This window comes from Tursiops truncatus, chromosome 7 (genome assembly GCF_011762595.2).
Source record: "Tursiops truncatus isolate mTurTru1 chromosome 7, mTurTru1.mat.Y, whole genome shotgun sequence".
In the NCBI taxonomy this organism is placed as follows: domain Eukaryota; kingdom Metazoa; phylum Chordata; class Mammalia; order Artiodactyla; family Delphinidae; genus Tursiops; species Tursiops truncatus.
The window spans coordinates 62,525,571-62,576,741 of record NC_047040.1 but is presented as its reverse complement, the minus strand read 5'-3'; the positions used below and the strand labels follow the sequence as shown (position 1 = coordinate 62,576,741).

Sequence of the window (51,171 nt, the reverse complement as noted above, 5' to 3'; positions counted from 1 at the left end):
GTTGTGGCGCACGGGCTTAGTTGCTCCATGGCATGTGAGATCCTCCCAGACCAGGGATCGAACCCATGTCCCCTGCATTGGCAGGCGGATTCTTAACCAAGTCCCTCTCCTTTGTTCTTAAATAAGTGAAGGCTCAGTTCGTTGCAGCCAGCAAGGGTAGTTCTATGAATGTCAGGAATAGGAGATTGGTATAATAGAGACAGACCTATGGCCAGGCTCTACGTTTTTGATACTTACCTTTCCCTCCAACACCAATTCCCAGTGCTAGCATAAAGCCATGTAGCAGAAGCTCATAGTGCTATCCAGGCTGTACCCAAACCAATTAACTCAGCCTCTCTGCGAGTAGGGCCTGGGCATTGCTAATTTTTTTAATTTCCCAAGTGATTCTAATGTGTAGCCAGATGGAGAACCCTGACCTTGGGGATGCTATTGCTTAGACAGTATTAATAACTACAGACTTGTACAGACAGGATAATTAAAGGAAGGGTCTGAAGGAGGTTAAATTTCCAGTCAATTATAAGATTCTTGTTGGCCTTGCTAGGTTTCATTTGTAAAATATGCACCTATGAAAGGGTTTTCTAAGTCAAGTCTATTTTTCCAGTCCAAGGAAATTGATTTAACCCTTTTCTGCACCAGCTCCCCCCACACACAAATCTTAATCCTTTCCTATGGGTTTTGGTTGTTTTTTTTTTTAATATTTTGCTTAATATCCTCTCTAGGAATGACCTCTGAAATTACAGTGACTTTTAAGCATGCCTACTGTGAATGCAGAAATCTAGCCAAACAATATAGGAAGCTTTATTCAGCCTGAAAGCCACAACTGTGACTTTCTGAGAAGAATTATATTAAAGGAGAAATGGTTTACAGCTCTGATTTGGAGACCATGAGGGGTACTCCAGTATTATAGATAATATTTAGATGAGTATTTAAAATATGCAAATATGCCTTCTCAGAATTTTAGTAAATGTTCTATAAACAATTTCGTGAAAGTAGCCAGGGGATTTCTTGATTAGCAAAACTTTTTGTACTAGGAACAATCACTCTCTAATTCTCCTCACAACAACTCTATGAGGGAGATATAATTAGCTCTATTTACATAAGAAGCAGCAGCTTAAGAATATTTAAGCAATTTGCCCCAAGTTCCAAGACCAAGAACATGACTGAGCAGGGTTTTGAGCTCATATCCGTCTGAACCAAAGTCTAGACTCTTGATTATGAAGCTCTAGGGTCATTCTAGCACCAAAAATCTTTTGCCCCCTTCCAAGTCTTATGTAACCCAACACAATTCCTGCCTCAAACAGGAGTCTCAAATTCAAAGGACTACAGGACCTCATCTGGTAACACAAATGAGTTAATATGGGTCATATTTAAGAAAAAACCCACATTGTTCTACAGTGTATAACTTGGTTACTGCTCAACTTAAGCCAATTATTGTCCTGCGAAAAGTTAGTCCTGGTATTCTCGGTCCCTAATTTTGTAACAGAAGCCAGAAATCTGGATTTTCATTAGAAATAACCCAATTTTCAAATGTTGTCAATAAATGTACTTTTTTTCTTCCAGTTTTATTGAGATATAATTGACATACAGCACTGTATACGTTTCAGGTGTACAGCATAACGATTTGACTTACATACATCATGAAATGATTAAATGAATAAACAATACGTTTAGTAAACACCCATCATTTCATATAGATATAAAATTAAAGAAATAGAAAAAAATATTTTTCCTTGTGATGAGAACTTTCTTGACAACTTTCATATATAACAGCAGTGTTAATTGTATTTATCATGTTGTACGTTACATCCTGAGTACTTACTACATACTTATAACTGGAAGTTTAAATGTACCTGGGTGTTTGTTTGTTTGTTTGTTTTTTGGCCACACTATGCAGTTTGTGGGATCTTATCCTAGTTCCCTGACCAGGGATCAAACCCGGGCCCCAACAGTGAAAGTGCAAAGTCCTAACCACTGGACCACCAGGGAACTCCCCATAAATGTAGCTGTTTTTGAAAGAACACTACATGGGACAACATTGAGCGGGTTAAACTACATGAGCCACAGTTTGGGGAGAAAAGAGAGACTCGTGGGCTTCTCTGGTGGCGCAGTGGTTGAGAGTCCACCTGCCAATGCAGGGGACATGGATTCGTGCCCCGGTCCGGGAAGATCCCACGTGCCGCAGAGCGGCTGGGCCCGTGAGCCATGGCCGCTGAGCCTGCGCGTCCGGAGCCTGTGCTCCGCAACGGGAGAGGCCACAACAGTGAGAGGCCCGCGTACCGCAAAAAAAAAAAAAAAAGAGAGAGACTCGTTCAATATTCTTATCTTCTGATTTCCTGTAGACGTTAGTTAATTTAGTACAAGTAAATGACTTTCCAGACAACATAATAAGAGAAAGGAGTAATGCCCACAAGTCCATGGTGGGAAAAAAAACCAGTTAGTTCATTAATTAATCAGAATCTCACTTATACATATATCATGAAAATAACCTTTTGTGATCTTAAATCAGTTTTTATTCCTTGACAACAAGGGTAAACATGTAAAAATGCTATACATTACTGAAAATATAGATATTATATGAAATTTATGCAAAGATATTATATCTCCTTTGACAATAAATTCACTGGAGTAATTTTAAGCTAATCAAAGTCAACTCATTCCTTTACGGCAAAAGCGCTCTTATCTGCAGCCAGCCAAGGAAGCATTATCAGGTTTGAAGGTAGGTTTTTGTTTTCCCCCAGGAATGACAACTTAAATGAAAAGCCCTCAGGTTGAATTACAGCAAAAAGAAAAAAAATTACTATTTTCTAAAATCTCTTTAACTCTGACTCTCAGATCTCTGAACTAGAGATAGGGCTGGAATGTGGGTGCAGACGGGAGTAGTAGTCCCGGAATCTTTTCAATGGACGTGCTCCTAAGCACAGCATTTTTTCAAAGAGGTTTCCCAATATCATTCAATGGAAAAAAATACTCATTTAATATCTGGGGCTCAAAATAAGTACTGAGTCAATACTTGTGTCTCCATTTCATTTACGCCATCTTTCACATTAGTAACTATAGAATTTTCACTTGTCTCTTAGTTTTTGTTTTCTCCTCTCAGCTGCATATAATTTTTTAAATAGCAGCTGTGTTTGAAGCTTTGTCGTTTAACCTATTTTAGATGCATCATCGCATTTATAAAGACATGGCTTTCAAATAACATGTACTGAAAGATGGAAAGATCAAAAGAGTGAAAATGCAGAACAAAATAAGTCTCAGAGACCAATTTCTCTTTGAGTTTATGTCTGATACAATTATTTCATTCTCAAGCTGAGGAAGACTCACACCCCTTCTATCCAAATGCAACTTTGAATGTCACTGTATTGTGTATTGCCTGACGTGGAGCTTGATACATAGTGGGTAGACCATAAATGGGATTGCTGAACTATATGGCAAACTATATGGCAAAGATTTTGTAAAATCTGAACTTTAAATAGCACTAAGTCAAAATGTTTGCTCTTTGAAATTTTGTCTGTTTTTATATACTCATAAATAAATGTTTTTGGTCTGGCTTTGATACACACAGAGCTGAGACCTAGGAGTTTCAACACACTTTAAATAGGTAGCCAAACAGTATACTAAGTGAAATAAGCCAGACAGAGAAGGACAAATACTGCATGGTATCATTGACATGTGGAATCTAAAAACAAAAGTTGAGCTCATAGAAACAGAGAATAAAAAAGTGAAATAGAGAGCTTGGTAAAACTTTCAGTTTTAAGATGAATAAAGTCTGAGAATCTAATAGTCCAATGTATAACAATGATCACTTTAGTTGTATAATTGAAATTTGCTAAGAGAGTAAAACTTAAATGTTCTCACCACCCCCCACACCCCGCCCCCCAAAAACGTGTGCGGATGGATGTGTTAATTAACTCAGTATATACATTCTTTCACAAAGTATACATGTATCAAATCATCACACTGCACGGTTTCAATAACTTACAATTTTATTTGTCAGTTATACCTCAAAGAAGCTGAAAAAATATAGGGAGGCAAAGGCAGTGAATGATCATATGAACCAAATTAAAATGTTGACGAGGTTCTTGCCATTTTTGAATGTTTCAAACTATGTAAGAACATTGTTTATTGATAAAATTGATGTATATATTTTTTAAATTAATGTTTTTTCTTATTTCAACCAGAAAAGGGCAAGTGAAATTGAAGGAATTTCCACTACACTTCAAAAGAATTTTTTAGCAAGTCTGGATGCAAAAAAAAAGAGCATCGTATAGTGAGTTGTCATATTAAAAAAAAAGTAGCTAATGAATGGGAATACAGAACCTTGAGACAACTATCACTACATTTCTAGAAAGCTTATAGTTATTTTTAAATATAAAATGGCCCAGGTTTTCTATAAATAATTTAGATGTTAAAAATCTATAAAACTGCAAAACTGCACTTACTCTGTTGGGCCCATAAGGATGCCATATTTTCTATGGCAACGCCTTAATTAAAACTTTTAAAGGTGGAAATCATGGCAAAAGATCAAAGAATGAGAAATAGGTTGCAGGCCGTAGTCAGCTCTACATCAATAGCATTCAGCCGCCTCCTCCTCCTATTTCTTGATAAAAACCCATTAATTCCCACTCCCTTCTGTGCTAACATTCATTTCAAGAAAAATATGCTTGAACCTGCCTTGCACAAGCCTTCACACTGTGAAGAGCAGAAGCAGAGAAACATGCTGAACATCTGAAATAGCTCTGCTCAACTCACGGCTCTACATCTGGCACCTCCGCACCTCCTCCCATGAACAATGTCCTTGCGAGGCCCAGAGGAGGAATTATCATCCCCTTTACTGCCGGGAGTGGAAAGAAGATCAGATAAGTGCACTTAAAAAGATGGCCAAACAGGTGACAAGCATTTTTAACTCTGGGCTCATGGTAATAATCATAAACCTACAAGCCCTTGTATCTTCCAATTCAGTTTGGTAAAAAGATGCCCAAGAGGTAGATTTTTATCTGTTACATTGCTTAAATAAATTTAGTTACTTTGGAGAAACTGGACTTCCAGGAGACAATAAAAGAACAAAGGTGGAGGATTAAATACGATCATTCTAAAATGTGCACCTCTGTCCTTACACTACTTGTTTCAATTCTTACTTTAATGTGGGTAAAATATAGCATCTAAAGGTCTTTCATGTAGATGGCGCCTAGCCAATCTATATTCTTCTAAGTAAACTTTTAAAATTAAAGAATAAAACACAGACAAAAATCATTAAGTATACAGTTAGATGAATTTTTCACAAATTAATTCATGTAGTCAGCAACAGATCAAGAAATTATCAACATATTATCAACATCACAGAAGCTCCTCTCATGACCCTTTCAATCACTTTCCCCAGGGGTAACCACTATTCTGACCTCTAACCAGACAGGTTCATTTTAGGAAGTATAAATTTTCATGCAATTGAATTGTGTCTTTTTGAGTACTTGGCCCCAGATAAAATCTGCAGGTATGTATTGGACTAACCTAGCTGCTATCCCAGGCATTCACTGTTTGACTACTCAGCTATGCTGAGTATTACATAGTAAGCACCATTTTGGAACAAAAGACCCCAGATTTAGTCTCTGCCCTGCCACTAATGAGTTGTGAGATCTAGAGGAAATAACTTCTCCATTTTGGCCCTTAAATTCCTCTTTATAAAATAAGCACATTTAACTAGAAAAGGTACAAGTTCCCTTCTGAAAGAAGGTACTCATCAGAATGAAAATATTAAGGATATAGACTTTAAACTATGTATCACTTTCAAGTGTACATATATAATTATATATATTCAAATATAATATTCATACTCATATCTAAATACATAATCAATATATTGATTGAATATATTGAATATATATTTAATGATATATAAATATATGGTCCAATTATATATAGTTTATAATTATATATAGATTTCTGTACATATATATTTATACATAGAGAGATTTATAAAATATGCCCATTTACCTTCCTTCAAAGACAAATATTTTTTTAACATTTTTATTGGAGTATAATTGCTTTACAGTGGTGTGTTAGTTTCTGCTTTATAACAAAGTCAATCAGCTATACATATACATATACCCCCATATCTCCTCCTTTTTGCATCTCCCTCCCACCCTCCCTATCCCACCCCTCTGGGTGGACACAAAGCACCAAGCTGATCTCCCTGTGCTCTGTGGCTGCTTCCCATTAGCTATCTATTTTACATTTGGTAGTGTATATATGTCCATGCCACTCTCTCACTTTGTCCCAGCTTACACTTCCCACGCCCCATGTCCTCAAGTCCAATCTCTATGCCTGCATCTTTATTCCTGTCCTGCCCTTAGGTTCTTCAGAACCTTTTTTTTTTTTAATTCCATATATATGTGTTAGCATACGGTATTTGTTTCTCTCTTTCTGATTTACTTCACTCTGTGTGACAGACTCTAGGTCCATCCACCTCACTACAAATAACTGAATTTCATTTCTTTTTATGGCTGAGTAATATGACATTGTATATATGTGCCACATCTTCTTTATCCATTCATCTGTCAATGGACACTTAGGTTGCTTCCATGACCTGGCTATTGTAAATAGAGCAGCAGTGAACATTGTGGTACATGACTCTTTTTGAATTATGGTTTTCTCAGGGTATATGCCCAGTAGTGGGATTGCTGGGTCATATGGTAGTTCTATTTTAATTTTTTAAGGAACCTCCATACTGTTCTCCATAGTGGCTGTATCAATTTACATTCCCACCAATAGTGCAAGAGGGTTCCCTTTTCTCCACACCCTCTCCAGCATTTATTGCTTGTAGATTTTTTGATGATGGCCATTCTGACTGGTGTGAGGTGATACCTCACTGTAGTTTCAATTTGCATTTTTCTAATGATTAGTGATGTTGAGTACCCTTTCGTGTGTGTGTTGGCAATCTGTATATCTTCTTTGGAGAAATGTCTGTTTAGGTCTCCTCCCCATTTTTGGATTGGGTTGTTTGTTTTTTTGATATTGAGCTTGTAAATTTTGGAGATGAATCCTTTGTCAGTTGCTTCATTTGCAAATATTTTCTCCCATTCTGAGGGTTGTCTTTTGGTCTTGTTTATGGTTTCCTTTGCTGTGCAAAAGCTTTTAAGTTTCATTAGGTCCCATTTGTTTATTTTTGTTTTTATTTCCATTTCTCTAGGAGGTGTGTCAAAAAGGATCTTGCTGTGATTTATGTCATAGAGTGTTCTGCCTATGTTTTCCTCTAAGAGCTTTAGAGTGTCTGGCCTTACACTTAGGTCTTTAATCCATTTTAAGTTTATTTTTGTGTATGGTGTCAGGGAGTGTTCTAATTACATTTTTTTACATGGAACTGTCCAGTTTTCCCAGCACCACTTATTGAAGAGACTGTCATTTCTCCATTGTATATCTTTGCCTCCTTTGTCATAGATTAGTTGACCATAGGTGCGTGGGTTTATATCTGGGCTTTCTATCCTGTTCCATTGATCTATATTTCTGTTTTTGTGCCAGTACCATACTGTCTTGATCACTGTAGCTTTATAGTATAGTAAAGACAGATATTGATTATGGCATTATACATGCACTAATAAAAGCAGATCTGGGGTCCCTGCCCCCACATTGTTTCCAGTCTTGCTCTAACTTAAGCAAAGAAAATAATGAGTGATTAATAATGGAGCAAGGGAGACATGGGACTAAATACGCATGGATCACTAGATGATATTTCTTCCCGAAGGGGCACAGACTTCAAGGAAATAGAGGAGCTCTGTATAGAACTCTAAAGTAGAGGAAGCTCATCTGTAGTGACCGGAGGCTTAATAATCTTTGCTTTTTATCTACTCAGTGGGAACTCTTTCTCTTCTCCAAAGTGCTCAGTGCCCTTATCACTCCCTATCAAAATAAGATTAGCTTATTCTCACTAACGTGTAAGTGGCTGCCAAGTCTGAATGTTCTCTCTCACGCTTACCAAGATATTTTGATTTTAAAAAGTGAATTTCAGGACTTCCCTGGTTGTCCAGTGGGTAAGACTCCACGCTTCCAATGCAGGGGGCCTGGGTTCAATCCCTGGTCAGGAAACTAGATCCCTCATGCATGCCACAACGAAGCGTCCGCATGTCGCAACTAACAGATCCTGCGTGCTGCAACTAAGACCCAGCACAGCCAAAATACATAAATAAATAAATATTTTGAAAAAGAAAGAAAGTAAATTTCTAGTTACATACCTTCATGAATCAGAGTCAGGAGGGCAGGTCCTCTTTTAGTCAAGGAACAACAAAAATTACCCTATTCTGGTAACTACTAAAGCAACCTTCTCTCTTAATGTTAGTGACAACTATTTATTGAGTGTTGTACCAAGCTCTTTACAAACACCATCTCACTGATTTCCACAGGCAGTGCCATTATTATTTTTTTTATTTCATAGATGAAAAACTGTTACTACCTAGGCCAAGGGCACGTAAGAAATGACACTAATTCCCATACTTGTCTTTCCGAAAGGCTAGTCTGACCCTGCTTTTGGCAGCAGTTACCAGCCAAAGGCAAAAGTAGAAACTAGACGCCAAAGTTCCCCTGAGCAATCCAGGAAGGGAATTCATTCCTCCGGATCATTGGTGGTGGAGGCCTGAGAGCCACTCTTCTTTGTGCTGCTGGCATCTCTGGCCCTCCACCTTTATGCAGCACCCTTTCAGAAGATGCATTAATGCTTTCAAGGCCTGATGAGTTAAACAGCAGTAAAGTTTAAGGATGCATTGAAACACTGCTCCGGAAGACCTGCAAATCAACCTGCTGGGCAGCCTTGACTTAAAGTCATTCCCAGTCAAGGTGTAATGGAAGGTCCTAAGGCCGCTAGAGACTTCAGCTGCAAATCAAGGGCAGCCACTGAAAATCCAAACAGGGCATAAAACATCCAACATTGCCCTCTGGACACAAGCACCAACCATATCTCCTAAATCTTAGAAGGTGATGCAACAGAGTCGCTCCAAATGGGCCTGTTTTATACCATTTGTAAAATTATGAAGCCCTGAGTCTTTTCAAAGGTCCATTTACGGGCTTCCCTGGTGGCGCAGTGGTTGAGAGTCCGCCTGCCGATGCAGGGTATACGGGTTCGTGCCCCGGTCCGGGAAGATCCCACATGCCGCGGAGCGGCTAGGCCCGTGAGCCATGGCCGCTGAGCCACCGCGCCCGGAGCCTGTGCCCCGCAACGGGAGAGGCCACAACAGTGAGAGGCCCGCGTACCGCAAAAAAAAAAAAAAAAAAGTCCATTTACTAACCAAGGGGCCTGTGCTAAGAGAACACAGTTTGGTAAAAAGTATGCCCGGCACTTAACCCCCAGGGTATCGCTAATGATCCCAAGGGATGCGGAGCAAGACTGAAAGTGCTCAAAACCAGATGAATTCAAAACCTAAGTACAGCCTCCCGTGGTGCTTGGGATGGGAGGGGATATTGAAACCCAAGAGCTGAGTGCAGCAGCTCCAGAAAGTCAGGAATCATCAGCTACCTGTTGAGGCTATATCTCAGCACATCCTGATTGCACTGGTTTTAGAAAGATGACTGGCACTTTGTCCAATATGGTTTCAATGTTAGTCCAACATAATGGAAGGGTAAATTTGGGGCCACAGCATCCACCATAATGATAGACCCTCATCTGAAGCAGCCCTGTTAATAGGATAACAGACTTAAGTCAAACTACTACATTTGAGAAAATGAAAATATGCTCAATCCAGTTCAGTAGTTCAGAAATGAATGAAATCAAGCTGCATGGTTTTCATGCAAATGAGAGGTGTTTTTTTTTTTAATGTTATTTGCAAATATCCAACTTTATCTAATCTTATGATATGTTTTCTTCTGGGCCCTTACAATGCTATGGTGTGTCTTGGGGACAATCATATGGCTGTGGCTTGGCATAAGTAGACCACCAGTTTCTAAAAAGGCTCATCAGGGAGTGTAAGATAACAGAAGTCAGAGGTATGTTTGGGATTGTTGGAGGGGTTTGGAAGGAGGAGGGGAAGGGGCATCAAAGACTTGCAGACCATTAGAGATAAGGGCCTCGAACTTCTCTTCGTTCCATTTCCTCTAATCTGGATTGGCACGTGCTACCGTGCTACCGAATTCTTGCCTTTGGTGCCACTTTTTTTTTTTTTTTTTTTTTTTTTTTTGCGGTACGCGGGCCTCTCACTGTTGTGGCCTCTCCCGTTGCGGAGCACAGGCTTCGGACGCGCAGGCTCAGCGGCCATGGCTCACGGGCCCAGCCGCTCCCCGGCATGTGGCATCCTCCCGGACCGGGGCACAAACCCGCGTCCCCTGCATCGGCAGGCGGACTCTCAACCACTGCGCCACCAGGGAAGCCCATGGTGCCACTTTTAAAATCCTAAGTGAAGAGAACATCGGAGCACTAGTTATTATCTTTAAAAAAAGGATGGTCTCAATTCAGAATGAGGCAGATCTATATTGACTAACATGAAGCAAGTTCCAAGATACACTAATAAATTGTTTTAAAAGTTTCAGAATGGAATGTATATTGTACCACTTGTATACCCAAAAAGAGGAGACGTGTACACATAAATGTTTATGTATGCATAGGGTATATCTAGATTCTAGGATACATTAGAAAGAGGTAAATATAAGGGGATCGTGGGGCTGATATGTCTCCCCCACTCTATACACCTCTTACTGTTTTACTTTTTTCCAAGTTTGAAAAAGTAATCATGAACAAAAAAATGCACTGTTTCACTAAGAGAGCTATACTTTCCAGACCAATATTTGACATATGGGACTTTGAAATTTTACATAGTGAGAGTACTGTGCAGAAATAAAGTGACCCAGTGATGTCTTACATAGCCAGTCAACACAGCTTAGCCCAAGAAGATTTTAAAAGTGCAAAGCAGCCGTACAGCACAGGGAGATAGATCAGCTCGGTGCTTTGTGACCACCTAGAGGGGTGGGATAGGGAGGGTGGGAAGGAGGGAGATGCAAGAGGCAAGAGATATGGGAACATATGTATATGTATAGCTGATTCACTTTGTTATAAAGCAGAAACTAGCACACCATTGTAAAGCAATTATACTATAATAAAGATGTAAAAAAAAAGTGCAAATGTCAGTCCATTTTGTTAAAGATCTTCTTTTGCTACTTTTTTTAGTCTTTTTTTTCTCCTCAGATTTTCTGAAGATTCTTCATGGTGGTGAAAGAGAAATCACAAAGACTTTAAAAGAGAAAATGTGCTACCGTGTTAGTTATTAAATAAAACCACTCCCTTAACTCTCTGGAGAGAGAATTACAAAGAAAAGCTGAAGTCACTTAAGATTGATTTCTCTTGCCCTAACTACTTGTGAATATGGATCAAGATTGACACCCAGTGGCCAAATTTAATCCTTTTTGTCCCTGAAATTCTTTTTTATGTGATTAGCCATTTTCCAAAATTTCAATTGAAAATATTATTTAAATCTATGAACTGTTCACTGAAAGTGAAATGTATCTTATAAAGACAAATTAAATTAGTAAATACTGCTTCACACATAATTAATAGATTTTTTTTGTATCCTCTTTGTTTGCTTTTTTTACCTAACATTAATAAACAATTTGCCTTCTGTTGATGAAACAATGTATTCAATTTCTGATAGAAACTAATGGGACAAATCGGAATTATGTAGCAAACCTAATTAAACAATAAAATAATTTATAGCCTTAACTTTTCCTATATCAAATAGCAAAATTACCCATTTTAAGTTACTTCTAATAATCTAACATTTAGTAATTTTAAAGTCTTGAGAGTAATATAACTGTTCATAAAATATGCTAATTAGGGAACCCTTTCAGAGTTTAATTTTACCTCTAAAGAGGAGAAAAAGACATAAAATATATAATTTTTAGAATGATCTCTTATATGAACACTTTGAAAATTTTGTGATAAGGTTTAGATGAGATGTGTATTGTGGGATCCACTTTAATGGCTCTAAAGGAGAAAAAAAAACCCTTGATTTGTATGAAATTACTATTTTAGCAAATACATCTAACATGTTTAACACAGATTACCAAACAAGAAAGAAGTGAATTAGGGAGTCAGAAAGATCAAAGTCCAAATTCTAACTGGGTAATCCTGGGCAAATCTCGGCACTTTACTAAATTTCAATGGCCTTGTCTATAAAGTGGAGCTATTAATCCTGACTTACAGGGCCATTGTGAGGATTAAATGAGATACAACTTAAAGTGCTTATCAAGGTACCTGACATATAAATATATAAACAGTAGCTATTATTACTACCAGAATATCAGAAAAAGCAAGGTTACACCTAGATGGGAAAAGAATTTGAAAAAGAATAGATACATGTATAGGTATAACTGAATCACTTTGCTGTACACCTGAAACTAATACAACATTGTTAATCAACTACAATATAAAATAAAAAGTTAAAAAGAGGGCTTCCCTGGTGGCGCAGTGGTTAAGAGTCCGCCTGCTGATGCAGGGGACACGGGTTCGTGCCCCGGTCCGGGAGGATCTACATGCCGCGGAGCAGCTGGGCCCGAGAGCCATGGCCGCTAAGCCTGCGCGTCCGGAGCCTGTGCTCCGCAACGGGAGAGGCCACAACAGTGAGAGGCCCGCGTACCGGGGAAAAAAACAAAAAAATTAAGAAGAAAAAAAAAAGGAAAAGAAAAAGCAAGGTTACAAAAGTCAAATAATACCCACATGAAGCAGACATCTCTTCTCCAATCAACCTTCTGGCATCTGTTTTGATGTAGAATAATGGCCCCAGATAATCTAAAAGTGTAAATAATCCAAATAGAATTATCTACAACTGAGTTTCTATTACACAACATTTTTTTATGGCCTATTTATTTTCACTTTTTTTTTTTTTTTTTTTTTGCGGTAGGCGGGCCTGTCACTGCTGTGGCCTCTCCCATTGCGGAGCACAGGCTCCGGAGGCGCAGGCTCAGCGGCCATGGCTCACGGGCCCAGCCGCTCTGCGGCATGTGGGATCTTCCCGGACCGGGGCACGAACCCGGTCCCTTGCATCGGCAGGCGGACTCTCAACCAGTGCGCCACCAGGGAAGCCCTTCACAATATTTTTTAATCAAATATTAAAATTAGATTGACAATCAGGGCTCGCTAAATTTTTTTACTTTCAGGAAAAAATAAGTTTACTGCATACCCCACAAACCTCCATGTATGATGTGTGTAAATTAATGTATTTACACATCACATACACGTACTATTACACTGATTATACACATTTTAAAATACACTCCCAAAATAGAAATATTTAAAGTATGAGATAAATATAAATCAAAGTGCAGACATTCTTCTCTGTTCCCCAATAGAGTATCTTGCTCATGCCTGAGGGGGTACCTCCATACTGGAGGCTGTTACCCTAACAGTTTTTTGACTTTTTACCAGTAAAGGGGAGAGAGATAAACTGATTGGTGATCTGGCACAGTAGAACAAGCGAGGGCTTTGAGGTCCCCATCCTGCACTGAAAACTGCTCTTCCATTTATGACTTTGGCAAGTCTGTTCATCTCTTTGAGCCTCAGGGTTCTCTTCTATCAAAGGAGGGTGGTTATACCTACATATGATACTGTCTGTAAAGTACAGTGTTTGGAGCGCAGTATCATTATTACTTAGAGCAGAAGGAAGGTTTCATAGGTCACTTAAGACAGTAAGGCTAGAATGACAGTCTCCCGGATTTTTAAGTCTAGGAAACGTGCCTAAAGCTACACAGCTGGCTACAGACAAATCCAGAACCATCCTGTTTATTGAGCTGTTGGCTGCCTCAAAAAGTGTACTGTCAGGCAAGGTTTCCCTGGGACTGGGAATGTAAATTCTGCCGTAAAATTTCCCATAAATTTTACTCCAAGTGTAATCTACATAGAGCTACAATTAAAAGTTGCCCATATGTTGTTATATGGCTTTAAAAAAATCCCCTAAGTCACAGAAGAAGATATGCCCTATTATCAGCACCAAAAAAATCCCTTCAATACATTTTATTTTTAAATCTATACAATGGGGAAAGCTCTGGCTCAGGAGAAATGCTACATAGATTCTAGTCCCAATTGTGACATGACCCAGTCACCTGATCACTCTCTACCTTATTTTCCTCATGTATTAGGCAAAAATGATAATATTCACACTTGTGGTGAGGATAGCATTAATAATATAGGTTACTGAAAAGATTCTATGAATAACTATCATTATTGCTAACATCCTTTCCTCCTGCAACAGTAAAATTGCAACACACACACACACACACACACATTTGAGAATTCAGTATCCTCCCAAAAGATCTGGTCTCTTTAGACAAGAGACCAAAGACCACTCCACGAGGACACAGGTAAGTCTTACTAACAAAAAGCACTGACATTTTCTGCCTTCTCTGATTGCCCTTTTTGTCCTCTGACCCCTATAGGGGCTAGCCTCAGTCCTAGGCCTATTCTGAGCCAATCCTTATCAGCAGCCCCAGGCCTCTCAGCCTGTAGACAAGGTGTACTCTGCTAGGGATGAGCCTTGGAATTTCAAGCAGGCAGGACCTACCTGACCTCTCTCTGACCCAAGTCATGGGAGTCCTTCAAAATGAGCATCTGCCTTGGCTCAGCTGGTTGGAGCTCTCATCCTTCACTAGGACTTGTATCTTAACCAATTTAGAGTAGATGCCATAATATGGGCCTACACTGTGCTGGGTAGTTTACATACAGTATTTCTAATCCTTACAACAACCTATGAAGTGGTGATTACCATTCTACCATACAGTTATGGAAACTGAGACTCAGAGAGGTTAAGTAACTTACAAAATTCACACAGCTAGGAAGGGGAAATACCCAGATAACCATTTCAGTCTGGCTCCAAATGACAAGCTCTTTCTAAAATATTTCACCCCCTGATTCCCTGCCTAGTTCCTGCCTAATCTACCCCTAGATTCTGGATTCTGTTTCTTATACCCTTGCAGGAGTTCTGCCAGAAACCACTGGACTAGCATACACCACAATCTCCTGCTTCTAGACGTACCTCTAAATGAAGAACATATGGGAGCCCAAGGAAGCATTCTCCTACACATGTATATACCTCCGTTCACTAATTAATTGCCTGACAAGCTCATATTGCTACAACCTTTAGGCCCAGGGCATCGTGTTGCATATTTTTAATCTCTATAGATTCACAGGGATCAGGGTGGGATGGCGCCCCTCTCCCTTTTTAAAACTCAGGGACATGGACATAAAGCCTCAGTAGAGGGCAATAATCCACATAAAATTTTAATGAACTCACCTTAATTCTCCAAGTTTGGAGAAATGGAAAAAGCACCACTATCACATTTTATGAACATTTGAAACAGATATTTAGAAAGCATACATCAACCATGATATTCTAAGAGTGAGTCTTGCAGATCTTATAGAATGGGAATGATGCCCTACATTTGCTACAGGTCACGTTACTGTAGACTTAGAGTCCCGATTTAAAATAAATATCTTGCACTTCTCATGTTCTAGTGAACAAAGCTACCTCCAAAGTTGGAGCTTTAGCTATGATCCCAATTACGTAAATGTAGGAATCAATTTAGCAAAATTCGGACCAATAGCAGAAGATCAGCACAGGGCTCTTACAAAGTGGCTTCAACTTCTAGGTTAAAAAATAAAATGTGAATGTGTTTCATATGAGGCAACGGTGCAACAATTATTTAAATAACTAGTATCAAGGTTAGATGGGGGTAACTCTGCTCCCATCACCAAGAAAGTGTCCAGAGAAATGTGCCAGGCTTATATGACATCTCTGCTCTAATTAGACTTTAAGGTGATCACACACAATACTTTCTCCCTTCTTGCCTGAGGAGGGACCAAGTAGTATCAAAAGTGGAGCTGGTAGATGAGGCCAGTAGATGGGGAAAACATACTCCCTTAGAATGTGTTTATACTCCAACAAGTGCCTATGCTTCACTTCAGCTGGCATTGTTTTCATCTGTGTCAGAAACTGTAAAGCCAAGTACGCTACCATATTTGTGAGGAATGGTAGCACATGCCCCTGGCAGCACTTGTACAGAAGCCAAATTGCTAAGAGAATCTTAAAAGGTAGAGATCAGAACGAATCAGTGTCAGGGCCCTAGCAAAGCAGCTAGAGTCTACTCAAACCTTCAGACTTCAAAGAGGACAAAAGTTGGTTTCCACACAAGCTCCCATCAATGTTGACAAGGTCATGGATGTCAACCTATACCAGGCCTTTTTCATGACTTGTTGCTCTAATAATATTGTGTGTCTGGAGAAGATTTTCATGCCAAGGAACCACTCTGATTCTTTTTAATTTGCCATCAAAAAACATCAGAAGTCTCTTAGTTAAATATAGAAACTGGCCTTTACATTTTTCTAAGCTTCTAGGGAAGATCTCTGCTGATATTATCAGAAAGGAACTCCTTCTGGATGCCCCGGAGCACAGGGAGGTATGGGTGGCCTTGCCTGCTGTAATTTGATGTTGATATTTTGGTCTCTTTGTTCTCCTGTTGTCCTGGTTCAGTAATGGGAAGGTGAGCAGGGGGAGTTGCTAAGGGATTCCATAATAGTTTTGCAGTCATTGGAATTCTCTTGCCCCAGACATGTACATTCCTTGCCCTTTTATCTGTTGCCCATAAATAACAGGCTATGCGGCATAAGCACCAAAGCCACTGATTTTCCAGGATAAATGAGCAAGAAACTTTGATTTAAAACTCATAGTTCCATTTCAAATCTCTGCTACAATAATCACCACTTCATGTCATTGGTGAGCAACATATGGATTGCCAGACACTAAGATTTTGACAATACACTGTTAAAAGATAGTTTATTTATTTTATTTATTTATTTTTGGCTGCGTTGGGTCTTCGTTGCTGCGCACAGGCTTTCTCTAGTTGTGGAGAGCAGGGGTTACTCTTCATTGCGGTGCGCGGGCTTCTCACTGTGGTGACTTTTCTTGTTGCAGAGCACGGGCTCTAGGTGAGCGAGCTTCAGTAGTCGTGGCACATGGCCTCAGTAGTTGTGGCTCATGGGCTCTAGAGCACAGGCTCAGGAGTTGTGGCGCACGGGCTTAGTTGCTCTGCCGCATGTGGGATCTTCCCGGACCAGGGATTGAACCCATGTCCCCTGCATTGGCAGGCGGATTCTTAACCACTGTGCCACCAGAGAAGTCCCTAAAAGATAATTTTTTAAGGTAAACTCATGACTCTCATACAGATATGAAAATGAATGTGTGTTAAAGATTTTATTTAACTCAGTGAGGAAACTGAGGAGGTGTTACAACCAATTCAAAGGGAAAGTCAAAAAAAGCACAACTTTCCATGGAGTAAAGAAATGGTGAAATGAACATGCAAATGGAGGCAAAACTAGCTTCTTCCACAGTGGTGGAGAGTAGTCAACTGCACCTCTACTAGACAGGATAGAATGTATGTCTATAGACAAGAACTGTTTTACAGTGCAATCAGTTATCAACAATTTACAGAACTGTGAAAAGCTTATAAAAAATCAGAACCATATAACATGGAAGGATATCCCCTAAACAGTGCATAGTTTTCCAGTGAAACACAAATTGTCCCTACAACATCTATATTTATACCAAACTGAGATTAAGGAATCAACCAATAGGTAACTGTAAACAAATAGTCTGGAAGAATGGTACGAATTATCAAAAATCTTTCAAGGAGAGTGGCCCATAAGATTTTCCCAGTTTCTTATCATTAAAATGTTACTCCACGTTCAACAATAATAGTAAATACTATACTATGTGGAGAATATAGTTGGTTCCAGAATGCTGACTGAACCATTTTATTCCATGTTCCTTGAGGAATTACAGCCAGTCTAAAACAGTTTATTTGAGATATTGTTCCATCTGTACCTAAACTTCACTCATTTTTTTAACCACGAGAGTAAGATCTGTGGAAATGAATAGAAAAAGAGTTCCTGGCACCATAACTCAGATAATGATAACTCTAACATACAATGTTCCAAGGTCAGGTGAGATTTTAAATTGCCATATCATATTGATCAATAATAAAGGTCTTTCTCTAGCATTTCCTCTAATGCCACTTGACTTTGATTTTACTTAGTTTTATTTTAGTTTAGTTTTTTGGTTCCACCAGCTGAGGTCTTACAAGTCCACAAATTGAAGGAAGCAATAATTCCTCTGTAGGCACCACAGTTGCTGAAATGGAGTCAACTGATTATTTCTACACCTGTTCCTATAACTCAGAGACAACCTCACAAATGGCACCCCCTACCTTAGTACATTACTGTATAAGCCAAACGGAGACCAGTGGAAATACATGCCCTCAGCCTGCCTAATACTGGTGTGAGGCAGGATAATATGTTTAAAATATTAAACTAATGTAGTTTGGGTCTCATAACCCCTAGTTATTCCTGGTTTCCCTGAGGGTACCTACCTACCTAGCCTAGGACAAAGAAGCCAGTCAAGTTGCTCCATCAGCTCACAGAAGACACAACAATTTGAAAACAAAAGCAAAGGGAGTGAGTTGCAAGTGCTTGAGAAGGTACAGTGATAATTTTGTTTTGAAATGCAACAGGATTTGACTTGCAAGATTTCAGCGAAAACCTAAAAGACTAAGCCTAGAACTTTGTAATAGCCATGGTAATGGCGCCATATTGAAAGAAAGGGCATCTTTTTACCTCCGGAAGAATAAAAGATCTTCCTCGGTTGGGACAAGGAGGGAAGTTCAAATTGCAAGCAAAGGGTCTGCTCCTTGGTTCCCTCCTTCTTTCACCCTGAATGAAATTCAGGCCGTCCTAGACTTTTCTGGTCATTCTTAGATGATAAAAAGCCCAAATGGCCACATCAAGTTGCAAACAAAGTCTCAGAATGAATGTGAAAGTGCACAATCTCAAGTAATTACCAAAACATTGAATTTGATTTAACAGTTAAACTTCTCCCCTCTTCCAACTGAGGTCTTTGTACGTAAGCCAACCAAAGACTGGAATATGATCCCACTTCTCCACCCTGGGCTTCTACCCCTTCTCTCCTATGTCCTATTTTGCTATGTGTTATCTGACTCCTCAAGGGCCAAAGCAGGAGGAGAGAAGGGAAAGGGGAGCAGGGAGGGAGAACAGGAAAGTTATTACTTAATCAAGACTGTCATTAAATGGTCCTTGCCCTCTTATCTGATAGACGTTTAAAGCTGGCTCTTTAATATATGGTTCCTTTTATGAGTCCTTCTAGAAGTCCTCAGTGGGAACATTCAATTTTGCTTTTAGTCCTGGTGGATGCATTTTCCCCCCCACTGCTAGCTGCTCCACGTCAGCATTCCACACTCCATTTGCTCCTTTGGGTTCCCATCACTCTGTCCAGGCTTGGACAAGATTTAAAAGAGCCTCAGGCCTGTCTTTTCTCCCAGTGACTACATCTGATTGAGGAAACACACACACATCCTTTGCTCCCCTTGGATCAGCTGGATAGTCTACATTCTTGTCTTTTACATTTTTCAGTCAAAAGTCAGACATCAGTCCTCACGGCTACCCTCTGCCCCCCCCCCCCAATGCATGAATCACATATCAAGATATCTCAGGAACTCTTCTCACCATGTTTAAGATGAAGAGAAAGGAGGCAGGGAGGGCTCACAACAGAGCTCTCTTCAAAGACATCCTCTATCCAATCCTCTCTTCCCATTTCCAACCCTATCCTTTAGAACTTGGATATGAGAAAGATTTAGAAACTTCCCTTGAAATTTGACAAATCCTCACAATCCACTCTGCCATCTGGCATTTGTCATCTTAGGATCTTAGCTTAAACTTCCATTTATAGATCCTGTTACAAGTGTTTTCTCTCAACATGGCATTACATGGTGACTCACCTTTCTCACCTAGCCGCAGAAGTCACACAGCATCACTTCTGCTCCATCTACTGGTTATTAAGTGAGTCACAAGCCAGCTGAGATTCAAAGGGAGGGGATATATACTCCTTGATGGGAGGCATGTCAAAGAAACGGCAGCCAATTCTTAAAAACCACCATACCTTTTTTCACCATCGCTTGAATACACACAATGATGTCCTAAGTGCGCATTTTTTTGTCATCATTTCCCCATTTTGGGTTATCGGGCAAAGGTAAGGCGTCTCTGAGATCAAGCACCCTGCTTTCTTCCCCCTTCTATCACTTCACCTGGCCAAGAACAGACACAAGCACAGAAACATGCAACTCACACACCACAGTTTTCAGGGAATTAGCTAAGCAAACAAATCTTAGTGAGCTTTCTATCAACTCTTTTACATTAGTTGACTCAGTTTTTTTAAAAACATCATTATTTTTCACACTAGCCATTGTTTCCTGATATACAATTATATAGCAATGTTTCAAGGTAAATGTTCCTTCTAGTCCATAACAGAGACGTAAAATATTTAATCTATTAGCACTAAAATAATTCTTACCTTCTTTAAAAATATATATTCTTGATAGTCAAGTGAATAATGACTATTGCTAAAGAAGTTGACAAAAATGTATTCACTTTGAAGCACTATATTTCTTAGAAGCTCTTCACCATCTTTAAAAGAAAAATTCTTTTCTAATTATACTTTTGTTTGAGTTGAGAGGCATTTATTATACATCACTCTTTGATTCAATGGATGTATACAAATCATTCCAATTTTTAGCAAGCCCTCTTTTACGGCTTCTTGGGGTATCATTTGCTGCTCCCTGATGATCGGCAGATACAACACCTTGAAGAATAACTATCCTGCCCACAAATCAATGAAAATGCAAAAATAAAACCCTGATAGATAACTTTTATTTAGTAAATTTAGCAAAATACTCTATGGTTGTTTTTACCAGATTATGCATGGTTAATCCAGGAATTTCAACCATGTTCCTGATTAACAAGCATTGAGAGTGATAAACAACATTGGCAGTGAAACAGAAGAAACAAACTGTTCTAGGGTTATCCAGCCTGGTTTGATGTGACTTATCCCAGGGAAATGAATCCATATCTCATAGTAGAGTTTACATTTATAAGCTAGGTTAGAGGTAACTGATATAAAGCAGAATGTGAATGCCGTAAGAGAGATTCAGAGTGCTTTGGAGATTAAAGGACTAAAAGCACATAGGTTAGAGGAATCATGAAAGATGTCATAGGAGAAGTGGCTACACACAGACCTCCAACCAACTGCTTAGGATTCTGCCCTTAAATATAAATAAATGCCTTATCAGATTTTTATCAGATATTTCTAGAAGACAACATAGAAGAGAGTAATCACAACAAGCAAACAGGAAAAGAAAGGGAGAAAGAACACTAAAAAAATTCAAGGAGTGGGGAGGGAAAAGGGGGTATACAATGAAGGGAAGAGATTAAAACTTACAAACGAGAATAGCGTCAGACAGAAGGTGTACCCTTAAAAAAAAAAAAAAGCACTACAAAAACAGATAATCCAAGAATAAGCTCTTAGAAATTAAAAATCTAGGGCTTCCCTGGTGGTGCAGTGGTTAAGAATCCACCTGCCAATGCAGGGAATACGGGTTTGAGCCCTGGTCCGGGAAAATCCCACATGCCACGGAACAACTAAGCCCATGCGCCACAACTACTGAGTCTGCGCTCTAGAGCCCACGAACCACAACTACTGAGCCTACGTGCCACAACTACTGAAGCCTGTGTGCCTAGAGCCCATGCTCCACAACAAGAGAAGCCACCAAAATGAGAAGCCCGCACACCGCAACAAAGAGTAGCCCCCGCTCGCTGCAACTAGAGAAAGCCTGCACGTAGCAACGAAGACACGATGCAGCCAAAAATTAATTAATTAATTTTTAAAAAAGACCCAACGCAGTCAAAAATAAATTAATTAATTTTAAAAAAAGAAATTAAAAATCTATACATTGAAAAAATTTTAATTAAATAGAAGGGTTGGAAAATAAAGTCATCCCAGAAAGTAGGAAAAAAGAGAGCAGAGGAATAAGGGAAAAATGAAAAATACAAAAGATAAGAAAATCAGAAAATTAGTCCAGGTTATGCAACATCTGATCATTCTACATGCCAGAAAGAGAAAAAAAGACAAAATGAGGGACTTCCCTGGTGGTCCAGTGGTTAAGACTTCACTTTCCAATGCAGGGGGTGCAGGTTCAATCCCTGGTCGGGGAGCTAAGATCCCACATGCTTCACGGCAAGAAAGCAAAACATAAAACAGAAGCAATATTGTAACAAATTCAATAAAGACTTTAAAAAAAAATGAAAGAGTGATAATCTAAGAAATAATTTAAGACAACTAGTGAAGGTGAAGGACACAAGTCTGTAGCCTGAAAGGACTTGCCAAATGACTAGCACTATTAATTTCAAAAGTCCCACTCCAAGGAAAGCATCATACAGTTGCTGACCATTGGGGATAATGTGAAAATCCTTTAAGTCTTCAGAAGAGAGAATAAAAGATCACATACAAATGAACAGAAATGAGAATGGCCTTGAATCTCTCAATAATGACCTTAGATGATAGAGGACAAAAAGTAAGAAGTCTTAAAAACTTTGACAGATAATGACTTTCATCCTAGAAATTCACGTTAGAATTTTATACCTGGTCAAGCTTTAGAGTAAACTAAAAGCATTTGCAGACACACAATAGCTAAACAAACTTACTCCCTTTCTTAGAAAGCGAATGAGTCCAGCAAAATAAGCAAATGAATCAAGAAAAAGAAAAATCATGCATCCCCCCAAACAGAGTGTCAAATTTAAGAATGAGTTCAAGAATAATCGCCGTTTGGGCTTCCCTGGTGGCGCGGTGGTTGAGAAGTCCGCCTGCCGATGCAGGGGACGCGGGTTCGTGCCCCGATCCGGGAGGATCCCACATGCCGCAGAGCGGCTGGGCCCGTGGGCCATGGCCGCTGAGCCTGCGCGTCCGGAGCCTGTGCTCCGCAACGGGAGAGGCCACAGCAGTGAGAGGCCCGCGTAGCCCAAAAAAAAAGAATAATCGCAGTCTGACAGCTGACCTAGAGAACAACCAGTACAGAGTGATCCCCAGAGAGCTCCAGAAGGAATGTTCCCAGAAAAAGGAATGAAGATAATAAACTATCTGACTTGCTCAGCATTTGGGAAACTATTGAAAAGCGTTTGACAAATCTCATAGAAAAAAATAAGGATAAGAATAGAAAAGTATATAAGTAAAACAAATGTTACAATCATCAACTTCAGGAAAAGCAAGCACAAGAACTATAAAAGCAAAGAAATTAAACCATAGTACATTATTTTGTTCTAGTATCTACCATTTTCTGTTTGGCAACCTGCTTTAGAGGAGGCTGATCCCAACACCAGTCGTAAAGGGTAAATCTAATTAGTCCCAATCATGACAACCCCATTCCCTTTAGTTGTGATAGTTTTAGGAAGAAACATAGATCCAAGTCTGTTGGGAGGCTTCTTAAACAGAAATGCAAGGAAGAGTCAGTCTCTTCTTGTTCCTCTGGACATGTGGAAAAGACAAATAGATTTGCTGCCACCATCTAGCAGTCACGAGAGCAGTCAATCTACAGACAAAGTCAATACCCCAAGGATAGCAGAGCAAAGATAAAAAGTACCCAGGTTTCAGTGATGCCACTGAATTGTGCAACCTTGAGAAATATTATTTTCAGCCTCACATTAAATGGAGATAACAAATTCCCTTATTAAGCCTGTAGAGTCAGGGTTTTCTGTAATTCTCACTTGAAAGCATTCTAATTACACAACTGGGCAGGGGATGGGGGTTGGGGAGGGTGTATCCTGGCAGTCAGAGGGCTAGATTGCTAAATCCACATCTACCATAACAGAACATATGTAATATACTATCTGAAGTTGTTAAATCAAGATAGGGCAGTATAAATCCCATATTTAGAAACAGAGAGTCAAATATAGATACTTGGGAAAATGGCTAAAAAATAGATAGTAGGTGGTTCTAGGGAGTAAGACTAAGAGTTGTAGAGGGATGAGGTAGAACCATTTGATTGTTCTTAATTTTGTGGGTGATTACTTTGATGAAAATAAAAAGTAATCACAATAAATAAATATGCAAACAAAAACATAAAATGTGATTTTCCAAGGTAACTGTTAAGGAAGGTGGAGCTCCCCCATGTGGCCATCAAAAAAGCTATTGACATCCCCCCAAAAGAAAACAACTAGTCTTCAAGAAGCTACTAACAGGCTTACTTCATTTTATCCTGCTTCATAGATTTTGTTTTTTACAAATTGAAAGTTTGTTGCAATCCTACCTCCAGCAAGTCTATCGGTGCCATTTTTCCAACAGCGTTTGCTCACTTCACGTCTTTGTGTCACATTTTGATAATTCTCACAATATTTCAAATTTTTTCATTATTATTATATTTGTTACAGTGATCTGTTATCACTGATCTTTGATGTTATTATTAAAATGGTTTGGGGTGCCTCAAGCCATGCCCATGTAAGACAGCAAACTTAATCAGTGAGTGTTGTGTGTGTGCTGACTGCTCCACCGACTGGACATTCTCCATCTCTCTCCCTCTCTCTCCTCAGGCCTCTCTATTCCCTGAGATACAACAATATTGAAATTAGGCCAGTTAAGAACCCTACAATGGCTTCTAAGTATTCAAGTGAAAGGAATAGTTTTTCACTTTAAATCAAAAGCTAGAAATGATTCAACTTAAGAGAAGAAGGCACGTCAAAAGCCAAGATAGGCCAGGGACTTCCCTGGTGGTCCAATGGCTAAGACTCTGCGCTTCCACTGCAGGGGGCGCAGGTTCCATCCCTGGTCGGGGAATTAAGAACTAGGCCTCTTGCGCCAAACAGTTAGCTAGGTTGTGTATGCAAAGGAAAAGTTCTTGAAGGAATTTTAAAGTGCTACTCCAGTGAACACAAGAACAATAAGAAAGTGAAACAGCCTTATTGCTGATACAGAGTAAGTTTTAGTGGTTTCGATAGATGATCAAACTAGCCACAACATTCCCTTAAGCCAAAGTCTAATCCAGAGCAAGGCTCTAACTCTCTTCAATTCTATGAAGGCTGAAAGAGGTGAAGAAGCTGCAGAAGAAAAGTTTGAAACTAGCAGAGCCTGTTCATGAGGTTTAAAGAAAGAAGCCATCACCTTAACATAAAAGTGCAAGGTGAAGCAGCAAGTGCTGTTGTAGAAGCTGCAGCAAGTTATCTTCTGGATACTTAGTGAAGATACTGAGATACTTAATGAAGGTGGCTACAATTAACCAGGAATTTTCAGTGTGGATGAAACAGCCTCATATTGGAAGAAGATGCCATCTAGGACTTCCATAGCCAGAGAGGAGAAGTCAATGCCTAACTTCAAAGCTTCAAGGACAGGCTCCCTCGTTAGGGGCTAATGCAGCTGGTGACTTTAAGTTGAAACCAATGCTCATTTACTATTCTGAAAATTCTAGGGCCCTTAAGAACTATGCGAAATCTACTCTGCCTGTGCTCTATAAATGGAGCAACAAACAGCCTGGATGACAACACATCTGTTTACATATGGTTTACAGAATACTTTAAGCCCACTGTCGGGTCTTACTGCTCAGAAAAAAACATTCCTTTCAAAATGTTACTGCTTATTGAAAATGCACCTGGTCACCCAAGAACTCTGATGGAGATGTATGAGATTAATGTTGTTTTCATGCCTGCTAACACAACATCCATTCTAGAGCCCATGAATCAGGGAGTAATTTTGACTTTCAAGTCTTACTATTTAAGAAATACATTTCATAAGGCTATAAGCTGCCATAGAGAGCAATTTCTCTGATGGATCTGGGCAAAGTAAATTGAAAACCTTCTAGAAAGGATTCACCATTCCAGATGCCATTAAGAACATTCATGATTTATGGGAAGAGGTCAAAATATCAACATACACAGGAGTTTGGAAGAAGTTGATTCCATCTTTCATGGATGACTTTGAGGTGTCCAAGACTTCAGTGAAGGAAGTAACTACAGATGTGGTGGGAAAAGTAAAAGACACAAAATTAGAAGTGGAGCCTTAAGATGTGACTGAATTGCTGCAATCTCATGATAAAACTTTAAAGGATGGAGAACTGGGCTTCCCTGGTGGCGCAGTGGTTAGGAATCTGCCTGCCAATGCAGGGGACATGGGTTTGAGCCCTGGTCCAGGAAGATCCCGCATGCCGCAGGGCAACTAAGCCCGTGCGCCACAACTACCGAGCCCGCGCTCTAGAGTCCACGAGCCACAACTATAGAGCCCGAGCGCCTAGAGACCGTGCTCTGCAACAAGAGAAGCCACCACAATGAGAAGCCTGCTCACCGCAACGAAGAGCAGCCCCCGCTGGCCGCAGCTAGAGAAAGCCCGCATGCAGCAATGAAGACCCAACACAGCCAAAAATAAATAAATAAAATAAATTTTTTAAAAAAAAGGATGGAGAATTGCTTCTTATGGATGGGCAAAGATAGTGGTTTCTAGAGATGGAAATTACTCCTGGTGAAGATGCTGTGAGAACTGTTGAAATGACAACAAAGGATCTAGAACATGACATAAACTTAGCTGATAAACAGCCGCAGAGTTTGAGAGGATTGACTCCCAATTTTTAAAGTTCTGCTGTGGGTAAAATGCTATCAAACAGCATTGCGTGCTACAGAGAAATCATTCGCAAAAGGAAGAGTCAGTTAATGGGGCAAATGTCGTGGCTGTTTTATTTTAAGAAATTGCCACAGCAGCCCCCAAACTTCAGGGACCACCAGCCTGATCAGTCTCAGTCTGCACCATCAACATCGAGGTAAAAAGCAAAAAGATTATGACTTGCTGGAAGCTCAAATGATGGTTAGTATTGTTAACAATAATTTTTTTCATTGTTGGCCTCACCATGTGGTATGTGGGATCTTAGTTCCCTGACCAAGGATCAAACCCGTGCCCCCTGCATCCCGTGCCCCTTGCACTGGGAGTACAGAGCCTTAACCACTGGACCACCAGAGAACTCCCTAACAATAAAATATTTTTTAATTAAGGTATATACATGGTTTTTATAGGCATAATGCTACTGCACATTTCTACATAAACTTTTTGTGTGTGTGTGTGGTAAGCGGGCCTCTCACTGTTGTGGCCTCTCCCGTTGCGGAGCACAGGCTCCAGACGCTCAGGCTCAGTGGCCATGGCTCACGGGCCCAGCCGCTCCGCGGCATGTGGGATCTTCCCGGACCAGGGCACGAACCCGCGTCCCCTGCCTCGACAGGCAGACTCTCAACCACTGTGCCACCAGGGAAGCCCTAAACATAACTTTTATATGCACTGGGAAACCTAAAACTTCATGAGACTCGTTTTATTGTAATATATGCATTACTGTGGTGGTCTGGATCCAAACCTACAATATCTCTGAGTTATGCCTGGGGAATCATCACAACCACACAGATTTTACAGTGCTAGGATACCAACAGCTCAAATTAGAGAGCAAACTGAATCTTTTTTTTTTTTTTTTTTCATTTATCAATCCTTCCATTACTTTCTTTTAATTCAAACATTCATAGACGAAGAAAGGTTTCCATACTTAATTTTTTAACATAATATACAGAACCACGATACTATTTAAATTCCAAATAATGGGAGATCACATTCAAATACGCTTGGATTTGATGACTTGCTGTGACAATACAGAGAAATTTCACGGAAAAGGTATTTAGAATTTGTAAGATAGTCAAATATCTTTTTGCTATGTGGGCCAATGCATTAATAGTAACTTGATTAAAAAGGCAGTCTTTTGGACTTCAAATTATTATAAAAGAATATCAAGATTATACAGATATACTTTCTGAATTTCTCAAACTCATTTCATTTTGAAGGCTGAAGGCAAATGTTACATATTAGAACATTCATGAAACCATTTCTCCTTTGCACTTACCTGTAAAAATCAAAAACTAAACCACAATTTCCTAAAGACCTAGCTATTTCTAGAGTACATTAGTGTAATCAGAAGGACTACTAGAACTAAATTATCACTTTTATGTTAACAATTTTCACCACAACATCTTTCCTAATAAAAGGACAAAAAAATTGGGGAATTTAGATTTCCCTTATTGAACTTAACAGAATAGAATCTCATACTTTCTGGCTTTAATAAACTTCAACTCTTTTTTCCAGTGGGAACTATCTACACAGCACAGTGCCACATACAATTAATTATTCCAGTGAGATGTACATTTAGGGTCACAATATGATCAACACAATAGTGCCATACAAAGTTTTTCTGCAGGTAAAAACGCTAAGAAAGGCCACAGTGGACAGTGCCAGACGCTGTGAAAAACAGTAGATTACAAGGTACCACTGAGGTTCAGAGGAGACCACAAGTTTCAGACTTTTTCAGCAATGGAAAAAGAAAAACATTTAGAGAAACATAAAAATATATCATTCACTGTCAATTATGTAATTTTTCATGTACTGTTTCCTTAAACAGGCAAATTAGCTTAACTTAGAGGAAATGTACAAGATCAGAATATGAAAGATTTTTCTTGTTTTCTCATCAAAGGAATGCACTAGGATTAGCACGAGGATCTTTCTGGTTCCTGTATCTGTAGGTCAGCCAAACACCCAGGATCTCTAAAACTGAAGAAGAGGCCAATGCCGCCAACAAATCTCAAAACTTCTCCTGCGTATTTTCCTATTATTGGAGCACAGGGTGAGCACTGGTGGCAGCTCTTCACACAGCTCTGTATCGATTTTCAAAAAAGAACTAGCCAGACAGGTGTCATTTGGGTTAAAACTTCGGAACCCACAGCAGTTTAAATTTCTCTGGATGTCATTTCGAGCACTTGCTGTACTGTTCCAACCAACTTCCAAAAGCTGACCCTGTTGCTCCTGGTTCAGGGCTAAACAAGCACATGATACGGAAAACTGGACAATAAATACAAGTAAGAGAATAATCATGTAAAAAAAAAGCAACACCTGATGGTGTTTCACGGCTCCGATCAGCCCCACTAATGCAATCAGGAACAAGAAGATGCCCACTGCGATGACCACACCGACCACCCGGAGACTGGAAATCAGCCCGAAGCTGATGCCCCACGCTGCAATTCCAATGAGCAGCAGACTAACCAAGGTGTAGAGTAGGTTGAGCGCGCACAGGCAGTTCTTGGAACACGCGAAGCCCCCGCAAACCATCTTGGAGCCTGAGGTTCCCGGCAACTGCAGGTAAAGTCTGGCTCCGGCGGAGCCTCCAGGCAGCCTCTTTGTCCTTGCCTTCGGGGCCTGGCCGAGGCGACGCGGCAGCGGGGACGCGGTGGGGAGCCCGGGGCTTGGGAAGGGGCTGCAGCGCGCGGCGCGCCCGCGGCCGTTCCTACCCCCAAACTGAATCTTAACTGCATAATGCCATCCCCATTTTTTTTTTGGCTACACCACATGGCATGCAGGATAGGGGATCTTAGTTCTCTGACCAGGGATTGAACCTGTGCCCTCAGCAGGGGAAGCACAGAGTCCTAACCATTGGACCACCAGGGAATTCCCAATAAAGCCATCCTCAGATAGTTTCAGACAGGACTAGAACAAGGCAATATTCAGATGACATGACACTATACATAGAAAATCCTAAAGATGACACCAGAAAACTCCTAGACCTAAACAATGAATTTAGTAAAGTTGCAGGATACGAAATTAATACACAGTAATCTCTTGCATTCCTATACACTAACAACGAAAGCTCAGAAAGAGAAATTAAGGAAACAATCCCATTTACCACTGCAACAAAAGTAAACAAAAGTAAAATACCTAGGAATAAACAAAAGTAAACAAAAGTAAAATATCTAGGAATAAACCTACCTAAGGAGGCAAAAGACCTGTACACAGAAAACTATAAGGTACTGATGAAAGAAATCAAAGATGACACAAACAGATGGAGAGATATACCATACTCTTGGATTAGAAGAATCAACATTGTGAAAATGACTATACTACCCAAAGCAATCTACAGGTTCAATGCAATCCCTATCAAATTATAATGGCATTTTTCACAGAACTAGAACAAGAAATTTTACAATTTGTATGGAAACACAAAAGTCCCCGAATAGCCAAAGCAATCTTGAGAAAAAAAATGGAGCTGGAGGAATCAGGTGCCTTGACTTCAGACTATACTACAAAGCTACAGTAATCAAGACAGTATGGTACTGGCACAAAAACAGAAATATAGGTCAGTGGAACAGGATAGAAAGCCCAGAGATAAACCCACACACATATGGTCACCTAATCTATGACAAAGGAGGCAAGAATACACAAAGGAGAGCCTCTTCAATAAATCGTGCTGGGAAAACTGGACAGCTCCATGTAAAAGAATGAAATTAGAACACTCCCTAACACCATACACAAAAATAAACTCAAAGTGAATTAAAGACCTAAATGTAAGGTCAAATACTATAAAACTCTTAGAGGAAAACATAGGCAGAACACTCTTTGACATAAATCACAGCAAGATCTTTTTTGACACATCTCCTAGAGTAATGAAAATAAAAATGAAAATAAACAAATGGGACCTAATGAAACTTAAAAGCTTTTGCACAGCAAAGAAAAACATAAACAAGACAAAAAGACAACCCTCAGAATGGGAGAAAATATTTGCAAATGAAGCAACTGCCAAAGGATTAATCTCCAAAATATACAAACAGCTCATGAAGCTCAAAATCAAAAAAACAAACAATCCAATAAAAATATGGGTGGGGGCTTCCCTGGTGGTGCAGTGGTTGAGAGTCCGCCTGCCAATGCAGGGGACACGGGTTCGTGCCCCGGTCTGGGAAGATCCCACATGCCGCGGAGCGACTGGGCCCGTGAGCCATGGCCGCTGAGCCTGCGCGTCCGGGGCCTGTGCTCCGCAACGGGAGAGGCCACAACAGTGAGAGGCCCGCGTACTGGAAAAAATATATATATATGTATATGGGTGGAAGACCTAAATAGATATTTCTCCAAAGAAGACATACAGATGGCCAACAAACACATGAAAAGATGCTCAACATCACTCGTTATTAGACAAATGCAAATCAAAACTACAATGAAGTTATCACCTCACACTGGTCAGACTGGCCACCATCAAAAAATCTACAAACAGTAAATCCTGGAGAGGGTGTAGAGAAAAGGGAACCCTCTTGCACTGTTGGTGGGAATGTAAATTGATACAGCCACTGTGGAGAACAGTATGGAGGTTCCTTAAAAAACTAAGAATAGAATTACCATATGACCCAGCAGTCCCATTACTGGGCATATATCCTGAGAAAACCATAATTCAAGAAGACACTTGCACCCCAATGTTCATTGCAGCACTATTTACAATAGCCAGGACATGGAAGCAACCTAAATGTCCATCAACAGAGGAATGAATAAAGAAGATGTGGCACATATATACAATGGAATATTACTCAGCCATAAAAAAAGAATGAAATTGGGTCATTTGCAGAGGCATGGATAGACCTAGAGACTGTCATACAGAGTGAAGTAAGTCAGAAAGAGAAAAACAAATATCGTATATTAATGTATATATGTGGAATCTAGAAAAATGGTATAGATATTCTTATTTGTAAAGCAGAAATGGAGAGACAGATGTAGAGAACAAACGTATGGATACCAAGTGGGAGAAGGGATGGGATGAATTGGGAGATTGGGATTGACATATACACACTATTGATACTACATATAAAATAGATAATTAATGAGAACATACTGTATAGCACAGGGAACTCTACTCAATGCTCTGTGGTGACCTAAATGGGAAAGAAATCTAAAAAAAGAGGGGATATATGTATACATATAGCTGATTCACTTTGCTGTAGAGCAGAAACTAACACAACATTGTAAAGCAACTATACTCCGATAAAAATTAATTTAAGATAAATAAATAAAATTTCAAAAAGAACAAGGCAATATTATGATAACAAGGTGACACAATGAGGTCTAGGTTGAGGTCACATGACTTCCCAGTAGTCTTTCCCTAAGTTATTTGCTGACTGCTAATTTCACTCTTTTTTTTTTTTACTGTCTTCCAGCTCTCATTTCCCCATAATTCAAATATGAAATCTTACTATCAAGGTCTCAATATTATAAAGGGCTGTAATTGAAAAAAGATCTTTTCAGCAAACTTTCATGATCTAAAAACTGTTAGACAGCATTAAGTTTAGGTGAAGGAAGCCGGTTTTGGATAGTCAAAGAAAATAGAAATGTAAGATATTGGAGGGGGTGCAAAACACGTCATTCTGTCAAATATTCCAAATAATCTCAATTCAGTTATCTCTTGATTTTTGACAAATTAACAAATAGGTTATTAAAACTAACATATATTTCAGGGACTTCCCTGGCGGTCCAGTGGTTAAGACTCTGCACTTAACCACTGGAGATGGGTTTGATCCCTGGTCAGGCAACTAAGATCCCATGTGGCACAGCCAAAAAAAAAAGTTAACGTGTATTTCAAAATAAAACTTAGTCATTGATTTCAGCCACCAGACTTTTCACCAGAATAATGAAAATAACTGATTCAGATTTATTTTCCCATCCTGTTTTCTGATCACCTGTTGGTCAGGTGGGCCTGACTCTGGTATAGAAAGGAAGTATAGTCACTGCCTAAGTGACTGGGAGGGTCAGGAGAGGGAGACCAAGGCATTGTGATGTTACTGTTAGCAGCCTGTTAACTCCAGTCCTCTTTCAGGTCTCAATTTACTTCTCCCAGAAGTCCTCCTTGTCCCCCTAGACTAGGACAGCCCCCCTGTTACACACTCTTATAACACCCTACTCTTATCACAACAGTAACCAAATAATTATTTCTGTAATTAATTGTTTCATGTCTGTCACCTCCACTAGACAATACGTTCTATGAATCACAGGTTGTGTGCATTTGGTTCAGTTTTACAGTACCTAGCACAATGCATGGCATATTATTCATGGTCAAGAAATATTTAATGAATAACTGAAAAAAGGGAAGCAAATGATTTTCAAAAGATGCTCAGACTCACTCATAGATAAAGAAATAAAAATGAAAACATCAATGAAATACTATTTTCTACTTATCAAATGAAAAGTTCAAAAAATTTGATAACACACACAAAAAATTTGTGTTGTTGGCAAGAGTGCAGTGTGACAGGTGGCCCCTGTGGGGAGTGCTGTAGGTTGGCAATTTCTTCGAAAGAAACTTAGCGAAATATTTCAAAACATAAATGCATATACTCTTTGACCCAGCAATTCCACACCTAAACTTTTATTCTACTGTCACGCTTTCATTTATATTCAAAGACCCATGTACAAGGACATTCATGATTTTGCTTGAATAGAAAAAGAATCCTAAAATCATACAGGAGAATTAAATAAATTATGGTAGTACCATATAACAAAATGCTACATAGCAATGAAAAGATGAGATTTTTATATATGATACATATAAAGCATTTAATCATTTTTATAAAAATATAAATAATATATATTTAATCAATATGTGTATTGATTAAAAATAATATCCAAGGGCTTCCCTGGTGGCGCAGTGGTTGAGAGTCCGCCTGCTGATGCAGGGGACATGGGTTCGTGCCCCGGTCCGGGAAGATCCCACATGCAGCGGAGCGGCTGGGCCCATGAGTCATGGCCGCTGAGCCTGCACGTCCGGAGCCTGTGCTCTGCAACGGGAGAGGCCACAGCAGTGAGAGGCCCGTGTACGGAAAGAAAAAAAAAAAGAAAAAGAAAAAGAAAAAAATAATATCCAAGATGCATAAGTGGAAAAAATAAAATGTAAAACAATGTTTATATTACATTCCCCTTTATTGTTGTGGTGGTTTTCAAAAATATATATGTGCATATAGGATATATCTAGGAACATACATAAGAACTGGTAATAGAAGTTGCTTCTGGTGGGGGAAAGACTGAGAAATTAGAATCTGCCACAGAAGGAAAACTTTTTTTTAATTCAGGATATTTTTCTTTATTATAGCTATAGTTATTAACTTTCTGTTCCTTTTTTATTGAACTATAGTTGATTTACAATATTGTGTTACTTTCAGGCATACAGCCAAGTGATTCAGAGACGGATATATAGATTCTTTTTCAGATTCTTTTCCATTATAGGTTATTACAAAACATAGAATATATATGCTTTGTAGCATAATCACTTCTGACCTCCTCACTCCTCTCTAAACTTCAGAAGGACAGTGGAGCTTTGGATGTCCTGAAATGCTGGTCAAATTCAGAATGCAGATCCATTCAGCACAGTGATTTTAAAACTTTCAAAGGGTTGATGTCATTTAAAAGTTGGAAGATTTTTTATAAAAAAAACTGGGTTTCCTGCTTCTCTTGAAAATTCAGTTCACACTGGACTGAATTCAATTCACACTAGACTTGTACTCCTCCTTAGAAAATGCTAAGGCTGAGTAGTGGCCACCTCTTTAAGATGGGACCTGTGTTCTCCAGTTCACCCAAATTCCCATCTTTCATAGTCTTTAAACCTCATTCATACTCTGAAGGCATTTGAGATTGTGATCTCTGCTTCTAACATCTCTACAGAGTAAGGGATGGATGGATGGATGGATGGAAGGAGAAACGAACAAACTAACCCAGCATGTGGCAAAATTCACATCTTCCACATGACTCCTGCTTTCCAGGGAGCTCAACAGCTGAATTCTCATATCAAGCCACTCTTCTTCTCTTTTCTTGTCCTGGGTCACGTTCAGAAAAATTCTGGTCTAAGTCTGAGTGGAGAAAAGAGATACTTCTTTTTAATAAGGACTTTCCATTTTCCCTCCTAAAACACAGAATGAGTATGAGGCAGAAGTCAAATTTTAAAAAAAAAAAAATCATTCCTGGGACTTCCCTGGTGGCGCAGTGCTTAAGAATCCTCCTGCCAATGCAGGAAAACGGGTTCGAGCCCTGGTCCGGGAAGATCCCACATGCCACGGAGCAGCTAAGCCCGTGAGCCACAACTACTGCAGCCCGCGTGCCTAGAGCCTATGCTCCGCAAGAAGAGAAGCCACCGCAATGAGAAGCCCGCGCACCGCAACGAAGAGTAGCCCCCGCTCGTCGCAACTAGAGAAAGCCCGCGCACAGCAACGAAGACCCAACCCAGCCATGTGCCTCTGTATGTGAAACCGGGAAAGTAAAAACTCAAGAGGGATCCAAGCAAGTCACAGCCTTTGCTTTGATGTGCTCCCGGTGACCCACGCTGAAGCAACACATGGCTATGGATTCCCATTGTTAGTGTAAATGTGACTTTTCTTACACAAGGGGAGTGTTTTTTTTTTTTTTTTTTTTTATTGGAGTATAATTGCTTTACAATGGTATGTTAGTTTCAGCTTCACAACAAAATGAATCAGTTATATATACACATATGTTCCCATATCTCTTCCCGCTTGCGTCTCCCTCCCTCCCACCCTCCCTATCCCACCCCTCCAGGCGGTCACAAAGCACCGAGCTGATCTCCCTGTGCTATGCGGCTGCTTCCCACTAGCTATCTACCTTACGTTTAGTAGTGTATATATGTCCATGCCTCTTTATCGCTTTGTCACCGTTTACCCTTCCCCCTCCCCATAGCCTCAAGTCCATTCTCTAGTAAGTCTGTGTCTTTATTCCTGTTTCACCCCTAGGTTTTTCATGACATTTTTTTTTTCTTAAATTCCATATATATGTGTTAGCATACGGTATTTGTCTCTCTCTTTCTGACTTACTTCACTCTGTATGACAGACTCTAGGTCTATCCACCTCATTACAAATAGCTCAATTTCATCTCTTTTTATGGCTGAGTAATATTCCATTGTATATATGTGCCACATCTTCTTTATCCATTCATCCGATGACGGACACTTAGGTTGTTTCCATCTCTGGGCTATTGTAAATACAGCTGCAATGAACATTTTGGTACATGACTCTTTTTGAATTATGGTTTTCTCAGGGTATATGCCCAGTAGTGGGATTGCTGGGTCATATGGTAGTTCTATTTGTAGCTTTTTAAGGAACCTCCATACTGTTCTCCACAGTGGCTGTATCAATTTACATTCCCACCAACAGTGTAAGAGGGTTCCCTTTTCTCCACACCCTCTCCAGCATTTGTTGTTTCTAGATTTTTTGATGATGGCCATTCTGACTGGTGTGAGATGATATCTCATTGTCGTTTTGATTTGCATTTCTCTAATGATTAGTGATGTTGAGCATTCTTTCATGTGTTTGTTGGCACTCTGTATATCTTCTTTGGAGAAATGTCTATTTAGGTCTTCTGCCCATTTTTGGATTGGGTTGTTTGTTTTTTTGTTATTAAGCTGCATGAGCTGCTTGTAAATTTTGGAGATTAATCCTTTGTCAGTTGCTTCATTTGCAAATATTTTCTCCCATTCTGAGGGTTGTCTTTTTGTCTTGTTTATGGTTTCCTTTGCTGGTTTCCTTTGCTGGTTTCCTTTGATCGATTCAAAGGGCCCGGTGGGCAGCCAGGGATCAGCATAAAGGGTGAAAAGGTGAGCAATAAATATGTCAGTGCCTTGACACATTAGGTTTATAAAAAAAGCACTGAAGCAAAATGGAACATAGCGGGTTTACAAAAACAGCTGACATGTTCTATGTTTTAGAGAAGGATTTATGGCTAATTAACTGTCCAGAACAATTCTAACTCCTGTACATAGCAAAACATAAGCTGAGACAAAGAATGATTGATTTTAGTGCAAAAGTCCTGTATTGTGAAATGAGAGAGAAAGGGAGGACAGTGTAAGGCAATTATTTGGAAGTATTGAGTTTGCACAGCTTAGATGTGGAATCAGGATTTTGCAGGAGACTGGGTTTTGTTGCTGCTGCTCTTGTTCTTATAGCTGTTGTTGTGTTGTTTTAAAATATCTTGCGGTTATATCTGTCATGGAAAAGAGACTGATTTACCAGAACTTTTTGAAGTTACTGCTACTGGAATCCAACAGGAGAAGGTATTCATCAGCTCCCATGTATACAGATTATCATGCTGTCATTACAAGAGAGGAAAGAAGAGCTTTTGGCTTTAACAGTAACTACTTTTCCATGTTTAGAGTTTCATCTGGATTTCAGGGGCACTGAGAAAGTGCCCATAATAGGAACAGGAGCGATCATATTTTGAAAATGTAAGTTTCTATTCAAATCATTCTGTGTCCTGAAATAAATCCTTTCTGCCATCGGTTCCATATGCATCCACTTTTCCTAGCCTTGAAACACAGCTGAACCAAGAGTGTGTATACCACTAATGAACATCAGTCTAATACCAAACATCTACATTCGAAATAAGGTCTAAGCACAGACAACAGCACCAGGATTCATCTTCTGGTTCTCTCTTTCCTCCACTCTCTCTAAAGATCAATTGCTCTGACTTTGGTTACCCACCTCCTCCCTCCAGAAAGCTTCTAAGAGAGGTAAGTGAGACTATAACCACAGGAAAAGGAGGAGCTAAAGTCTAACACTAGAAGACATGGACAACAGAAGATAGAGGGTGGTCTACCAAGAGGGAAAATAGGTTGGATGAAGTTTAAGTTGGTAGAGGAATTAAGATAAAGATAAACAAACAGCTTGCTTTTTGAAAGGGAAAAACTAGGCTCTAGATTATTTCCATTAGCTGATGTCAAGCTCCAGAAAACACAAACTGGCTTTTTCTTTTATTTATCTGTTTGTTTGTTTGTTTGTTTTTGGCTGCGTTGGGTCTTCGTTGATGCCCTCGGGCTTTCTCTAGTTGCGGTGGGGGGGCTACTCTTCGTTGCTGTGCGGGGGCTTCTCATTGCGGTGGCCTCTCTCGTTGCAGAGCACGGGCTGTAGGCACACAGGCTTCCAGTAGTTGTGGTGCACAGGCTTAGTTGCTCCGCGGCATATGGGATCTTCCCAGACCAGGGCTCAAACCCATGTCCCTTGCGTCGGCAGGTGGATTCTTTTTTTTTTTTTAACAGGGAAAAGAAAGTAGAGTTTATTGGCGGGAGTAGGGAGGGGGCAGCGCCAAGGCTCTCACGAGTGCAGGGCCCGCCATTTGTCCAGGGGGCCACGATTAGGGATGTACTTGACCCCACAGCCATCTGGAATGAGCCATTTTTCTGCCACCATGTTTTCAAACTCATCTGCATTAAACTTAGTAAATCCCCACTTCTTGGAGATGTGGATCTTCTGGCGGCCAGGGAACTTGAACTTGGCCCTGCGGAGGGCCTCAATCACATGCTCCTTGTTCTGCAGCTTGGTGCAGATGGACATTATGACCTGGCCAATGTGGACCCTGGCCACTGTGCCCTGGGGCTTTCCAAAGGCACCACCCATACCTGTCTGGAGCCTAGATTGGGGACAGCATGCCAGTCATTAATGTCCACTGGAAAGGGCTGTCTCCAAGGTCCCTTAGGGCAACCCATACAGGCAACAGGCTGCATACACTACCAAGGAGGCTGCCGTTTGCAGCCATTGCACACCGGACCCCCATGGGGAAAAGAGCACAGTCGGCTTAACTGGCTGCAAAGGGCAGGTGGATTCTTAACCACTGCGCACCAGGGTAGTCCCCAAACTGGCTTAAACATAGAGTTGATTAGCACTTAGAAAAGAAACTGGAGATAACTCAGAGCAAGTTTCACAAATTAACCTCTTTTTTTTTTTCCTGATAGGGCATCTATATTGGTAGATCAGAGATAGATAACTGATGTTAGTTAGGGATTTCAGAGAGTCATGTGTCAAAGTCTTTCATAATAGTTTGGTAGGCAAAATGGAGAAACCAAGGCAATGTGATAGTACAGATAAGACCAGCAACTCTATGATGGAAGGGATTGTCACTAACGTGTTCACTGCTATGTCTTCTCTATGCAACACAAAGCCTTACCCAGGCTCAAAAAATTTGCATTGATTCAGTAGTTAGGTGCATTCACTGATGTACCAAAACACATTGTTTTCTGGATCTCTGTCAACAGATTTTATTTTATTTGTCTCCGTATCTCCAGGGCATTAGAAAGTACCTGGCATAAAGAAGTAGGCATTTAATAAAATGTGATAGATGAATGAATAAGTCTATAGATCTTCTATAAATTCTTACAAGGTTCTTTTCTTAGTCTTAACCTAGTCAATGTTCTGAACAATGACTTGGTTGAAGATACATTAAAACAAGGGATTATCAATTATTACAATTGTATACATTAAAACAATTAACACATGAAATACAATGGACCAAAAGGACATAGATCAATACCTATATGACAAAATTTAATATCTCTAAATGTATATTTTTAAAATGCACAAATGAAGGATAGCAGAGTTCCCAGCGTGAAGTAATTTACTCTGTAAAAAGATATGACAGCTCTCATCAAAAAGACCACAAATAACAAATGTTGGCAAGGATATGGAGAAAAGGGAACCCTGTACATTGTTAGTGGGAATGTAAATTGGTACAGCCACTATGGAGAACAGTACAGAGGTTCCTCAAAAGACTGAAAATAGAACTACCATGTGATCCAGCAATTCCACTCCTGGGTATATATCTGAAGAAATGAAAACACTCTTAAGGGAAATCAGAAAATATTTTGAATTGAATTAAAATAAAAATACGACATACAAAAAATTGTGGTATACAGTGAAAGCAGTGTTTATAGGGTAATTACATCATTGCTTATTTATATTAGGAAAGAAGAAATGTAATCCACTATATTAATAGCCAAAAAAACGCATGATCATCAACTGATGCAGAAAAAAATATTTGATAAATTCAACATCCATCCCAGATAAAAACTCTCAGCAAACTAGGAATAGATGAGTTCTTCCTCAATCTATTGAGAAAAGGCACGCTCAAAAAAAAAAAAAAAAAAAACCCTACAGCTAACATCATACTAACTGATGAAAGACTGAATGTGTTCCCTCTAAGGTCAGAAACATTACAAGGATGTTCACTCTCACCACGCCAATTCAACATAATACTAGAACAACCCTTAACCAGTGAAATAAAGCAAGAAAAAAAATGCACACAGGTTTGAAGGAAAAAATAGAACTGTTTCATAGACAATGTGTAGAAAATCCCAAGGGAATCTATAAAAAACCTCCTAGATCTAAAAAGTGAATTTAGCAAGATCACAGGCTACAAGGCCAAAAGACAAACGTCAATCATATTTTCATTTAGCAGCAATAAACAATTAGATACTGAAATTTAAAACACAATACCACTTACAGCAGCCCCCAAGAATGAAATATCTAGGTATAAATCTTGTAAAATATTTCCAGGAACTGTATGCTGTAAACTTTATAACACTGGTTTTAAAATAGACCTATGTAAATGGAGAGACATACTATATTCAAGGATTGGAAGACTCAGTAAAGATGCCAATTGATCTACAGGTTTAATGCAATTCCAGTCATAATCTCAGCGGGATTTTTGATATATATAGGAAATCTATGGGAAAGCAAAGGAACTAGGATAGCCACAATAATTCTGAAAAAGAGAAATAAATTTAGAGAAATCGCACAACTCTATTTTAAGTTTTACTACAAAGCTACAATAATTAAGAGAGTATATTATTAGCACAGGAATAGACACAAATCAACAGAACAGAATAGAGTCCAGAAATAAAATCACACATATATTAATTTTGACAAAAATGGAAAGGCGTTTCAATGGAGAAAGGATAGTTTTTTCAATAAATGGTGTTTGAACAATTGAACACCCATATGCAAAAAAAAAGAACCTCAACCCATACCATGACTCATAAACAAAATTTATCAAAGTGGGTCGTAGATCTAATTGTAAAACACAAAACTATACAATGGTTAGAAGAAAAAAAATAAAAAGAGATTCATGGCTTGGGTTTAGGTAGAGTTCTTGGCCATGACATCAAAAACACAATCTATAAAAGAAAAAAATTGATAAACTGGACTTCATCCAAATTAAAATTTCTATCCTATTAAAGATATTCACTGTTAAGAGAATGAAAGACAACCTACAGACTGGGGGATATTATTGGCAAATCATATGTTGGTTAAAGACATATCTATTATATATATGTATATATATATTTCTCAAAACTCAATAATAAAACAACTTAAAGTTTGAGAAAAAACTTGAGCAGACATTTCACCAAAAAGGATATACAGAAGGCAAATTAGTATAGTCCAACATCTTTAGCCATTAGGGAAATGCAAATTAAAACCAGGATGAAATCAGTAAACACTTATTAGCATGGCTAAAATTTTTTAATACTGACAATACCAGGTACTGGCAAGTATGCAGAACAACTCTAACTCTCAAATATTGCTGGTGGAAATGCAAAATGGTACAGCTACTCTGGAAAGTCATTTGAAAGTTTTTTATAAAGTTAGGTGTATCTCAACAATTCCACTCCTCAGTATTTAGTAGAAATGAAAACTATGTTTGTACAAAAACTGGTACATGGTTGGTTACAGTAACTGCATAAAAATTGCCCCAAACTGGAAACAACCAAGTATCTTTAAACTGGCAAAGAGATAAACAAGCAATGGTACATCCATACAATGTAATACTCAGCAATAGAAAGGAATGAACTATTGATACATGCAACGAGTTGAATGAATCACAAAGGCACTATGATGAGTGAAAAAAGCGAGTCCAAAAGTTACATACTGAATGATGCCAACTGTATGACATTCTTGAAAAGACAAAACTATAAGTGATAGGAAACAGACTAGTACTTTCCAGGGCTGAGAAGTCAGAGGAGGGTGTGATTACAAAGGTATAGTAGAAGGAAATTTGAAAGGGGTGGGGGGGCAAGAGATGGAATTGTTTTGTATCTTGATTGTGGTGGTGGTTACACAAATCTATACATGTGTTAAGATTCACAGAACTGTTCACTAAAAATGTTAATTTCACTGTATGTTAATTTTTTAACTATACAAATTTTAAAAATAAGATATGACAGTTTTTATTGATTACAGTTCAGTATATGCCAAAAGTATGATGATTACCAAAACAAACAAACAAACAAAAAAACAAACAAAAACCAACCAAACAACAACAAAACCCAGCTTGGGCTGCATTAATGGGAGAATTAAATCCAAATCAAAGAAAGTTATAGACCCATTAGACCCTAAATTGATCAGACCACATCTATAGTATTCTGTTCTATTTGGACATTGATAAAATTAACTGTCTTGAGGAAGGAGACCATGATAGCTAGGGGATGGTGGAAAGAATTGAGATATTTAACTTGGAGTAAGGAAGGAATGACATGGTAACTCTCTCACTATAGGAAAATTGCCCATTAGTTTACTAAGTCTTATTCTTTACTACTCCTGACGCAAGAACTGGGTTCCCTAGAAAGTAGCTGCAAGAAGGCAGACCTCAAATCATTATACAGAAAAGCTTTATTATAATTCAAGATGGGAATAAATAAAATGACTTGCCTAGGTAAGCAGTGAGCTTCTCGTCATTGGAAATCATTGAAAATGTTTAAGCAGATGTTAAACAACCATCTATCAAGGTTATTGTCAAAGGGATTACTTCATTGAGTAGAAGATTGATCTCTTTAACCTCTAAGGTCTCTCCAAACCCACCTCCTTTATTCTAAATTATAAAGGATGTTGTAAATCACCCTCACCCCGTGTGTACCTCCAACTCCCTACAACTCGTTACATTGTACATTATATAGAGTGCTCACAAAATCCCCGTGGACTCCTCCTAACACTAACTGTCCCAAAACAGCCTTCCAGGATGTTTTAATGATTTCCAACCAGCAACAGGGAAGATGTGCAGAACATGTTAAAAATTTTTAAAATAAAAAATTTCAAAAAATAAACTAAACTTGCACATAGAACAAATAGGTGACTTCTAACAAGAATATATAGGGAATGTTTGGCCCTGCTCTATCTATGTTTGAAGAGTTATTGTATCATCCTAAAAATGGACTAATGTGAGCTTTGAGACCTATTTTGAGTTACCTTTGCTCTAGTCTAGAAAAGGAAACTGGGAAGTTTCATGTCTTAAAATTGATCAAAAAAAAAAAAATGCCCCTATTCTTTCCTGTCCTTTTCAATTCTTTGAATCTCACTCCTCATGTTTTACTCTTTCGTTTTTCTCAATCTGCATTACATAGGCCTAGACCTTTCAGAAGTCTCCTACAAATTAAGAGCAAGAGCACCTGGTTAAGGCCATAGTGGGCAGCACAGCGGGCTTAGCAGACATCAAGCCAACAGGACTGGGATGAGGGGAAGGCTATGGAGGTCAGTTTTGTCTGGCAGGACATGAGTCAGGGCAACCGATTGCTACTGGTACTACCTGAAGTTGGAAGAGCAAAATTTAAAGCAGCAGATCAGGCATGGGTTAGACAGGACTTCAATCAGAGTCTGGTGGTACCCCAATGATTGCAAGAGAGCCAAGTTGTGTGGTCCAGGTCCAAGGCTGTAATGATGCCTTCCCACATCAGAGTCCATAGGCCTACCTGGCTCTGAAATATTTACATCAATGCAACTTTACTCTTTTCAGAGTGCTTATGAAGGTATAATAGTTAGTTCCCTTTATGAGTCCAGTATAGAATCAAAAAAACCTGCTTGGCAGACAAAAATGATTTATGGTATTAGAAGTCAGGTCACTTATGTGGCAGGTAATCACTGAAAGGGAGCATAGTCGGGGGTTCTGAGGTGCTGGTTACATTTCTTGATCTAGGTGCATCTAGATTTTTTTTTCTTTTCGGTACGCGGGCCTCTCACTGTTGCGGTCTCTCCCGTTGCGGAGCACGGGCTCTGGACGCGCAGGGCTCACGGGCCCAGCCGCTCAGCGGCATGTGGGACCCTCCCAGACCGGGGCACGAACCCGTGTCCCCTGCATCGGCAGGCGGACTCTCAACCACTGTGCCACCAGGGAAGCCCGCATCTAGATTTTTTTGAATTCTAGTTGTATACTTATGATTTGCACGTTTCTGTATTTATGTTATCCCTAAAGATAAGGAAAAAGCCCTTGGCAGGGGCTTCCTAAAGCCATTCTGGTGAGTGTGTAGCCAGCAATGCAAGCGCTAAGCCTCAGCCCTGAACTCTCAGCCCTCTTTCTTTCTTTCCGTGTGTGTGTGCAGGCTCACACATGCTCATTGTACATACACACACCCAAACACAAACTAGATCTGTTCAGAGACAGAAGAGGCAGCAAGCACACACCTGAGGAGTACATTTGCCTTCTCTTCCCAACCCTGTCCCAGATGCATCTCCAGGGCTTGGCTGATGTCACTCTATAGACCAGGATTTGACATTCTATACTCAGTGTTGAAAAGGGGCTCCTCCTTCTCTCGGTAGAAATCCAGACCCCCCAAGTGGAACAAATAGGATAATTTTAAGCATCAGTTAACCAATGATACCATATAAATATATCACTCATGCATGTTTAGCAAAAAAGGAAAAAAATACATCAAATGTTAACAATTATTATTGCTGAGCTATGGGATAAATTGACTTTTTTTCTTTATCCTTTTCTCTAATTTTTATGTTTCCTATGGTGATTGTGTACTATTTTATAATCAAGGGAAAAAATGTGCTGTAAATAAAAATTTATGTTTGTGTAATAGATTATCACTTTCAAATTTATAAGCATAAGTTTTCTCAATGGATTCTCTGTATATTTAGAATACAAATCCTTTATCAGACATGTGTTTTGCAAATATTTTCTCTCAGTCTGTGGTTTGTCTTTTCATTCTCTTAACAGTCTCTTTTACAGAGCAGAAATTTTAAATTTTAACAAAGTCCAACTTATCACTTTTTTTTTCATGGATTGTACTTTTGATTGTATCTAAAAACTCACCACCATCTGTTGATTGTTACAATAATTCTCTGACATTATTATCTCCATTTTTCAGGTGAAGAAACTGAGACTTGCTAATTTGACTAAGCTCAAACGGGAAGAAGTTAATAGATTTGGGACTGACAGATTCCAATACTCTTTCCACTCTACAAAGTTGTGCTGCTATCTAACCCTATTCTTCTTGCCTTTTTTCTCTCTGCCTTTCTTTCTTTTTTCTTTGAAGTTTTTTTTAAAGTTTCCCCACCACCCTTCTTTGGCCGATGCACGGCTTGTGCGGGATCTTAGTTCCTCCACCAGAGATCAAACCCGTGTCCGCTGCAGTGGAAGCGCAGAGTCCTAACCATTGGACCTCCAGGGAATTCCCTTAAGTTTGTTTTTAAACCTAGGGTGAGCATGGTTTGCCAGGAGAAATGGCAACTTTCAAAGAAAAAGAGATTCATGAAGCTAGTCTATAGTATATCATCATGGCATTGTTAGAGCATGCTCTAATATAGCAATGTCAAGTGTTATGGGAGCAAGGAACCCGTGGGAGCATATTACTAAAGGTAAGAGTCCATTTCCCTAGAAACACACATGCACACATTTTCCATACAGTTTAAGGGGTTCTGGTTGCCACAGCGTATCTAGACAGAGATATATGTAGAATTAGTTACTTTAGCACCTGATCATCTGGGTGAAATATAAAATACTAGAAAGAAATAATATCCATGAAAGCACTAGCATAGTTCTTGTGCATCAGAGGCACTCAATACATTCTCATTTAATTTGAAGTCTGGTTAATTTGGTTCATAGTACCAAGTAGACAAGTAGGGAATCCACACCTACTGTTTAATACAGTCTATTATAAGAATTTACCACAGGGTGTCACTATCATTCTAAAGAATAGCTTAAACAGAATCCACTCCCCCGCCAGCTACTCACACCCACACCTCCCCTTAATCATATGATATCACTTATATGTGGAATCTAAAAAAAAATGATACAAATGAACTTATTTACAAAACAGAAACAGACTCAGACTCTAAAAACAAACATATGATTACCAAAGGGGAAGGAGGGGAGGGATAAATTAGGAGCTTGGGATTAACAGATACACACAACTATATATAAAATAGATAAAAAACAAGGTCCTACTGTATAGCACAGGGAACTATATTCAGTATCTTATAATAACCTATAATGGAAAAGAATCTGAAAAAGAATGTGTATATATGTGTGTGTATATGTATATGCATATGTATAACTGAATCACTTTGCTGTACACCTGAAACTAACAAACATTGTAAATCAACTATACTACAATTCAAAAAAAAATTTTTTTTAAAGACTAGGTAATGCCTACATAGTGAGGAGGGAGAGGCACTACTTTTGTATCCTGAGCTCTTTTTTTTTTTAATAAATATATTAATATAATTCATTGTGCTTGAATGTTCTAAATATACTGCATCAACACATTTCAGAGCACATTGCAGTTGTCCTAGGTGTAAAAAAAAAACAAAACTGAAAACACTGCTTGTGTTCAGAGACTTTACTCCAACACAGAGGATCCATGGGGAGTCTCAGTCACTCATTTATTCATTCATCACAGACTTATTGAACACCTGCTATGTTATAGGCACCATGCAAATCACAGTATGCCAAGAGGTTTGGGCATGTCTGGTCACTCTCACCATAGCTCTGGATAATTAGGCCTTGCTTAGGGTAGCAATAGAGTAGGGATTTGGTTTAGGATCCCTGTGGAGAACTTGGTCACCCCAAATAGCCTCTCACAGTTACTCAACCAGAAAACTGTCATCATAATCCTACATCCTGTAGTGCTGCTATCCGTCTATCACTGCTAAGGTGGGCAGCAGTCATCTGTAAAATATCCATCTGGCTGGTGCCTTCCTCCTTCTCGGCACTGAGGCAGAAGAGGCAAAGCCAATAACATTCACATGAATGGTTTTATTTTATAATAGCATTTTTGAGATACTTACATACCATGAAATTCACCCATTTAAAGTGTACAAGTCAGTGTTTTTCTTGCATGTTCAGAGAGTTGTGCAATCATTACCACTATCTAATTCCAGAACATTATTGTTAGCCCTGAAAGAAACCCCACACCCACTAGTAGTCACTCCGCATTCTCACCCTTTCCCCGGGCCCTGGCAACCACTAATCTACTTTCTGTCTCTATGGGTTCCCTTATTCTGGAAATTTCATATAAATGGAGCCATAACACGTGAACTCTTTCAAAATGGCAAAGGAAAGCAATTCTTTATCTCTACTCCAACTACCATGACTTGATTGGGTGGATTTCTGCTTTCAGAAAAGTGCTTTCAGAGTAGTGACCAATATACAAATTTATACATCCTTATACTATACATCATGGGTTCCCTTGGGGGGAATTTCTAACTTAGCTGAACTGTACAGCCAAATTGAAGTGAAGTTGATTTTACTCAGGACAAAAGTGGCTGAAATTAATCATCTTCTGAAATCCTTATTTCTTAAGTATGGTCTGTGAGAATGTAGAATCTGTTTGGGTACAATACTTGTATCTATTATCTTATATTCTGAGGTAGGGGACAAGAAAACTTAACTGCAAAATTGCTAGTCTCTCCTAATTAATCCTTAAGTAAACATCCAAGTCCTCCATCCAGGCCCATAGGGTAGAATGAGCTGACAATAACCTGCCTGGAGATGGAGAATAACATCAACAGAGAGAAAATCATGCCCCAGGCATTGTACAAACTGTTTCCCTCCCACCAATCCTGCAAGATAAGTACTATTAAAATGAGAAAATAAGACTCAGTGAGCTTCAATAATATACCCCAGGGCAGTTGCATCCCTCGTATGTGGAAGTGTCGAGTAATGGATAAAATCACAGAATCAGAACCACACTTTCTGGGTTCAAATCCTGAATTCTATAACACACCACCTGTATGACCTTGGGCAAGTTCCCTTACCTCTCTGTGCTTCAGGTCGCCTCTGTAAGGAGAGAGGCTGTAAGGTTCAACTAAGTTAATACCTAAAGCACTTAGTACAGTGCCTGGCATATGAAAAGCCCTATGTAAGTATTAACTATTACTATTATTAGAATCCAGATTTGCCTGGATTTAAAGTCCTTGACCTTGATGAAAACCATGCCTCTCCACGCCTACCCCATATTCTTGCAAGTTAAAAAGGTGGCTGAAGAGGCCTGTGGCCTGAGCTGACCTGGCAGTGCTGCAGGATGTGGGCTCTCAGTCAGTCCTGACCTGGTACAGTGAGCACATTGGAGATGCCACCCTGCTCACACTCCAGACGTCTGTAACTTGAATTTTAAGTTTTCTTAGTAAAATGTATTATCTCTTTATCTGTATAATTGCCTGCTAGTCTCCATGGAATCATTCTGGAGAATTAACAGGGGTAAATAAATAAATCCCTGCTGTTTGTAACATTAGTACTGCTGTTTAGGGTTGATCATTTAAGTAGAAGCTCATTAACAATACAATACCTACAATTTGGAACACCTGCCACTGTGCAGGTGGCACAGAAACCTCTGTTTCATTTTTCTCCAAATACCTAGGTATTCTATAAATATCTAGGGTATCTCTCTTTATTGAAGGAATTCTCAACCTTGGTTATACATTGGAATCACATGAGGAGCTTAAAAACCATTGATGCCTGGGCTGTGCCCCCAGAGATTCTGACTCCATTTGTCCAGGGTGCAGCCTGGGCATCAGGAATCTCAAAGGCTCCCGACTTATGGATAGCCAAGTTTGAGAGCCAATGCTCAGTTGGTAGGCACATGACCTCTGGTCCTGCCTCAGTTTCAGCTGTTGGGGAGAATGGTTACCCATATTTTCAGGTTTCCTTAGAGGTCCCTCCATGACCAAGTGAATTTTCATTTTCTACATGCCCCATGATCCAAGTATTATGTCAGATCATCCCAACCCAAGCCTTCAGGGCAGGTCTCCTAAGTGGGCATGAAATAGTGAGTGTTAATTTTCTTATAAACTCAACGGAGATGAACCTGATAGTTACCCAAGTCTAGAGATGATCTGAAGGAAGAGGTTGAAGATAAACTTAGAAAAGAGTCTTAGTTCTGGTAATGAGTGTGGATTGTTTAAAAATTATATTCATATGTTCAATTCTGTTGCTCTTCTTGTTTATATTATATACTAGAATCTATACTTCAGTATAGATTCCTAGATAAATATGTAGCATAATTAAAATTTGTAATTTAACTGTAGTGTATTTCCTTTTTTTTTTTTTTTTTTTGGCTGTATAGGAAGATGAAGATCACAATGAAACCACAGAGCAAAAGAGCAAAAACAGAACATCTCATAAGAAGATTGGGCCAATGAGAATGAATTGAGCGTTGAATCATTTCCATTCCACATTTATAAAGCATCTACTAGGAAGCTGGCACTGTGCTAGGTACTCAGAATTCAAAAACATCCCTTGTGAGGCTGACCATCTAGTGAGGGAACAGATAATTTCACTATATTGTGGACAGTGCTCCAATAGAAGAGAAAAACACAGAAGGAGCCTTGAACTCAAAGGGGAGAATGGGGGTGGGGGCAGAGAAGCCTTCTGGTGAAGGTAATGCCTTACTAAATTTTAAAAGACAAGTGTTGGCCAAGTGAAGTGCAGTACTGGGGTTTAGGGGGTAGGGTCTCAATTATATTCCAGCTTCCCTCCAGGTTCTGAACCAATTGAGAAATTGACCTATGGGTCAACAGGGATCAAAATCTCAGCTTACTACTGTTATTTTTGCATTACTCTAAGAATGACCATGACTTTGCCAGAAGAGTAGGAAACAGTGATAGAAGGAATCCTGTGATTTTTCAGCTCCTTCTCACAATGTGGTTTCTAGTCACATTTCCTAGAATCTATGGTTATGTAAACATGGCAGTTACTTAAGTATGTTCAAAATTTTCCTTATCATTCACTGAGCAAAGCAACTTTATCACAGCCCTTAAAATACCCACGAGAACATATTTTTATTTCTCACAAATTATAACTGAAGAAAAAGAAATCTTCTTTGTTTTTATTTGAACTCATCCCAGAGTCAGCCCTAAACTACATAGTCTATTTTGCACACACTAACTTTTGGACACTCATTTTTTTAAAATATTTATTTATTTAGTTGCTTCGGGTCTTAGTTGCGGCATGTGGGCTCCTTAGTTGCGGCTCATCCGCTCCTTAGTTGTGGCATGCGAACTCTTAGTTGTTGCATGCATGTGGTATCTAGTTCCTGGATCAGGGATCGAACCTGGGCCCCCTGCATTGGGAGTGTGGAGTCTTACCCACTGGACCACTAGGGAAGTCCCTGGACACGCATTACTTATTATCAATCCTGGTCCTAAAAGCCAAATGGGAAAAATCAAGCCCAGCTTCTTGTACAGCCCAGAGGCCACACAATCCTGTGACAAAATTTTAAGAACTACTATAAGGCCACCTCAACTGGAGTAGGTAAGATTAGGTGGGATGTTTAGCAATTATTTTTTGCCGCTCTTTTTCATCCTTCCTATACCTTTTTTTTTTTCTGCTCTATTTCCATCTTCCCTAAGTTAAATGTTTTTGTCTTCCTTTGATTCTAAAATTATAGTAAAGATATATAAAATATAGTACCTCGATATTTGGAAACACTTCCTTTAATTTTTTTTAAATATAGCACTTAATTTTTGTAAAGATTCACTTTGATTTACTTAATTTACAAAATTTCTGCTAATTTAATTTCTTTTTTTTTTGCCTGCCTTGGGTCTTCATTGCTGTGTGCGGGCTTTTCTCTAGCTGCAGCGAGCGGGGACTATTCTTCCTTGCAGTGCATGGGCTTCTCATTGCGGTGGCTTCTCTTTGTTGTGCAGCACCGGCTCTAGGCGTGCAGGCTTCAGTAGTTGTGGCACAAGGGCTCAGTAGTTGTGGTTCGCGGGCTCTAGAGTGCAGGCTCAGTAGTTGTGGCGCACGGGCTTAGTTGCTCTGTGGCATGTGGGATCTTCCCAGACCAGGGCTCGAACCCATGTCCCTGCATTGGAAGGTGGATTCTTAACCACTAAGCCACCAGGGAAGTCCCTGCTAATTTAATTTCCAATTTTCATATTAACATTGCTCTATGACATGATGAAATAACAACTGCTGTGATCACTACATTTAAAGCTTCCTATTGTGAATTCAATAGTCTGGAATACATTCCCATACGTGGATTCACTTACAAATATAGTTTGGAAAAGACAACCAACAAGGACCTACTGTATAGCGCAAGGAACTATACTCAATATCTTGTAATAACCTATAATGGAAAAGAATCTCAGAAAGTATATATATATATATATATATATATATATATAGTGAGTGTTAATTTATATATATATATAAAAAACTGAATCACTTTGTGGTACACCTACAACTAACACAACACTGTCAATCAACTATACGTCAATAAAAAAATTTTTTTAAGTATATATATACATAGTTTTGAAATGCAATAAAAATGTTTCACTTGAAAACATGAGATACTGATAAGGTCTTTTCTTACCTAAGATAAACGTGTACATTTTGCAGCTCAAAAAAAAAATTAGAGTCACTTGGTCACCTGAAAATTAAACATGGCCTGAGGTGAATTTGCCTTTTTAAAAA

The 51,171-nt window shown here is 39.3% G+C and overlaps 1 non-coding gene and 1 pseudogene across 1 annotated transcript; both read right to left on the bottom strand.

Moving 5' to 3' along the window:
• Window positions 1-27,329: 27,329 nt before the first annotated feature.
• Window positions 27,330-29,196, bottom strand: LOC101318608 (tetraspanin-13 pseudogene; annotated as a pseudogene).
• Window positions 29,197-38,162: 8,966 nt separating this feature from the next.
• Window positions 38,163-38,297, bottom strand: LOC117313060 (small nucleolar RNA SNORA70). The gene has a single exon (XR_004527524.1). It is a non-coding gene; the product is annotated as a small nucleolar RNA SNORA70 (small nucleolar RNA).
• Between the last annotated feature and the right edge of the window lie 12,874 nt (window positions 38,298-51,171).